This window comes from Macrotis lagotis, chromosome 3 (genome assembly GCF_037893015.1).
Source record: "Macrotis lagotis isolate mMagLag1 chromosome 3, bilby.v1.9.chrom.fasta, whole genome shotgun sequence".
In the NCBI taxonomy this organism is placed as follows: domain Eukaryota; kingdom Metazoa; phylum Chordata; class Mammalia; order Peramelemorphia; family Peramelidae; genus Macrotis; species Macrotis lagotis.
In genome coordinates this window covers 285,701,725-285,772,672 of record NC_133660.1, presented here as the reverse complement: position 1 = coordinate 285,772,672, position 70,948 = coordinate 285,701,725, and the positions used below count along the sequence as shown (strand labels likewise).

At 42.4% G+C, this 70,948-nt stretch overlaps 1 protein-coding gene across 1 annotated transcript; it reads right to left on the bottom strand.

Moving 5' to 3' along the window:
• Window positions 1–11,661: 11,661 nt before the first annotated feature.
• Window positions 11,662–31,769, bottom strand: SLC22A8 (solute carrier family 22 member 8). Its single transcript, XM_074231241.1, has 11 exons — window positions 31,667–31,769; window positions 30,716–31,377; window positions 26,163–26,266; window positions 25,551–25,705; window positions 25,057–25,225; window positions 22,788–22,911; window positions 20,266–20,381; window positions 18,091–18,305; window positions 15,720–15,828; window positions 15,121–15,324; window positions 11,662–14,688 (listed from the first exon to the last, which is right to left on the bottom strand). Exons 2-11 carry the CDS (start codon window positions 31,076–31,078, stop codon window positions 14,613–14,615), a joined length of 1,635 nt encoding a protein of 544 aa, XP_074087342.1. The 5' UTR covers window positions 31,079–31,377; window positions 31,667–31,769; the 3' UTR covers window positions 11,662–14,612.
• Between the last annotated feature and the right edge of the window lie 39,179 nt (window positions 31,770–70,948).

The window sequence follows — 70,948 nt, the reverse complement described above, 5'->3', positions numbered from 1 at the left end:
GATTATTTGTCAGTTGGGAAATGGTTCTTGTTCTTATAAACTTGACTCTTGAGAAATGAAACCTTTATCAGAAAAAAACTTGCTTCAAATTTTTTCCAGTTATTATTGCTAATATTTTCTTTCATCCTATTGCCCTCTCCCCCTGTTAATTCTATTCTCTCTCCTTTCACCCTGTCTTTCCTCTGCTTCTGATTACCCCCTCCCCCAACCTGCCCTCCCTTCTATCAGTTCTCACATCTTTTGTCCCCTTCTCCTCCTATTTTCCTGTAGGGTAAGATAGATTTCTATACCCAATTGAGTGTATATATTATTACCTCTCTGAGCTAATTCTGATGAGAGTAAGGTTCACTCAGCCCCCCCCCCCCCATCTGTCCCTCTTCACCTCCACTACCTCTTTTTTGGGAAATAATTTGCCTCATTTTACCTCTTCCTTTCCCTTTGTCCAGTACATTCCTCTCCCAACACTTACTTTTATTTTCTTAGATATCATCCCTTTATATTCAACACACACTCTGTTTATACTCCTTCTAACTGCCCTAATAATAAGAAAATTCTTATGAATTACCAGTATCATCCCATGTAGGAAAGTAAACAATTTAATATTATTAAATTCCTTATGTTTTTCCTTTCCAGTTTATCTTTTTATAGTTCTCTTGGGTCATATCGGAAAGTCAAATTTTCTATTCAGCTGTGTCTTTTTTTTTTTTTAAGAACCACAATACTCATCTCCTGACATGAGGAAAGGGCTAGAAAATGTGCCTTAAAAATTGTCTCCTTCAACAAATCTGACCTGGACTTGATTATTGTGGCAGGTGGGGATCTTTCCCAGCACTCACAACACAAAAAATATCCAAAAAAACTTACAAAGATGATTCCACTCCCCACCAATACTTGAAAGATGTGCACATTTATGGACAATACAAAACCCAGTAGACTTGAAAGAGGAATACCTATTTTTAAAATTATTTAAATATTTTATTTGTTTTCCACTTATATGCATTAGTAGTTTCTACCTATCATTTTTGGGTAAGATTTTGAATTTTATACTTCCCCCCACCCACTCCCTTCCTTCCCCCACTCTGCCCCACAGAAGGCAATCTGATAATTTTTACATTGTTTTCATGCATGCTATGCATTGTTCAAAATTGAATGTTTTGAGAGGAAAAAACATATTCTTGAGGAAAAATAAAATATTAGAGATAGCAAAATTATGTAGTACAAAAGACAATTTTTTTTTTTTAAAATTAAAGGTCTTTGGTCTTTGTTTAAACTCCATGCTTCTTTCTTTGGATATAGATGTATTCTCTATTGCTGATACCCTAAAATTGTCCCTGATTTTTGCACTGGTGAAAGGAGTAAGTCCATCAAGATTGATCATTGCTCCCATGTTGCTGTTAGGGTGTACAATGTTCTTTTGGTTCTACTCATCTCACTCAGCATCAATTCATGCAAATCTTTCCAGGCTTCTCTGAATTCCCATCCCTCCTGGTTTCTAGTAGAACAATAGGAACACCTCTTGCTGTGAGAGAGCTCAGCAGAGATCCTATACAAAGAACAGACCTGAGTGAAAGAAGGCTGGTAAATGAAGTTTATTACTGAACTGACCAAAGCCTTTGATACCATGTTAGTCATGAAGGCCGGTGGAAAATCATGACAAAATTTGGTTACCCAGAGAAATTAATGAGTATTGAATGTCAGTTTCATACTGACATGGCGTGCTTGCCTTTAGATTAAGGACGATGCTCTTGAACTTTCCTAGACGCCAATGAAGCAAAGTAGGGTTGTATGTTTGCTCCTTTGCTTTTTAACATTATATTTTTAGTGATGTCAGATACCTTCATGATACTATTACACTGGTGGCAAATTATTTAACCTGAAAAGTCTACAAGCTAAGACTAAAATGGAGGGAGAGTTGGTGCATGATGACCTTTTGTTTACAGATGGTTGTGTACTCAATGCAACTTCTGAGGTTGAGATGAAACAAAGCATGGATTGATTCCCTGTGGCTTGTGCTAATTTTCCTTTGATAATTAACACCAAGAAATCAGAGATTCTCCATCAGCCAGGATTGTGCCATCCATACATAGAACCATCAATTATAGCAGATGGAAAGATTTTGAATGGTGTGGCTAAGTTCACTTACCTTGGCAGTATACTTTTCAGGGATGTACACATAGATGATGAGGCACACATTGCCAGAGTAAATTCAATGTTTGGGAGGCTCTGAAGGGAAATGTGAGAGAGAAGAGTTTTTAGATTGTCTACCAAAGCTGTAGTGTTGTCCTCATTATTGTATGCTTATGAAACCTAGACAGTCTACTAGCATCAGGGAGTTGAACTGATTGTATTTGAATGGTTTTAGGGATTTTCTGAAGATCATCTGGCAGGATAAGGTACTGGACACTGAATTCCTTTCTTGAACTAAGCTGCCAAAATTTAAAATTGTACTGCAGAGTGCAAATGTGAGATGTGCAAATTTAGAGGCATCTCCACTCCAAATGTTCATATGGACTTTTTGCGCCCGATCTGTGATAGAATTTGCTGAGCTCCTATTGGTCTGATCAGCTTCACTCAGACACACTGTACCTTGACTCTGACAGAATGTTGTCATTCTGGTGCCCTTTGAGCACAAATATCAACAACCAGACCTTATCTCTATGATTTATAAAAATAGATTTGCGTATTATAATAATACCTCATACTTCTATATCATTTTAAAATTTTTAAGTGCTTTCCACACATTATCTCATTTGATTCTTGCACAGACTTTGTCAGTGAGGTAGGTGGTATTGCCCCCATTTTACAGATGGAGAAACTGAGTATGCAAAGTTTAAGTGACTTTACTGGGGTTTCATAGCTAGTAGGTGTCTCAGACTCAATCTGGACTCAGATCATCCTACTCCATTCTCAACATTTAAAGCAGTACCACTGCTTTAAATAATAAATTGAAATAGCTAAGATAGATGTTGCCCCTGGAGCAGAAAATGTCAGAGATTGGAATGGACTTCAGAGTTTAGGACACAGGATAACAGAATTAAAAACAGACTTAAAACCTAGATTATGTTTTTTTTTTTAACCTTCCAATTTTGCTGACCAGCATCATGGAATGAAAACCCTCCTCCCTGTTGAAAAAATGCTTTTAAATTGATTCCCCCCCCCATAATATCTATACATTCTTCTTCCTCCCTTTCCCAGAGAGTAATCTTCTAAACTACAAAATTTAAAAAGGAAAAAAAGAAACAATTCAACAACCTAACATATCAAAAAAGTTTGATGTTATTTTCAGTGTTCCATATCCATAGTCCCTCCATTTCTGCAAAGATCTGAGGAAGGGAGGTGCCTCAACGGAGGTGGCACTGTTGGGAATGTTTGGAAGAACTGAATTCAAATCCTTCTTCAGATATTTACTAGCTATGTGAACCTGGACAAAAATCTCTTAATCTTTTTTCACCTCATCTGCAAAATAGGAATAATATAAGATTTGTAAAGTGCTTAGCATAGTGTCTGTCACAAAGTAAGCACTCTTAGAAATACTCATTCTCCCCCTCTTCTTGCCCTTATATTCATCATTTCTTCCAGAGCAGTCAGATTACATTATGTTCATGTGCCATATCTTTTTGGACCACCACCCATTTGACGGGCACCATCTTGGTTTTCAGTTGTTTCCCAAAGAAGAATTTGGTGTATCTTTGGTGTACCTTTCTTTCTGCCATTGACACCCTGAGGTCTTTGCCTAGCATTGGGATGAATCTCTGTGTTAAAAAGAGGCAACATTTCTTTTTTGGGGGGGGGGTTGGGCTTTTGCAAGACAAATGGGGTTAAGTGGCTTGCCCAAGGCCACACAGCTAGGTAATTACTAAGTGTCTGAGGTCGGATTTAAACCCAGGTACTCCTAACTCCAGGGCCGGTACTCTATCCACTGTGCAACCTAGCCACCCCAAGAGGCAACATTTCACTCCCTTTCCCTGACCCCAGACTGCTTTCCTGAAGGGTAGATGATCCTTCTTCCTTTAATCCAGTTGATTTAAAACTAGAGAAGGAATGAGTGTAAGAATAACCTTGGGCCCCAGGAAAGATTAATGAAGGCAGAGAGGAGACTCTTTGATGAAGGTTCCTTGAGGTCTGACCAGTTCCTTTTTATTTGGGGCTCAAAGGTCAATAACCTAGAAAATTCTCACCTCTTAATATGTAGACCTCCTAGGACCTTCTCAATTCAGGGGCACCTTTGGGTAGACAAAGTGAACAGACTTTATAAAAAGTGATTCTGCTTATTCCTCCTGGAGCAGCTTAAGGGAGGGTAGCATGTAAGGTCTGTATTGGAGAGTGGAATCACTCCATTTCATTCTAAAGACTTACTAGGTCAGCCTTTTTCTTGAGGTTTCTGTCTTGGGCCCAAGGGGGTTCAGAGTTTGGGGAAACTTGAATTTGAGAGTTCAGCACCTTGGCTAAACTGGGCACTGTGCCCAGGGCTCCCCTTGGGGCACCCAACCTCTCTCCATTCTACTCTCTGTGCTCTCTTTTGACTCATCTCATCCTCCCCCAAGGTCTGGTGGAATACTTTTCCTTTCAGAGTTTGATTATTTGTCCAGCTGTCTGTGTTCAGAGGCAATAAGGATCTCATAGTTTTCTGGGAATTCTGTATGTTTTAGACTTTAAGATAAGTTCAGATACCTGAGGCTGATGTTCATGGTCCTCCCCATTCTATCCCTGACTTAACTAATGTCTAAATTCAAGCCTCTCCCTACTTCAACTCCAACTTAACTGCCATCTTCCCACTCTCCTATATGTACTCTCTGTATCTCCCAACACAGCTCTTGTTTCTTGGCTTAGCATCACCAATCACACCATTTATAGAATCAAAGAATTTGAAAGAGAGCTCAACAGCTATCTTGGCCAACTCATACCTGGAAGGAATCCACACTATAATATTCCCAGCCAGTGGCCATACTCTATTACCTTCAGAGAGGGGTTACCCAGCTATCGTGCACCATTTTTCACAACTTAAAATGTTAGGAAGTGATTCTTAATGTCCCACTTACATTTGCCTCCATGAAACTTCCATTGTTCCTAGTTCTGCTATTTGGGGCTGAACAGAATAAATCTCCTTCCCTTCATATGTTTGTTTATGCTCCCCTCCCCTAATCTTTTCTCCAGATTAAATATACCCATTTCCTTCAATTGATCTTATGAATGCCTTCCACTCATCTGGTGGGGAGGTTGGGGGAGGGGTTGGATCAGAGAGTGAAAGTTGAGAATCCATCCACTGGTCTTTGGTGTTTTTGACACACCATAGGTTATGACTGTATAGCAGGCCCTTTCCATACCCATTTCCCTAACCATATCATAGCCTGAAGTTATGAAGATCAATAAAGTACTAACACACAGACAGGTGAGATGTATGCCAGTCCTAGGTAGGTAAGATTTAGATCTGAAAAAGACATAGAGAAAAGCTAGTGTAACCTCATTTTATTTTATTTTTGCAAAGCAATGGGATTAAGTGACTGCCCAAGGTCATGCAGCTAGGTAATTATGAAGTGTCTGAGGCTGGATTTGAACTCAGGTCCTCCTGACTCCAGGGCCAGTGCTCTATTCACTTTACCACCTAGCTGACTTCCTCCCTTCCTTCTCATTTCATAGAGGAGGAAACCCAGGTCCAGAAAAGTTAACTTGAACCCATTATCTCATTCTCTTTTGTACCTCTTTAATGACTTCTTTCTCACTGTCTACAATTCTCACCATTCTTCTTTTTTTTTTTTAAATCTTCATTTGAATAAACCATTGTCTCAAGCTGTCACCCTATATCTATCTTTCATTTTCCAGGCAAACTCCTAGAAAAAGCCATCTATACTTGTAGTCTCTATTTGCTTTCCTCTCAACACTTTACAATTCAGTGCTATCAATTGGTCTCTCTAAAGTCATCAATGATCTTTCCATTGTCAAATCCAATGGTTGTTTCTCAGGTTTAATCCATCTTGATCTCTCTGCAACATTTGACCATACTCTCCTGGATACTCTCTCCTCTCTGGGATTTTGTGATACTCTTTTTCTCTTCCTTGTCTGAGTTCCCCTTCTCAGTCTCCACTGAAGGATAGTATCATATGCTATTCCTTAGGAATGGATGCATGTGTCCTTTCTTTGCCCCACCCCCTCCCACCCCAACACCATCTTTTGAGGCTCCCATCAGCCTCTTTTGGTTTAAATGTCATCTCTATGTAGATAATTCCCAGATGTAACTCTAACATTTCTCCCGATATCTTGCTTCATATCATCAATTGCCTTTTGGATATCTTGTATTGGATGTCCCACAGGTGTCTGAAACTCAAAATATCTCTTCAAACTCATCCTTCTAACTTCCTAACTTTTGCCTGACTTTATCTTTTGTCATTCAGTTATTTTTTCAGTCATGTTTGACTCTTCCTGATCTTATTTGAGATTTTCTCGATAGAGATATTGAAATGGTTTATCATGTCCTTTTCCAGTTCATTTTACAAACTGAGGCAAACAAGGTGAAGTGATTGCCCAGGGTCACACAGCTAGTAAATGCTCCAAAAACCTCCAGTAGTTCCTTGCTATCTCTCCTTTTTTGGCAATTAAATTCCCCCCCAATCTGACTCCTACCTCACTTTCCAAGCTTATTCCACATTACCCAACCTGGCAGGTGGGAGTGACTGTTCCAGCCCAATCATACTATCCACTTTGCTGTTCCCTTACGTGACTATTCTTCTTATACCTCTGTATCTTTGCCAAGGCTCTCCTATTCCTAGAATGTTCTCCACCTTTACCTCTTGGAATCCTTCACTTCCTTCCAAGTGTAGCTGAAGGGACACCAGTTTCTCCCTTCTCCTACCATCCCTTTGTATCTGCTTTGCATTTATTGGGAATTGATGTGTGTGATCCTGATCTTCCAATTAAGAATCCAGTGATTTCACCTATACCATGTTTCAGTCTCAGCTCATTGAGGCTGCAAGGATCTTCTATTTTCTTTTCTTTCTGGTCTCCACAGGCAGTGCCTACATCTGGACTGGTCCACAGCAGGCATTCAATGAACCCTGGCCAGAAGTTGGAAGGACCATCCATCTGCTACATAGGTAACTTGCTCACCCAGGGATTCACTGGCTTGTTCTGAGGGTGTGACTCATTCCCCACAGTCTTCCTGGCTGTGACCAACCAGTGTTGGAGAGAGTTCAGAAGAAGCAGGGGGAGATCTTGTCGGCCCAGAGCAGCCGGAGGCTGAGACTGCTTCTCATTAGCACCCGAACAGCTTGGCATAGGGAGTTTTCTACAACCAAGCTGCTCTCACCCAGGGATGGCTGTTGGAGCTGTTGGGACGTGCCGAGAGCATGAGCAGATACTTTTCTTGAAAGAGGAGAAGGAGGGAGGCTCAGCTTCCTAGCAAGCAGAAGCAACAATGGCCCCCTTGGACAGGGGACTCTAAGGAGGCTCTCTGGGCCTCACAGAGGCCTCTCTCTCTAAACTTGCTCATTTCTGAAGTACCTTTATAATATTTTATAATAGTAATATAACAATATTATTATTATACAATATTATTGCCAATATTATTATGATAGTTTAAAGTTGTCCTTTGATATTGAAGACCATGACATCAGGAAAGGGATATAATGACTACTAGGAATTATTATATAATATTGATAATAATAAGGTTTTAAAGTACTATGTATATATTTTATTCTGTATATGTATGTTTTTTATATATATATATATATTTCTCTTTTGATCTTCACAATAACTCTGAGAGGGTGGTATTAATATTGTTTCCATTTAATGGATAAGTAAACAGACTCATAGAGGTTGAATGTCCTGCCCTCCTCATCTAACGATTTCTAGAAGCAGCATTAGAACCTGGATCTTCCTGACACTGTCAGCAGCATTTTATTTACTCCACAGGAGTTGGGAAGCATCAAGTGCCACTGAGTATGAGATGGGGGACTGTAGGTCTGAACCAGTTCCAAACTCCATGAATGGATAGGGGACAGGAAGGAGGGAGTGCCCCAGCCCCATAGGCTCAGTCAAGGCATTTTTTTCAGTTAGATTATAATAGAAGTAATGGATTAGTTTCATGTTTGGAGTTTTTCAATGTGATCTTAGGAGTCTTTTGTGATGCAAGCATTTCTTTTGTAGGGGGAAATAAATAGCTGTCCTATACACCTAATATCTCCTTCTTCTCCTTTACTAAAAGTCTAAGGGAGAGTTGGCAGAGTCTCAAACCATGCTCAATGGGAAGGAGAGAGAGAGAGAGAGAGAGAGAGAGAGAGAGAGAGAGAGAGAGAGAGATATCGGAAGTTGTTTTGATTTTTAAAAGCCTATTGAGTGGGCAGTTCTTCCTGGCTCAGTAACCAGTCCTCTCTGGCACGATCTCTCTTACCTTCCCCCTCTTTCTTCAAAGGAAGACAACCAACTAAAGCCAGAGCATGGGATAATCCCAACTTTAAAAATACAAAATGGGGGAGGGATGTTTAGTCATCAGCTGTCTGACAAAGGTCTAGTAGTCCTAGGGGACTGCCAACTCAATCTGAGTGGGACTCAATGGTATGGAGTGGCTAAGAAAGCTCACCAGATGTTTTGGGATCCATTAAGAGGCCAGAGCTTCTAGGAATAGGGATATGCCATCCTCTTCTCCCTTAGCCCAACCTCATTTGAAGCACTATGTTTCTTTAATTGAATTTTATTGCATAGCAGATTTTAGATATGATTAATATAAAATGCCAAAGGTGATAAGATTAATGATTTTTATGGGGGTTAATTTGGAAAAGCATTTGACTGGATTAACGTCATCTTGTAGGTAATAAGTTTTAATGTTTCAAATATATGGTATTTGCATTATATTTTTAATGCTTTTAAATTGTGAAATTTGGTAAATCATTGTATCAGAAATAATATTAGACAACTTTCTAAAAAATCTGGATGCTATACAAGTTGAGCTTTTTATAAGAATGTAATAAAAATAGATATTTGAAAACTGTTAAATATTCAATGGAGTATATTTTGTTTTAAAATGCATAATAAGTTTACTATAATAGAGAGTGAGTTTTCATTTGAAAATTTTTGGCTATAACTTATTAAAATATTTATGAAAATATGCAGGGACATCCAGGTGGTGCAGTGGCTAGAGCTGCAGTCCTGGAGTTAAAAGAAACTGGACTCAAATCTGACCTCATACACTTACTATCTTTATGACTCTGGATGAGTCACTTAATCCTTATTGTTTCCAAAAAAACTCAAACAGGCAAAAAAGAAAATGTATAGGGTGGTGTAACGATGTAACTTCAATTCGTTAATAAGAATCAACTATCGGGGATTTATTGTATATCTGAAATCCTAGAATGTAATTAGTTTAATTTATAAGTAAAGGATAAATGAAATATAACTATTAGAAAAGCATGACAAAATTAATACGATTCAAGTCCTAAGTTCTGGTTAGTGAAATTTTGCCTTTTTTTGAGGTAAAAATTCTATAGTTTTTTATGGTTTTGAGGTCCCCCCAATTCTTCTTGTTAGTGAAGCAATGGGGTTGTGACTTGCCTAAGGTCATATAACTAGCAAGTATGTCTGAGGCTGGATTTGAACTCAGGTCCCCATGACTACAGGACCAGTGCTCTATACACTGTATCATCCATAAGTTGCCCCCTAGTTTTGAGTTTTGATTAGAGGGCTGGTCATCTGAAATATCATGAAGCCAATGGTAGAAAATGAAATGTGCTACAGTCTGAAAGCTGCTACAGGTGGAAGTCTGTGCCTGTGAAAAGTTGAGGAGACAATTGTGGTAGAATCTTCTTCACTCAGTTTCCACATTGTGCTATTTCCTTTCTGAACAGAAAATTTCCACACTTGGCTCATCCTGAGCCTTGCTTTTTTTTTTTTGTGAGGCAATAGGGTTAAGTGACTTGACCAAGGTCACAAAGCTAGTACGTATCAACTGTTGATCCTTGTTTTTGATACCCTGTGACTACATGATTGGCTGTCAGATATAACTCATGCCGGGAATCAAACAGAAGTAAAGGAGTTGTATATCAGATCAGTCTATGCTCTTGAAGGGATGAGTTTACTAGAGCTATGTCTCTTCTTTTCATAGAAGATTTTATAAAATAGTACTGGTGAAATAATAGTTTTATAAGTACAATACAAAATCTATTCATTAATTTATTAATACTGGAACATTTTTTTGAATGTAAGTATGAAAAATCTTATAATTTTCATCTGTATTTATGTCACCTATAATTTAGGGATGATATTCTCTTAAAAAGGAAATTAGATAAAACAATAAGGCAAAGATATAAGGTTAAAACTTTCTAATTAAAGGGAATAGTAAAATATGAGAAAGCAACAGGATTAGATTGTTTTCTCTAAGAACTATACTAGGTATATATATGAATGGCTTCCAAATGTATCTAGCATAGAAGTTTGGGTTTTGAGTATGTTTTAGTAATACATTCTTAAAATTGGATTAAGGATTTACTTATCAAATTGTATTAATAGTTGTAAAGAAAGTGAAATTATTTTCCTGTTTTAAAAGTATCTGCTCATTTTAAAAGACAAAAGAGTTCATTTTGCAAGTTAGACCCTTTGTGAAGTTTTTTTTTTTAATTTTTTAAGGCAATGGGGTTAAGTGACTTCCCTAAGGTCACACAGTTAGGCAATTAATAAGTGTCTGAGGCTGGATTTGAACTCAGGTCTTCCTGACTCCAGGGCCAGTGCTCTATCCACTGCACCACCTAGCTGACCAGTTTTTTTTTAAGATTCTTATATCAGGTATAGGGTTTAGGTGAAGATAGAAACAGCAAGTGGTATATAAAAGCTAAAATGCTCTATAGTTTCAGATGAATTATGGGGACCTAATTTGATGTCCTTCTTAGAGCTCTGTTGTTAATAGGACCATAAGGCTTGCGCTGGTTTTCATCACATGAACTAGTTATTGGAAAACCAAATTTAAGAGACTGAAGTAAATTGTATTAAGCCTTGTTACTGGCAGATTTTATCAGAATTAACTAGGAATCTCTACAAGTGATTTGGAACCAGAGAAGCAGAACCCCCTTTCAGAGCTACCCTGAGAATGAGGCCTATTCCAGAATATTCAAGAGAAGCTCTCCAGGGGCCAGATGACTGACTACAAGAGATGTCTGGGACTCACAGCGAGCTGATTAAATGGACATGGAGAGTGGGTTACTAGGATACAAGGAGACTTGATGTTCTTTCATATTGATGATCATCATTATATTGCATTGCCCTTTTCTTTGATGGTGTTTATGTTTAAGTTTTCTTGGTTCCCTTGGTGATATGTAAAACTCCCTTAGCAAAATGAACCCATTGTGAGCTCTGTCAGTAGCTTTATCTGTAACCTGACTTATGTAATTAGGATATGAAATGCCATATGGGTTTGACTTATAGATAAATATTCATGAGGGGAGTGGGCTGCCCAATCCCCTATGAATCAAATGGGGGAAATTGAAGGAACTGAGAGGGTTAGAACAGCAAGTGGTTATTGTGGAAACTGAATGAACTACATGGACTCCATCTTCTGGCTCAATTCTGGATCTAGCCCAGTTCCCTTTCTATTCAATTATGGATATAGTCCAATTTCTGTCTTGTAAGAAAATTTTATTCAATTAGGAGAATTAGGAGAAAATTCCTGCATTGTTTAGCCCTGCATCACTGGGAAATTGAACCATCTCTACTTGGACTTAGATAATGTTGACCAGAAACTGAGTCAGATCCAAAGAAGATTCCAAAAGTTTTTCTTACAATTATACCAGTCTCTATATTTTATTTGAAAACTGACCCCATATTGATCAATCGGTTATTATTTCCATGTTCTTAGTGTTTATAGGCACTTAGGGTGTGTGTGACATTGTTTTTTTTTTTCTGAATTCATGGAATTGCACCTGATCACTCTCCCCTTCCCAATTTGGAAAGCCCCTAATCTTCCCTCTAATTAGAAATCAGATTAACTGATGTATTCTGGTTAATTGTTTTCTTTTAAGCAGTGGTTCTTATTTGATTGTTTTTGATGTATACATGTCTGTCTCCTGCTGTATTTGAGGTTCATCCCTAAACTGACTATTTTTTATGTACTTAGCAGGACTTGCTTAGAAATTGATATGCCCAAAGCTCGAATCTTTGTTTCTTCAATCATCTTCTCTTTCACCTGTCACAATACCATAGTCTTAAGACACTGATCATCTGGAATAATGTCCACAGAAAGGCAACCAGCCAGTGAAGGACTTTGACTCCTTTTCATTTGGGGATTGTTTGAAAAGGCTGGGAATCTTTAGTTTGGAGAAGGGGTGACCTGAAATGGAATAGGAAGCCTTGAGAGGTGGTGGTAACCCTCTTCTTGGAAGTCTTTAATCAGAGACTGAATTATTCCATGTTGGCCATCTTAGAGTGGGAATTCTTTCTAGAGAGAAGTTGGTTCTGTGATTGGTATTTATTGGTATTTATTGGTATTTATTGGTATTTGTTGGTATTTATTGGTATTTATTCACTTTATGGTCATACTATGTTGTTGTTCAGTCCTTTCATTCATGTTTGACTCTTTGACAACTCATTTGGGATTTTCTTGGCAAAGATACTGTAGTGGTTTGGCATTTCCTTTTTCAGCTCATTCTTTTTTTTTTTTTTTTTTGCAAGGCAAATGGGGTTAAGTGGCTTGCCCAAGGCCACACAGCTAGGTAATTATTAAGTGTCTGAGACCGGATTTGAACCCAGGTACTCCTGACTCCAAGGCTGGTGCTTTATCCACTACGCCACCTAGCCACCCCTTTTCAGCTTGTTCTTACAGATGAGGAAACCAAGGTAAATAGGGTTAAGTGACCAACTCAGGGTCATACAGTTGGTAACTATCTGAGGTTGGACTTGAGCTCACAAAGAAGAGTCTTCCTAAGTCCAGGTCTGGCACTCTATACACTATGGAGCCATCAGGGAATATTTGTCTATATTTATTCTTGTTGTCTGCCTAATTGGAATTTAAACCCAGTGTGAATCAGAGTGGCCTCATTTTTTGTTCATGATATTTAACACATAGTCCCTGGCACAAGGTAGATAATGAACACTTGATTGACTCTGCCATCAGAGAAACTGTGTGTTTACAATCTAAGTGAACTTGGGTAAAACATTTATTGTTCCTGGGCCTCAGTTTCCCCATCTTCAAGGCTAATTAAAGTCTGTTCAACTGTAGACCTAGGATCCCATGAGACTTGTTTTGATATTCTTTGGTTCTAATTCTTTTTCAATGATACCATTCATCTGGAATGTGTTGGAATTTTTATTTAAGAAGAATACTAAAAATTTTGTTCATGTCTGCTCAGGCATATGGTTTTCTGTTGCTCATGGAACATGGTTGTCTGTTCTTGAACACACTCTAAAAATCTGGAACCACTGGACCCCAGGGGCCTGGTCTTTGTAAAAGAATTCTCTCTTTCCTGTGTTCACATGAGGAATTCTCCATTCTTTGATTGCTTTCTTTGTAGGAGAGGGAACTAGCAAGTTTCTTGATTGCCTAGGGGCTATTGTAAGTCCATCTCTGTCTCTCTCTGTTTCTGCATCTTTGATTTTGTGTCTCTGATTCTGTGTCTCTCTCTGTCTCTGTGTCTGTCTCTTTCGGCCTATCTCATGTACACACCACACACACATATGCATACACATACACAGTATAGTCAACTCCCCCTCTCCCAGACCCTATCACTCTTAAATATTTAATGCTCTTGGGGAGAAAGGCTAGATTCTTAGAGGCAGGGCTAGCAGGGCCTTGGTACTAATGCCAAAAGTCTGGGAGGGGGCACAAGTGCTGGGACAGTGGGGAAGTAAGGAAGATGTTTGATATCTGATCAGGGATCCAGAAAGACCAGCCAGACCCAAGGCTCAGGGAAGAATAGCCTAGGGTTTGGAGTTTGAGGACAGGAACAGGGAGGACTGGTCACTTTAGCAACCTGGGCAGAGGGAGTTGGCAGTATGGTGCAGGGATCAGGAGACAGGGGCTTTGGATTTGAATTTCAGTTTAGTTATTAGTGCTCACTTTGTTCATCCATTTCTTGACCTTCTTTTTCTCATCCACAAATTGGAGGTTGGGGGTCCACAGGGTCATAAATTTAGAGTTGGAGGGGACCAGAAAAGTTATTTATTCCAACCTCCTCATTTGACAGATGAGGAAACAGACCTCTTTTGTCCAAAGACACCTAGATAACATGGCAAAGGCAAGAAACAAACTGAGGTCCTTGGCTTCCAGGCTCACTCCCTTGTTGGTTGCCATGGTCTCTTTCTAAGGGTCCTCCCAGCTCTAAATCCTTCCATCCTACAAGTGGGGTTGATAGGAGGGGGAGTGTATGTATATGTGAGAGAGACAGGGAGAGCCCCACCTGGGGCAGATAATTTCTTTGTCCAGTCTCTATGTAGGGTCTCAGGCATTCCAGGCTCTGTCCAAAACTTCTAGGGTGGGGGTAGGATGAAGCAGGAGCTCTGGATGACAAAGGACATGACAAGCCCAGACTGGGTGGAAGATAAACCAGGGCCATAGTTGAGTTCTAGGGATCCAGTATAGTCCTTGGTGAGAACAGGGAAAGGGGACCTCCCATCAGGTGACACTGGCCAACGTTCTTCTTTCAGCTGGTTTCTTTGTCAGGTTCACAGGATTGAAGAGGGATATTCTGAACCTCTGTCTCTTCCTTTGGCTTTTTCCTGAGAATTGGGGGCAGGAGGACAGAAAACATAGACTCAGATCCCCTCTCATGGTTTCTCCCTAAGGTCACCCTCATCAGGGGGAATATAACCCTCCATTCTACTTTATCTCTTTTACCACCCCCTTCTCCACCAACCCATTAGGCTTTCTGTATGAGTCAGATATCTGAGAAAATGGAGAATACAAGTGAGGCCAAGGGTTGTTCTGTCTTGGGGGTGGGATAAGGAGTGGGTCCTACCTGGATATAGCATCTGAGTCTCCCTTGGTAGAAGAAATCACATAGCTATTTTCTTGTCTCCTAGACTACCCTTGAAGCCTCAACTAGAGGTACAAATAGTTAGTCAACTAGGCTCCTTCAGGGGGCACTGAGGAGTGGGGACCCCCCCCCACCAGACATCAGAAGGGCATGGAGAGTGGGAAGGTTGACTGACCGTCTCTGCACATCTTCTATCGTCTCTGGAAGGGCCATGTTGAGAGTCTCTGGCAAGAAGAGGGCAGCAGTTCCCCCCAGGATAGGAATGATCCCATAGATGAGATTTGGGATGAAAGGCATCACTTCGCCTGTTATCTTCACCAGGGGAGCTATCATACTGCCCACTCGTGTACATAGGTTGCCCAGGCCCATTCCACTTTGACTGAAGGATGGAGAATGAGGAATGGGTCAACAAGAGGATTAGCCATACTCCCCTCCCTTACACCCTTTGGGCCTTCTCTCTTCCCAGTACTTGGCTCTTGGAAGTTCAGTGTCTTTTTGGAGAGATAATGAATTATCTGGGCATGGGAAAGATGGCAGTGCCAGAGTCATATTAAGGCATTCCTTTTTGTTTTCCCAAGAGGAAGTGGAGATGTTGGTTACTTATTCCTACTGGATGATCCCCCAATTTGGAAAGTGACACAGACTGGAAGGACCTTGGAAGGAGCCAAAGGAGCAGGAGGTTAGGTTGTGGGAAGCAAGGCAGAAGGGGAGTGAGTTTGGAGGTTGACAGCACCCTGGGATAAGGTCTGCCCCATCTTTGGCCAGGGTCCTTACCGGATGACTGTGGGATACAGCTCACTGGTGTATAAGAAGAGGCAGTTATAGGAGCTGGAAAGACAACCCTTCCCAAAGACAGCAAGACTGGTCCTTAACATCGGCATGTCTAGGGGGAAGCACATGGCAATGCCTAAGATGCTGGAGTCAGGGGGCATAAGGAAGAGACTGGGTGTGATTAGGGTCTGGACAAAGGAACTCCTGGCAGGTTCTAGACTGAGACTGGAACCAGATTCTTAGCTTGGGACTCACTTGGAGCTCTAGATTCCAATAAAATGGATTCAACAATGCTCTTATTAGCTCCTGCTACAACTGCTCCCTTTTTCCTACCCTTTGGCAACTTCAAACCCTCTCTCTTTTTCCAGGGTCCCCAAATCTAATGTTCTTTCCTCTTCCATGTGGCTCTTCCAAAAACCTAGGAAGTGGGTGCTATTATTATCCTCATTTTATAGATGAGGAAACTGAGGCAGACAAATGACTTGTCTAGGATGATATCATTTGGACATGCCAGAGGGCAGATTTCCACCTTGCCACCTAACTGTCTCTAAATACTCTTCAAGTGACTGTTAAATTGGACTGAGCTTAAAGAATGAGGAAATCCCCCATTGGACTTCTCATTGTATTGCTCTCTACTTACATCTATCTACTCTTTCTTCAAGAACCAAATTCACATGGGTGTATACATTGAAGAAATCCTCTGCCTCTGTCTCTATTTCTCTCACATCTAACTATTTATTCATCTTTTATTTATCTTCTGTCTATCATCTATTCTCTAACCTTATCCATCTATTCTCTATCTCTCTATCACCTATCCAACCATCATCTCTAAAACATTGCTTTGACCTTTCTAGCTAGTTGCCCTGTTAAAAAAGGAAATGGCAATATTGGCAGAGCCTATTCTGGATTCTTCTTCCATGCTCCAATCCTTTATCCTGGAATTTCCCTAGTTCTCTTTCCTCTGCGAGCTTCCCTCTTGACTTTTTCAGGGTTAGGAATCTTTGTCCCTTCCCTGTCCCTTCCTCCATTAGAATGCAAGCTCCTGGGCTGTTAAGTGCTACAGTGGATAGAGCACCAGCCCTGGAGTCAGGAGGACTTGAGTTTAAATCTGACCTCAGACCTTTAATATTTACTCAGCTATGTGACCTTGGACAAGTCATTTAACCCCATTGTCTTGCAAATCCCCCACCCCCCCCCCCCCCGCAAAAAAAGGTAAGCTCCTTGAAGATAGACAGGAACTATTTTTATATTTTGTATTTCCTTAATGGAAAGAACAAAAAATCGGAGCAGAGTTAGAAGGAGGTAGGGACTCTGGGGCTCTGATCCTTGGAAACTCAGATGGGACTAAAAACCTTCATATTGCAGTAAGGGACAAGAGACCAGGGTTTTAATCCTGCCTCTGCCACATACAAGCTATGTGCCATTGGGCAAGTTTTATCACCTCTCTGAACTTCTGTTTTCTCATCTGTAAAATGGGTACAATTCCCCTAGTATCCACCTCATTGAGTTTTTGAGAGACTCCAATGGGAGAATGCAAACTAAGTGTCTTGTGAATTTTAAAGTGCTTCATGAGTGATTGTTGTTATTGTTATAGTTGTTGTTATTAATGTTTAAGTAAGAGGAAGCTTAGTGATAAAAGGGTTGCCCTCAGTGTTAGGAAAGTCTTCCTCTGACACTGTCTGTGTGTCCCTGGGTGAGTCATTTCTCTGGGCCCCAAACAATTTTCCAAGACTAAACTCTGGCCAAGTTGTTTGTCTATACTTTTGAAAGGAGTTCTGATATTGATAATTCCTCACGATAATGGGGTCCACATATAGAGGACATATCATCATTCTTTTCTAGGTTTCTTGGGTGTGCTACTGTCAATAACAGAGAACATAGAAAAATTTTCAAAAATAGCTTTGAGCCTTTCTCTTTCCAAATCTCCCTGGGACTTTGAGCACTGGGTGGGATGGGGTGCAGATAGGAAAGATGGGTTGGGACAGCCTGCGCCTTTTGCTTTTGGCCTAGTTGAGGCAGAGTTGACCAACAACCCCTCCCTGGCCCCTCATCACTGACATTAGCCCAGGGTCAGTCCTGCCCGGAGGTGGAGTCCATGGGTCTTTGCCAACTAGAATACTGATTGAGAGAGGATGTCTGGGCCAGCCTGAGACCAGGGCATGCCAGAGACTCATGAGAGGCAGAGAAGAGTTTGAAGTCAGAGGATACAGGTGCTAATCCTAGCTGTAGTATTTATAAGCTGTGACTTTGGATAAATCACTAATATATATGAACTCTGCTTCCTTGTCTACACATTGCATCTTGAATTTTCCTAACCCAAAGCTTTCAATCAGGCCTCAGATGCCCTTTCTCTTCTGCATCCCCACCTTCTCACCTGAGGGTACAAAGATGATGGCTAGTATGGCAATGCCAGCCAGAAGGAGACAAATGGCCTGGGTGATCCGGCGACCCACGTAGCTCAGGCAGAGGACAGAGATGAACTTGGCAGGGACATCGACACCACCAAAAATGATCTGGAGCATGTAGATATTGACTCCAAATTCCTCTACACCCATGGCCAGGCTGTAGTAGGCAAATCCTGTAGCGAACCTGGGGAGGAGATATTGAGTCTCGCTAGGAACAAGCATGAGAATCACCAGAGCCCAAAGGTTCTCAAGGGCATGCAAAGTTAGAAGCCTTGGCTTCAAGTCCTGGTTATCTACCTTCCTAGCTGTGTCACCTTCAGCTTATATGTAACCCTAGAAACTCAATTTCCTATTTGCAAAAATGTATTCTCTACCTCACTAGAGGGTCATGATGAAAGGGCTTTCATGCTGTAGAAACTGGGGCAACATATGGGAAAGGGTGATTTCCAGGTCTCTGCTTCTGTAAGTCTGCAGCCGAAGATAATGCTATAATTGTGCATCTAGAGAGGACTTTAAAAGTTGTAGTTGTTATCTGATTCTCAAAACAACCCTGCGAAACAGGTGTTGTTACTATCCTCATCTCTTCTTCTTTTTTTCTTTTTCTCCTTCATCATCATTATCATCATCATCATCATCATCTCCTCCTCCTCCTTCTCCTCTTCCTCTTCCTCCTTCTCCTCCTCCTCTTCCTTCTTCTTCTTCTTCTTCTTCTTCTTCTTCTTCTTCTTCTTCTTCTTCTTCTTCCCCCTCTTCCTCTTTTTTTTTGTTTTTTTTTGTGGGACAATAGGGTGACATGCCCCAGAATCACATTACCAATCACATTACCAATAAGTGTCCTGATTTCAAGGGCCAATGCTCTAACCATCGGGCAAGTGCTCTAACCATTGCACCACCTAGCTACCCCCATCCTCATTTTCTAAAGGAGGAAACTGAGGCTGAGAAAGAATTTGTGGATAATCTGAGTGAAGGTATATGTGACTGTCCCCTTCAATTGGGAGAATTTGTTTGTCCTTTGGGATATAGAGACAATAGAAGAAAGATGGACTTTTCTAGACTTGTTTGCCACTGAGGGGAAGGGAGTGGGAAGGGAGGGTGGAAGAAAAAAAGATGACTTTGGAATCAATACCCCTGGGAGGAAAAGGAGCAGAGGATTTTGGAATCACCAGGTGAGTCTCTGGAGGAAAGAGACTTGAAAACCTAGGGAACTACACCCATTGAGTAGCTAGTCCCAGATGGAGGCAGGGGACAAGTAAGGGACCCAGAAAGAGAGGGGCAAATCCATGATGGAGGGAATGATATATAGTGCTTACTATGTGCAAAGAACTTTAAAATTATGATCTCACCTGGTCTTCACAACAATCCTGCAAGGTGGGTACTATTCTGACCTCCATTTTACAGGTGAGGAAACTGAGGCAGCCAGGTGAAGTGATTTTCCCAGGGTCAAACAGCTAAGTGTCTGACACTGCATTTGAACTCAGGTCTTTCTGACTCCAGGACCCAGCACTCTGAGTAATGTGGCATTCCCTAACTGCCACATGAGCTTTCCTCTTGTCAGCTCTAGGAGAATGGTGTAGCAGAGAGCCCTGTACCCAGAGGACAGTGAAACTGGAAAGGTGCAAACCTGTGGGGGGACCCTTGATCTTTCAGATAATTAAAAATGGGGGAACAGGGAGCCATGTGAATTTAATGGTCCAATGAGTTGTGTGAACTGTCTAAGTCCCAAGGGAAGGTGAGATCCACTGAAAGGGATAGGGATTGGGATGGGATGTCATTTGATGATGCTTGGAAAAGAGAGAAGAATTTTCCTGGCAAAGGACTCAGGAATCAGCCTGTTTTGAATTTTCTTTGGGTTACATAAAATCTATCCTATATTCAAAGACTTGTTAGCCCAAGTGCTTGTAAGGGAACTGAAAGCCCATTGGGAGAGAAAAATGAACCACATATAGAACCACACATAGCCCTTCATGAAATGGGAGGCATGAGTCAGAAAGATTGTATATGAGAGTCCTCCAAAATTTTACTGGGGGCTTTATGTAAGTGGGTAGGTGAGGGATAATGTCAGAAACTAGCATTACAAGTGACATGTCTGTGGACACTCAGAGTGGTAGACTAAATTTGTGGGTACCTCAGAACGTGCAGCTCACCAAATGAGACAGATGCAGCAAGATATCCGGCGCAGGATGGGATTTTGGAAGAGGCTGATTATGCTGGAGGACGACTTGCCCAAGGAGATCTCCTTATGAAGGTTGAGTTTCAGTTCCTGGGGGCAGAGAAGGGCCAGCACCCTGGTTAGTTACCTTGAGTATCTGTGACCTTAGGGTACCCTAAGAATACTACAGCCCAGATTCCTTCCTTCTCTTTCCCAGAGGGCGTGGGTATGTGAAATCCTACACTCACATTTTCTAGACCAGTGGGGGCCACAGTGATTAAGATACATTTCCAATGGGCATCCATCCAAGTCCCCCAGGGCAAAGGACTCCTAAAATTTCCCTAACTCCACAACTGCTTCCATAGGAGATGATACTGATCCTCAGTGGTAACTGAAGGTCCTGGAATGGCCTGAATAATGACAATAATAATATTTGTCCTTCCTTCTCGAATAAGACAACATCAGGGAGGTGATGCCATAACAAGCACATGAATTGGATTTGAGTGGGGGAGGGTGTGCTAAGTCACCAGCCTCAGTTTCTCCTCCAGAACCATCTGGGTCCAGGGGTCAGATATGGATCAGGATGACTGGAGATGGCCCCAGATGCAAGGCAGTCAAGGTGAAGTGAACTGCCCAGAGTCACACAGCTAGTAAGTGTCAGAGGCTGGATTCAAACTCCTGTCCTCCTGTTTCCAAGGCCACTGCTCTATCCACTGTGCCATCCAGCTGCCCCTTGGAATGTCAAGAATGAACTCTGAGCAGCTCAAACTCATCTTCATTGGACAAGTGTAGGTAAGGGTGGGTGAATCAGGGAACCTTAGATTTCTCATCTTTGAAAAAGGGACGGTCAGGCAAGTCTGTTTGCAAGAATTGTTCCAATTCAAAAAATATAAAGAATTGGTGAGCCCTTGGCAAATCTCAAGCCTCCAGTGAGCATCAAAGAAAGATACCTGGAGATGATGGTGAGGTTGCTGATGAGGACAAAGGACAAGGGGAAGAAGCAGGAGAGCTAAGTAGGAGGGATGTAGGGAGGAAGGAAAGAATCAAGGGCCAGTCATCGACTGGGACTCACGTTGTGAGTCTTTGGCCAGTCTTCCTGGACGTCAGGTGGAGGAGCAAAGCCAGGGAATGGAACTGTGGGTTAGATCTGACATGTGACCTTCCAGATTAAACTGGTCCTGTACCATGATGGGGGTTGAGCTCTCCCAGGACCTCTGAAAATTGGTTTTTTATCAAGGGTTCAGTCAGAGGGTTTGAGTCATAATATCTGCACCGTTCTCCTGATTTCATGATCTGGGAGCTCTCCCTCCCAAATCAGGGGGTCCACAGGGGGAAATCAGCAGGGATGGGCTCCAAGAATCAGTCCTCTGTTTAAGATGTCTCCCTGGATCCCTTTTATCTGCAAATAGAATAGCTTGATCTATCCTGCCCTCAATGATGTAGCACAACTCCTTTGCTCTCTCCTTCCTGAAGCTGTCTGCCCTCTACTTTCCCACCTCCAGGCCTCTGCTCATTCTGTTCTCTCTGCCCACTGAACACACTCTTTCTCCCTTTTCTCCTGTTGGATTTCTATTCGTGTTTTAAATATTAAGATAAATGCTTCTTCCAGGAAAGCTTCCTTGATTCTTTTAAATTTAGTGACCTTTCCTCTTGAATTTCAGAGGCTAAAGAAAAACTTCCTAATGATCAGAATAAACCAAAATAGTGTTGTTTCCCTCTGGAGCTCATGGGTTTGGCCTCTTGAAGCAGGGACCAGTTAGCTAACGCCTTGTGGTGGGATTAGGCAGCTTCTGAGGTCTTGCCTAGCTGGGAGGTTCTATACTTCGCACATCCTTGATCCGCTTACCATGCAATGGGGTGCCTTAATCCCTGGAGTTATCTGTGTTGGTGTCCCTTAAAACAGGAAATGCATAAGGGAAGACTCTGGGGCTTGTCTACATTCTGTGTCTCTCCTAGACCCCAGCACTAGGCTCTGTACACACTAGGGGCTTAGAGAACCTTTGCAGGGGTTGATCAAGTTTGCCTGTCCTCAGTGGGTAGATTTCTGGCTTAGCTCTCTCCTGTTCCCTAATGTCTGGTCTGGAAGTCCAGGCTGGCCTCAGGGACTGGTGACTCCCTCTTGTTTCTATTAAGGATTCTGATGTACTATCTTCCTGCCGGCCCTAAGGAGGTGTTGGGAGTAAATTCCTCAAGGACCCATTTGAGTCACACTCAGGTTGATCCTTGCCCAGTCACTCTTGGGATTTGGACTAAGTGAGTTATACACTTCCATCTGACCTGGCCCTGCCAGGAACTCTATGACTAAATTAACTTTCTTGGCTGCCAATCATGTATCTACTGAGCCAGGAAGTTAATAATTATGGACATTCATTGAAGGGGCATCTTAGGAAAAGAGAAAGAGTTGGCTTGGAGGGGGAAAGCCTAGGACTTTCCCCAGTTATCTCAGCCCCACTCCACACCCCAGAGACAGAACTCCTCTCCTGATGTCCCCTTCTACAATCCCGAGTCCCCCTCTACCTCCAGGCTGAGTTTGTCTCCGTCCTCCTTCCTGCCATTGAAGGCCGCCACTCTTCGGAGCTCCTTCAGGGCCCTTGGGGATTTCCCGGACAGGACCAGCCACCGAACAGACTCAGCCACCCACCTGGGTGGGAAAGAGGACTGGTCTGGGAATCAGGAGACCTAGGTTGTTCTAATCCCGGCTCAGTCACTGACTTGTGGGTTCTTGGGGGGTAAGTCCCTTTCCCACACTGGGCCTCAGTTTCCTTATCTGTAAAACGAGGGGGGGCAGGATTGGAGTGGATGATCTCTAAATCTCCAATCAGGCCTGGGACTTCTGCTGGTGTTCTAGGATGAGGGGAGGGGGTACTTGTGGGGATAGGATAGGAAACATGAGCTGTTGCTGTGACCTTGGCCAAGTGGCCCCCTCCTGCTACACCATGGCCCCACAAGCTGCCTTTTCATTCTTCCGCTTCCAAAAGCAACCTCTGTGCCTGGGGCCATGTTTTCTTGGATGTGTCTTCCTCAGCTGGGCCCCCCTGGGGGCTGTGGAGCGACTGGTATGCCAGAAGGGTGGGAAGGGAGAAGAGCCTGGGGGAGGCTATGGCTCATCTTAGCCTCCTAGGAATGTGGGGGGGCCCCGAAACTGGAGCCCAGGCTTCCTTGTCCTTGTCCTTCCTACTGAGAGAAGGGTCCTTTTGGCTTCCCCCATGTGGGGCTGGGGTCAAACCACAGGGGGATGGTGGACACACCTCCCTGATGAGCAGGGGGCCCGTGGCCAGGAGAGGGGCAGGGGGTGTGAGGACACCCTCAAAATCCTACCCCTGCATACTGGAAATGGAGGATCCCAGTCTTTCCTTATGTGCCACAGTCTGCTCTGGCCTCAGAGGGGCTACTTGGAGTCAGGAAGGATCTGAATGCGAATCCCACTTCTGGCCCATAGTAGCTATGTCACCTTGGCCAGGTTACTTAGCCACTCCCCCAGGAACCTCCCCTTCCAAAGGGGAGAACACCACCCACCGCCACCCTCCCCTCCGTCCTCACTTCGCAGAAACAAACAAGTCAATGTGTGCATGTAATGAACTTTGCCCCATGTAGAGTTTAGTGATTGTGGGTAAGTCATTTATCCTCCTTGGGAGGGGACCAAAGCAACTTCTTGCTTCACAAATGGGGGGCTCCTAGGAACAGAGACGTTGTGCAGATGTTGTGAAATGCCATAGGAATGGGGCTCAGTGTTCTTAGACTTATTAGGTAGCCCAGTGGTGGAGGGTTCAGAATACCATGTTTACGGGACCCTAGGACTCATTGTTGGCTCTAAGTTTCCTTGGTTTCACCTCACTATCTGGACATCATGACAACTCCCCTCCCCCCCGCCCCCATTCCCTTGCCTCTGGCTTCTCCCCAATTCCTCCAGCAGGTAAAATTAATTTTCCTTAAAGATTAAGAAGTAACAGAAGCAAGAATATTTCCCAAGGTTTTGGGTGATCTTTAAGGTAATGTTTATCCCATGGGGTGGTGTGTACTGGGATTATTAATCCTATACTACAGATGAAGAAACTAAGGTTTAGGGTGGGAATGTCACTTGTCCAGGGTCACACAATCGGCACGGATTGAAGCCAGAAACCAAATCCAGGTCCCTCAAGTCCAGTGACATCATTCTCTTGGGAGTCACAGCTGTTGTCAAGGACACAGGAAGGCCAGACTCTATTTCCTTTCCTGATCTGCTGTCCTACCCCTACTTGGACAAGAGGTAGGGACTTTCTGACCCATAAAGGCACTGGCACTGAGAGGAAAGCTAGTTGGAGGAGAAGCAGAGGCTACTTTGGGGAACTCCATAAAGGACTTTCCAGTCCCTTGGCACCCACATATGGCCATGTAAGGATAGAATGCAGAAATGGGTACAAATAAAAGGCAGCAGCAAGCACTTGGGGCTCTGGGAAAATAGACACTCCTTAAAAAAGGAACCTGAGTCAACCAGTGCCCAGCCTTCTGAGGAAGACTCAGAGACAGGCCTCTTAGTGTCCCTGGTTGGGTTGGGCTAACATCCCAAGTTGCCCAGAGCTGTTGATCCTGGACAGCTGAGATACTCTAGGGGAATGAGGCAGAAGAAGGAAGATTGGGTAAGCTGGGTTTGGGAACTGGGGTGGAAGTAGGAGCTTACTTTCTAAACTACTGCAGACAAGAGAGTAGCTTTAGCTACTCCAGGGAGTCCCTTGGAAACAAGTGATGTGTGAGTGTGAGGGGAGGTGGTTGGAGGTGGGGAGGGAAAGGAGGTCCTTGGGGCACATACCAAGAGGAAAGGAAGAAGATGTAAAATGGAGTGGACACTATGAACTGCAGCCATCGCCACTCGGTGATGCCATATGCCAAGCCGGGAAGAATGAATTGACCGAAAGTGTAACAGTAGCCGGTGATGGTAGACTGGATGGCCCGAACGTGGGTGGGCACCCATTCGACACCTGAGGATAAATGGGTGCCAGGTGGGAACCGGATCAGTCACCCTTTTTTGTCACTCTCAGTCCCCATAGCTCTCTGCCTGAAGTTGCCCCAAAGAGTAGATTTGGGAAAGATGGTGGACACTGAGCTTCATTCCACCCATAGACTTGCTGGGTCCTAGAATCTCAGGATGTATAACAAGGGACTCGAGCTCTCATTTAATCCAAGTCCCTTTCTGACCCAGGGACTGAAACCAATTCCTCTTCTTTTACAAGCAGAGACCCAGGCTACACTCCCCCAAAGCCCCTTCCCCTACTGATGGCCAGATACTGGTCAAGGACCACTTACACAAGATCACAGTACTAAGGGTGATGCCTGAAAGGCTACAACCAGTCAAGAATCGGAAGATGGTGTAGGTCAGGAAGTTGGGGGAGAAGGCCGAGCAGGTGCCACTAATGGCCAGCAGAAGGTAGCACAGGGTGAGGATGGGCTTCCGGCCAAACCTGCACAGGGACAGAAAGAAGGTCACAGGAGGTGGTTCAGCTGCCTCCCTCCCCTCCCACACCACACCCCACAGGGACAAGGGACTTGTCAGGAGCTTTGACTAATAGGGGCCAGCCTTGTAGATTCCTCTTGGGACTTCACCCTTCTGCTAATTGCTGTTTTGAAATGGTTTGCAATTGGACATTTGGATTAATGAATGATTTTCTGACATTTCCTCAGACCAGTGACTTGGTGGCCTCTGGCAACACAGGGTTTGGGGCCCAGGGAGCTGTCCAGATCACCTGGCCTGATCTCTTGCTTGGCCCTTTCTGGAGGTCAAGCCAATGACCTGGAGAAGGAAAATGAGACCCAAGGACTTGAGAGGAAAACACCTTTCCTCCTTGGGAGTAGGGTGGGAAAGGTGGGCCCTAAACCTGGGATGGGGTGGGGTGGAAGAGACGGGCACCCTCACCTCACCTGTCTGACAAGCCCCCAAACACAATCCCTCCAATCAAGATGCCAGCCATGTATGTAGATTGGGCCATCTCCTTCAGCTGCCGGAAGTCACACACCAAATTCCACTGCGGAACAGAGAGACCCCCCAGGGCCCCAAGATTAGTGCCTCTGAGTAGGCTTCGGGGCCAGTAGCCTCATTTTGCTAATGAATAAAGTGAAGCCAAGCGCAGAGGTGATGGGGATTAACTAGGATTTGGCCTGGAGGCTTCCCCATTCCATTTCCAACCCCAACTCACTTTCCAACTTGGCCTGCCTCTCAGCCTCAGAGGTCACCATGGCCAGGATTTCCCAGCTCTCCACCTCTAAGAATGGTCAGAAACACTGACTGGTCAAGTGGCTTCACTGAGGCAGACCAGACTAAGAAGGACACTCTCCCTCCTTTCTCTCCCTAGTTTCCTTTAAGATACCTTCTTTGAGGGGGCTTTCTCAGCCCCTATCCTAGTGCTGTGTGTCTGAGAACAATTCATCCTCTATGTATCTTGTAAATCCATAGTTCCTATTAGATTGTAAACTCTGTGAGGGCAGTGAGCCTGCACTGGCCTTTCTCTGACTACCAGCTCAGTGACAGATAGTAATAAATGCTTGGTGACTGACAAACGCCATTTCTGAGTAAGGGACCAGAGAGAAATCTCAGAAGAATCAACCTCCTCCCCAAAATAAACCAAACATTAATCTAGAACTAAGTGACTTATAAATATTAACTCACTGAAGCTTTACAACAACCATGGCTGAACCTCAACTTACAAATGAAGTTCAGGTTTAGTGACTTTCTAGTATCACATAGCTGCTCTATTCACCACTCCTCCCCCACCTCCGCCTTCCACTCCAGGTCTCTTCAGGTAAGGTCCTGAAGAGTAGAAATGCCTTGATATCTTGGTCTTGTATCCCTTGTAGCCAGCACGGGTCCTTAATTTTCAATATAACCAATATTTCCTATTTGGTAGGCTCTTAATAAGCACATTCTATCGAGTTCAATTGGAATCTAGAGTCCAAGGCAATGGCTGCCATGCTGACCATACCTAGGTACTGCCCTGAGCCTCTACCTTTTTTCTCTCCTCTCTTTTATTTGGGTTCTGATCCTTTCAGTTCAATAGAATCTTTGACCCAGAATACCCAAAGATTCTCTCACTATGTCCAGTCTTGAACTACAATTTTCTAGACTTGGGTCATTTCTGTGCCCAGTCAATGACCTGGTAGCTATGGCCCCACTCTGCCATATTGTTCCTGAGAAATAGTTATTTAATTAAATCCAACCAACATTTATTAAATGTCTATTGTGGGCCGAACAGTAGGAATGGTTAAACAAGCAAGCAAACAAAAAAAGAAATCTAGCTCCTGCCTTTAAAAAATCCATGATGGCTGGGGAGCCATCATCCAAGGTGAGTATGAGATACTTGGAGGAGGGAGAAAAAACCCTACAGCTGGGGATTCATCCAGGAAAGACTCCACAGAGAAAGAGATGCCTAAGTTCAGAATCTTTCAAAAAGTCAAGAATTCAAAAGTTTGGAGGAGAGGAGGGAGGGCATTTCAGGAAGGAAGTCACTGAGATAGGATATAAGGAGTGGAACTTGGAGTAATAGAAACTGCAAGGAGGCTAGTCTGATGAGTAGAGTCTACAGGTAGGGCTTATGTTCCTGGACAACTGGGTTAGGAAGGGTTTTAAATGTCAAAAGAGTTGGTATTTTATCCTGGAAGTCATAGGGAACCATCAAGCTTCTTGAGGAAAAGAGTGATCCCATCAGATCTGAGCAGACGGAATTAGGGCACTACTCTGAACCTTCTATCTTCAGACTTCAAGGTCCAGTTCAGGTCCCAACTCCTGAATGAAGCCCTCATTGCCGTCCCAGTCATGGGACTCTAGAACGAGGGAGTCACAATGCTTGATATGGAAGGAATCACCAAACTGCCATCGTATAGATGGGAAACGAGGCCCAGAGAGGGGAAAGGATTTGACCAGGGTCACATAGCACCTTGTGGTAGAGCTGAATCATGTTTTTTTTTTCCCCAATAGCAGCTCAATGGTGGGGAAGGAGGTGGTAAAAATCACCCCCAAACCATTTATTCTCCACCTACCATGTACTAGACTCTAGGCTAAGATGTGCAGAAGAAACAATCCCTGCCCACAAGGAGCTTATATCCTATTGCACAGTAGATAAAAGACTGACCTCTAATCCCTGGTTGAAATCAGTGGATCAACCATCAAGCATTTATTAAGCACCCTCTATATACTGGGTTCCATGCTAGGTGCTAGAGAGTAAAATAGCCTCTATTATGAAGGAGTTGTTTTAATGGGGAGTTGCCTCTGACAAACTGGGGAGCATCTGAGCAAGACTGAAATTCTCAGGAGCCGAAGCCACCCTTTTTCTTTTTCTTTTTCTTTCTTCCTCCCTCCCTCCCTTCCTTCCTTCCTTCCTTTTAGATTCTCTTGTGGGGGTTACATTTGTGCAGGGAGTTCCCTCATTGGGGACCCCCGATATAATCAGACCCATTGAGTCAGAGCTAGAAGGATGCCCCACCACCTCATCACCTCCCATTTTTCTAGAATGAACTTTCCAAACTCCTCCTCCACACCAGCTCTAGCTGGGGGGAAGATGTTGGGGGGTGCTGAAGAGAGGCTGTTCTTCCAAGAACACAGCTGATGCTTAGGCAGGTAAAACGATGATCATTTCCTTCCCTCTCCAGGATGGATCAGAGAGGAGACATAGGTTCAATCTGTGGAGACCTCCAAGACTAGATCTGGTGGGCTCTAGAGGAGACCCAAGTTGGCCTTTCGGTGTCACCTGTATGATCTTATCTACCCCCTCCCCATTCTGGGCCTCAGTTTTCTTTTTTTGTAAATTGAGCAGATTGAACTAGAACTAGATAGTTCACCCCAGACCTCAAGGATTCTAAGGCAAGTTTTGGGACCTAGGGGCCCAGGAGCCCCTGGGACCAGGCCTTGTTGAGAGAGAAAGCAGACGGGGGTGGGGGCTCCTGAATGCTGGACTCTTTCCTTTCAGCTCTGAAATCTGTGTTCCTCTATTCTTTGTAAGTTTGAGATTTTTTCCCTTAGATTTTTTTTTCTAATTTCCTGCTGAAAAATTCCAAAAGTATTTCAGCTGACTGAGAGAGAAGGGGCTTTTCTCCTAACTAGGCCAGGGAAACTTGGAGATCAGAGACTAAGGAGGAACTGAGCCCAGGGGAGGAGAGGGGAAGGGAGGTGCAGCTCTCTGGACTCAGAGGAGAGGCCCCTGAACAGAGCAGGGGAAGGTTTAGAGTTGGCCAACTCTTAGAAATGGAAGGAACCCTGGGGGAGGGGTCTAATCCAAATCCCTCCTTGCATAGAGAGCAAACCTTGGAAAAGGCTTGCCTTAAGTGGCCCAGTAAGGTCATGCAGAGCCCTTCTGATGCAGAGGAGAGTTTAGGAGAAGAGAAGGCCAGCTGCTTTGACCTTTTTCTTTGTTACAAGAGTTTCTTTCCCAGAGATCACAAAGATGGGCTCCCTGCCTCAGGGGATAGAGGGAAGGGGCTTGGAGAAGGGGTACAGAGAGCCCCAAGAGAGCTGGACTTGAGTCCACAGTCAAAGAATTTGAACCTCAGAGGAACCTCAGAGGTCTCTCATTTTGTAGAGAAGGAAACTGAGACCCGAAGAAAGAGAGGGACCTGTCCAGGTCACATGCTTATGAGAGAGGCAAGATCTGACCAGCCTCTCCAAGTTTCCTCTGATGTAAAATGAGGGTGTTGGGCTCTAAAGCCACTTCCAGCTCCAAATCACCTGATTGGATTAGGGGGCTGATGACAAGGAGAAGCAGAGAGTGGAGAGAGCTGGGCCAGTTTACAGAATGGGAGAAGATGTACCCAGGAAAGAATTTAGGAGCTAGGAAGGAACAGAGATGAGATTATTTGATGGAATGAAGTCTTTCATTTTCCTAGAAGTTTGAGGCTCAGAGAGTGAAGTGACTTTCTCAGGGTCATATAGCTAGTAAATATCTGAGGCAGTATTTGAATCCAGGTCCTCCAGGATTCTTCAGTGAAAAGAGCTCTGAGGTGGGAGTAAGAGGAGTTGGATTCAAGTCTTGCTTACTTAGAATCACAGATTTGACTGAAATTTCAGAGTCATCTAATCCAGATAAGAACACTGGCGTTACAGTTATGTGACTAGGGTTGGACAAGGCAGTCTTGGCTCCTCTGTTTCTTCACTTGTAGAACAGACTTTACTTCCCATCTTTGTGCTTTAAGCACAGTCCTTCAAAGAGTCATTTCCCTTCCAAAGGAAATGACAGTAATAGCAATGTCAGAAAGATGGGGACTAGAAGCCCACCTCAGACATTTACTAGTGAGTTGACCCTGAGCAAATCCCTTCAGCAACCTGAGCCTTAGTTTTCCCACCTACAAAATAGGGATAATATTGATCCCTACTTCAAAGAGTTGTTGTAAGAATCAAACACATGATTTACATATAGACATAAGTGCTATGGAAAGGCTAACCCCATTAGGGGAGGTCTGGGGGGGGGGTAGGGGCTAGCCCTTCTTACCTCTGTCACGATGGTGGAGGTGAACAAACTCCTATCATAGACCCAACCATCCAGGCAGGGTTCTGTGTGGCTCCAAGTCTCATTGGGGAGGGTAGTGTTCCATGGTCCCAGAGACCTTTCCAACAGAGGGTAGGTGAATCTCCGGCACCGGTCTGGGGTTCCGTCGGGCCCGATGGGGAGGGCTGAGGCCAGGGAGGAGGCATTATGGGCTGGTAGGCAGTGGTGGGAGGGGGTGGCTGCAGTAAAGATCTGCAGCAGGTTGTGGCTGGCCATGAAGAAGACAGGGACAGATAGCAGAAACACATGTAGGATCTGGAAGGGCCCCAGGCTACCCACCCTCTCGAGGATCTCTGAGAAGGTCATGGTGGCAGAGATAAGGAAAGGAGGAGGAGAGGAGACTATAGGGAGCTCTTGGGGTGGGTTTTTGTTGGAGATGAGCTGCAAAGGGGTCCTAGGTGGCTGCCTGGGCAAACCTGGGGAAACTGACCCAAGAGGCTGGGCTGGGGAAATGGCTCACGGATGCCACATGACCAGGCCCTCTGAGGCTGGGAGAATGGAGTGAGCTTCCAAGCCTCTGAGAGGCCAGAGCTACTGAATGGGTCAGGGCAGGACTGGGGGTGGGGTAGGAGTTGGGGCTGAGTGAGACTCTCCAGGAGCAGTGGCTGTAAAGGAAAGAGAAGAGTCCATCAGAAGACCTGCCTTGGTTTGACTCTTGGCCATCATTCTACCTCCCTTCCCTCAGTTTCTTCTTCTGTGAAATGAGAGGGTGGGCTAACTCCCATGGAGCGCTCCCAGCTCTAGTCGGATCTAGAATCCAGCAAGTCCCTTCTAGGTCCCTGAAGGCTAGGGACCTAGAAGAGAAATGAAGCCTGGGCAGAATCCACTTCTCTCTGAGGGCCCCTGGGAGGCAGGGTGGGGGACAGACAGGAAGGGCACACTGTCTCTCCTCACCTGTGGCAGCCAGGGCCCCCCTCTCAACCCAGAGATTGCCGTGAGGCCCCCGTTCCTTTCCAGGGTCCTGTGGCTGGTGAGCACAGCTGCTCCCTCCTCTACCTCTTTCAGGAACAAACTCTGTTTGTCTGCCCCCCAAGAGGGTTTATATAAGGCTTAATCTGCTCCCTGGGCTAATGTTTGACTTTGTTTAGAGGGATTAACACAAACAGGAAAGAAGGGGCCGCAGGACTTGGGGCCCAACAGAGCCCAAAGTGCAGCCTCAGCAGAGGGTCTCCAGGCACAAGCTGCCTGGCCCAGGAGATAGGCTGGGCAGGCACAGAGCTGCCAATGTCCCAGGGAGCAACTTGGCCTGAGGCTCTGTGGGAGGAGGAGAGGGAATCTGGCTCTCAAAGGTAGACTGGTGCCCCCTCCCCAGGCCAACCCAAACTAGAACTCCCTGGGATTTGTGTGGTGGGAGGGGCCATGAAAGCTTGGACATGGCAAGAGGGGTCTGAGGACAGTGAATTCACCCCCTGTTTCTAGCTCCCTGATCACAGGACTTAGAGGCCATCCAGCTTGACCCCCCTCATATCACTGGAGGGAGAACCAAAGAGCAGAACGGGAGGGGGACTGAACTGGGATACTTGCCCAAGATTGATCTCAGGATCCCAAGTGGCACTCCCAGATGTGGACCTTCTAAACTCATCCATACTAAGGGAGACAGGACTCAAGCTTCTTGGTTGCCTTTTCTTGGGCACAGGTGACAAGAGCATACATGTTTCTTCAGGCCAACCCAGGGGGAGGGACCAGGGAGCTTCTGGGTCACCTGGTTAGACTGAGATTGGGGGAACATTACCTTCTATGGACACAAAAAATGGTAAACAACAGAGACCAAATTTCAGCACTGGCCCCTGACCCTTTCCCAGAGTTCTTCAGAGTCTAAAGTGATTAGAATGAATATTCAAAACTCTGCTAAGTACTGGGAGGTACATATGGAAGAGGGCATCTGTGCCTTCAAGAGGTAGGCATTCTGATGGAGACAGACTCATGTGGGGAGTCCTGGCCAGGGAAGGTGAGTAGGGTGGATCTACTCTTTCCAAAGCAATGCCAATAGAAATTTGACTCTCCTATGGAGTCACACACGTGTAGTTGGTTTCTTAATGGGGGTCATATGCTTTGTTGGGATGGCATAGCATCTCTTGATTGGTCTTCTGGAATTAAATATATTTGGCAACTAGGTCAGGAGGAGCTGTCCAAACTGTGGTCTTCATGGAAATAGAGCACACTTGAGTCTACCCAATTTTTGAGCAATTGAGTGACTTTTGGAGAATCACTGAGGTTCTTCTTTTGACTTTTTCACCTTTGGACTTTCAACCAGGGGAAGGGAAGATAATCTCTCTCAATGGCATCTGATGCCACATTCCCAATCCATGGGTACCTGTTTTTCCTTCCACTTCTTGGTTATAGCAAGAGCTACTAGAAATCTTTTTTTTTTGGTGTATTTGGGCCCTCCAGGGGTGTTTTCTGGGTTGAAGGGTATGTATCAATGGTTCTAGCTGTATTTGTAGATATTTATGTGCTTCCTTTTTTTGAGCTATTTTCAGTTTCAGAATTTCTCAATATAGCTTCTCTAAATGTCCCCCCTCTTGGGTTTGGACTTTGAACCTGTTTTTCCCTCTGGTTTCTGTTTTTTCTTTTTTTATCTCCCTGCTGCCTCTTCCCTTTCTTCCTACTCCAGGGCCCATCTTATTCTGTCCCATCCTCCTCCTACCAAACCACAGCTTTTTGTTGTTGTTGCTGGTGGTGAAAGAACTGTAAGAGGCTTAATGAAACCCAATTGTTTTATAGCTCTCCAACCCATTCATGTTATAGAGGAGAAAATTGAGACCCAGAGAAGGAAAGTGATGAGTTAGTCTAGGACATGGAGATTAGATTTCAAGGTTCCTTTTGCAATCAGACAGAGAACATTTTCCTCATCACAATGCAACCCAACATGGAGTCCCTGAGGCTCCTGAGGTGATCCTTGTACTAGGAGAGAGGGATGGAGCAATGGGGAGTACTCTGAAGCTAGGAAGGTTGGGATCAAGACTCAGAGAAGGAAGAATGGGAAATCATCTGGGTCATGTATGAGTAAAGATGACCAGAAAGGAGAGGGTCAACTAGGGAAGGCTTTTGGAATCATGAGAATAGAGGCAGAAATCTGAAAAGAGAATGAGACTCTTGAGGTAAAGCCAGACATTGAACATAAAACACCAAAGCTGGGTGGGATCATAAAACAGAAAATTTCAGAACATGAGAACATAGTAGGCTCTTTCATGGCCCTTAGTGATCTCTACCTTGGTTGAATTCCATCATTCCATCCTATCAGCACAATTTCTGGGTGTCCCATTGTTGGAAACCTAGAAGGGGAAGCCCCTGAGAGATTGATTTGGGGTGGGCAGGGTCTTTCTTCCAGGGAAAAGGAATGAATCATGGATTATGAGTCATGATGTCAATCTCGAGGGCTGCCCCAAAGCTCTGCCCTAAGACCCTTTTCTCTCCTCTCAGACTTGGTGAGTTTATAATCTCAACTTTATATATCCAGCCCCACAACTTTCCCGAGCTCTGGCCCTGCACCACCATCTGCCTACTGGATCTTTCTTTCTTTTTTTATTTCATAACCTGTTTTTACTTTATTTATTTACTTTTGAATTTTACAATTTTCCCCCTTAATCTCACTTCCCTCCCCCCACCTCCCACAGAAAGCAGTGTGATAGCTTTTACCTACTGGATCTTTCAACTGGATGTCTCTGAATCATTTCAGATTCAGAAAGTCAAATAGAAGTCATCCCCTTTCTCTCACACCTTCTTCCAAACTTCCCAAATCCTCCAAGTTGCAGGGGTTCACAACTTTGGTGGTATCCTTTATGATTCACAATCACTCACCCTATGAGCCCATTCCCATCAGTTGGATTCCTGGAAAGTCAGGAACCTTGGGCTGTAAACCTTGAAATATACAGTAGAAAATGCATTGGATTTGGAGTCTCAGGCCCTGGGTTCAAATTTATTATCTGAGTCTCCTTTTTGCCCTGTGACCTTATCCAAGTCACATCCCATCACTGGGCTTCAATTTGCTCATGTGTATAATGGGTGGTTGGGACTAGATGAGTTCTAATGTTCCTTTCCACTCTAAGCTTATCATCCTATGAACCCAATTCTTCTCATCATGGGTGTGCTCTTGAGCAGATCACCCCCTTTTTCTGAGTCACAGTTTCTCCTACTATAAAATGGAATCAATTATACTAGTTGATGTCTGAAGTCTCTCTCAGGCTGGGCTTACAGAAAAGATTCTAGACCAATTTCATCATTTTAGTGAGGGAGAAACTGAGATTCAGAGAAATTAACTGACCTGTTTAGGTATTGAGTGATAGAGCTGAGGTTTGAACTACAGGTCATTTGTTTCTAATTCTAAAGATATTTGAGAATGGGAGAGAGAGCCAAGGGGGCATAGGTTCTTGAATATATGGGAGCTGTCCAGTTTTTTGGTGGGCAAATGCCATCTCCTTTATAAATTCTCTTGATCAGAAGAGTTTGCCCAAAGACAGACTCCTGTTCTTTCCTTCTTAGCAAATGTGGGAAACTGGGTGGGCAGCATTGTATGAATGTGCAGATTTGGTTCATGGATAAGTTAGTTTGGCTTAATAATAATTTTTCTCTTATTTCCCTTTTATTTTTAATTACAAGGAATGGTTTTTTTTTGTGCAGGGAGTGATATATTGGAAATGAAGGGAATGTAAAAACAAAAGTTTTCAGTAAAAACTAAAAAAATAGTTTTAAAAAGTTCTCTAGCTGTCTCCTTTCCCCTACCAGACCCAAAGAAATTCACCTTCTCAGACTCGGCAGACTCATTTGTTAACTAAGTGTAGATAAAGGGCATGGAGAGTAGGTCCCTTCCCCTCCCCCTCAGACAAAGGTCCTCTTGGGACCTGGGGGAGTCTGTATTGGGGGGAAGGAGCTTCTGGAAGAGAACTCATCATTGCCCCCTTGTGACCAAAATGGCAAATGACATTTCCCTATTTATCTGAGCAGGGGACCAAGTACTTGAAAACTGATGCTATTTGTGGGAGGAGGGCCTGGGAAGATAGGGTGATATTTAGTGGATATTCCCTGCTCTCTCAGGTGGAATATGCATTGCTATTCCATCTGAGGGATACAGATTGCTGATGGACTTCTCAGATGGAACCAGGGCACATTAGAAAGACATTAGTCAATCAGAACCGGAGACATCTTACAATTTCTTTGCCTTTTTTCAGTTTTTGTAAGGCTATGAGGTTGTGACTTGCCCAGGGTCATACAACTAAGTAATTATTAAGTGTTTGAGGCCATATTTGAACCCAGGTCTTCCTGACTCCAGGGTTGGTGTCCACTGTGCCACTTAGCTGCCCACTCTGGTTGCCTTTTTGGAGGGATGCAAGGATGCAAGGATACAAGGAGAGAGGACTCAAACTCTCTCCATCCCAGGATGTCATGGGACCTTTCAACATGAGCCTTTGTTCTTTGTCTCTTGGCATTTCTTCTCTATTTGAAGTGAAGAAGATTGGAGATGGCTGTGATCTTGTGAACTTTGAAAGATCAGGAGAGTGAATCAATCATCAGAGTCTAGGAGCTGGAGACCAGTCAGGATATGAAGAAAACTAGATTGGGAGAAGAGAGGTCCAATGGGGCTTGCTTGCTCTAACCCTGGGAGTGATAGAGATGCTAACTCAAATAGCCATTGGCCATGCCATTTTTGGACATGAGCGCAGTAGGGCAAAGATGATGAAGAAAGTGAGCCTGTTCTTCTGAGGGATTAAGGCACATAGTAGGTGATTAAAATAACTTTGTTCTCTTCCTCTTCCTCATGAGGCATTCAGTTTGAGATGTCCAAAAGTGAACTAGAGCCCAGAGAAGAAGACAGCCCTAATGAGCTGGGAATCAGAAAGCTTTCCTTGAGAAGGTGATGCCAGAGCTGAGTCTTGAAGAACAAGACGTTATAGAAGGTGGATGTGAGGAGGGAGTGCCCACCTGCCAGGGACGGGAGGTGGGTGGACAGAGCAGCAACTGCAAGGGAATAAAGCAGGGGATAGAATTTAATATTTGAAGGAGAGCAAGAGGGAGAATTGGAATGAATTGTAGACTGCTTGAAGGGGAATAATACTCAACGAGTCTGGAGAAGTAAGTTGGGACCAGGTCATGTGAATTCTTTTGGAGACATAAGATATACCTTAGCTTTATTTAAGAAATATGAGTGGAGCCTCTAGGTTTGGGGCATAATGAGCCAGAATGCAAGAAAATGCCTGACTCTCAATTTGAGGCTCCCCTGATATTGAGCCTAGATGTATGTGACCAGAAATGGCATCCCTTTTTGGTACCCATTAATAATCTCAAGGCAATATGGAGCCACCGGAATTTACTGAGCAGGGGAGTGACATGGTCAGATGCACATTAAATGAAAATCCCTTGAGCAAGCTGTGTGGAGAAGGGAGAGTCTGGGAGAAGAAGGAAACATTAGGAAGCTGTGGCAATGGCCCAACCAAGAGGTGATAAGGATTGCAACTAGTCTGGAAAAACAGTCAGGAAGAACTGAGATCGCTTTAATCTCAGATCCTCACTTGCCTGTTTGACTTGAGACAAGTGACATAACCTCTCTGTGTCTCTATTATTTCATCTATAAAATAAAAGGGTTGGAATGGATACATTTTATGTCCCTGCCTAGATTTAAATTGATGATCCTATGACACGGTGATGACCAGCCTGATTATCCCTGACTGAAATATAGAAGTCTTTAGAAGAGGAATGAGTTGGGGGGAAAAGACATGTTGAGTTTGAGGTGCCTATGGGTCATCCAGTGAAATGTCCAGCAGTAATTTGGGACATGGAACTAGAACTCAGGAAAGGGGGAAACTTGGGTGGGATACCTAGATATGGGGGGTCATCTGCTTGGAGAACAAAATTAGACCCAAGGGAGTTCATCAGTCAGAGTGTAGACAGAGAAAAGAGGCCAGGATGAAGCCTTTGCGGAAAATGTTCAGTTGGGGATATGAAATGAATGATGACACAGCAAAGAAGTCTATAAAGGAGAAATCAGATAGCTAAGAGGATCCAAAAGAGCATTGTCACAAAGCCCCAAGTGGAGAAAGGTGTTAACAATGTCAGATCTGGCAGAGAGGAGAGAAGACCTAAGAGGAGGCCAATCGAGTCACAAGAGTGCAAAGTATCCAAGGCAACAGCCCATCACCTTTTTCCTCCCAGACAGTGAAGGCTGTGGTATTCTAGGAGGCAACCAGGAAACATAGGAAGCTGACAGTGATCCTCACCAGACAAGGAGAAGCCAGAACATAGGACACATTACAGAGACTTAGAAGGACTTTAGACCCACTTATTTCATCCCTTCATTTTATAGAGGAAGAAATCAAGTCCCAGAGAACAAAGGGACACAACCTAGAATCATTGGCTTGTTTGGGGCCTTGTAGATAGAGTCCTTTTCAGTAGGAGTTGGAAAGAGATGATTTCTGAGGTCTCTTCTAAAAATTATTCTCTGATTCTCATACTGTGATCAGATTCTGAGTGGGAAGGGACTTTGGAGGCTGTTGAGTCTATCCAATATCTCAAAGGAACCCCTTCTATACTCTGATGATGTTTGTCCTTCTTTCTCAAAGAAGACTATGACAACAGAGGGTGATGCCATGATTGGATTTGAGTGGGGGTGCTGTGCTAAGTCACCAACAGGAGGACAAAGTCTATATCTACCCAACCAATAGACACACACACACACACTTTGCTTAGTATCCTCCAAGCAGGACCTAATTCAGTAAAGGGTAGAGATAACCCATTCTGCTTTGGAAAGGTTTCCCATAAATCAAGCCTAAATCTATTTCTTTGCAAATTGAATAGAATTTTATTTCTCTTCGACGTGTTCTTTCCACTCAGCCCTGCAGTATCTGCTTCTTTCCTTGTCTAAGGCTCTATGTCCCAGATCCCCAACACATGCACACACAAATGCATTCTCTCTCTCGCTCTCTCTCTCTCTCTCTCTCTCTCTCTCTCTCTCTCTCTCACACACACACACACACACACACACACACACACACACACACACACCACACACACTCACACTCATGCATATATCCTATAGCCTCTGCAACCTGGCTTACCATCTTTCTGGTCTCCCTGCCAATGGGCACTAGAGAAAACCCACATTGAGTTGGGTCCACCTGTCCCAAGCTTTATCAATTGTCAGGTCCACATTCAGGTTATTCAGAGAAGTGTGTGAGTTAGAGAAGGTGCAAAGGTATTTGTGGGATTATGTGTCTCTGGGGGTTTACCACTGGTTGTTCCTCAGGCTGGACCTGGGTAGGGTTTATGTTTCATGGATAAAAGATTTAGAAACTGAATGGATCTTTTGGTTACAAAGTTATTCTGACACAGGGGATGGGGCCCAAGACTGGAAAACCTTGCTTTGAAACCCACCTCAGACACCTACTTATTCCTTTAAGCCTCAGTTTCCTTATTTGTAAAATGGAGTACCCCAGTAATAGTGGTATCAGGGAGGATCCAGTAAAATAATGGATAAAAGACAAATTTTAAATCTAATAGAAACATCATCATCTATTGGAACCCTAACCCTCTCTCTTTACAGGTGAGAAAATTGGGGCTAAGAGAGAGGCAGTGACTTGTCCAAGGTCTCACCATTAGTAAGAAGCAGAGAGCTGGGACCAGAAGCTAAATCTTCTGATGTGGCTGCCATTACCTCTAGTCCTAGATTGTTTAAGGGATTAGACAGGACCTAGGATTGTGGAGTTAGTGCCAAAAGCTCTGCACAGCCAGAATTCTTGCAGAATTGGCCTCTGGACCAAAGGACCCAGTGCCTGAAACTTAGAAAACGCCAAACAAGCTGGGATCTGTACCCACTCATGGCCAGGACCCCCTCCCACCGGCGCTCTGCTCTTCTGGAATCCACAGATGATCTTCCGAGAACACAAGAGGCGTGGGCCCCAGTGCAGACACAGAAGGGTTTGTGGGAGGGAGAGGAAACACTACTGATTCCTCAGCTGTCTGTGGCCTGGGCTTTTGTGTACCCAAGCAGGAACATGCTTGCATCACACACACACACACACACACACACACACACACAGCCCTCACAAATAATCCCAAACATATCCATAAACATCTTCTCAGTCACATGGACACACAACCTCACACACATGTGTCACACCAACACACACAGTCACAAGAACACACGCCTCTCCCTCAGTCCCTTCCACTCCAGTATGTGGTGATTCTTTCTCAGTGGTGTCTTACATGAGTAGTGGACAGCCAGATGAGACTGTGGTCAGTCAGAGCAGCCCGGGTCCCCTAGAGGGAAGATACTGTCTGAAAAAAAGATTTTCTGGGAGATCTTGGTTCTAGATGAAGCCCTGCCCTTCCTTGGAAATGACACCAGTTGGCAGATGGCACATATTTCCCTGGGGGAGGCTTTCATCATCCCACCCCCCCATGGAAGGGGGCAGGAGATGTGCCCATTTGTATGAGGGAGGAGAGGAAGAGAATGATTTTGCTGCTTGGTTTGCCCCTGTGTTGTTTTTTTGCCTAAATTAATGATTTTACAGTCAGATGGGTGGCTTCTTCTGTGATCTGTGAATCAATCAACACGCTTTCCATAGGAGAGATCATGAACATACATAAGTATAATTAGAATAAGCTTCAGCTTGTGAGGGAGGGTGGACACTTTGAACAGCAAAATCAGGAAAGAGTTCACAGATGCCCCTTAGGCTGCAGCTTGAAGGAAGGGAGAAGTCTCTAAACACAAAGCAAGGAGTGGCTACATTTTAGGCATGCAGGGCTGTCACTGCAAAGGTGGGGAGGTGGGAGATGGGAGATGGGTATATTATGGAAGGACCAGAGAAAGGGTCAATTAGGCTGAATCCCAGAGGACAGGAGGGAAATCATGTAAATAGAAATATTGCATTAAAGAAAAGCTTGGGCCATGATTTTTCATAATAGCTAGTATGTGAGTATTGTGCTTTAAGGTTTGTAAAGTGTTTTAAAAACATATATTTTTATCCTCACAATAGTATTATAACTGTTTTACAGAGGTAGACAGAAGTTAAGTCACTCGCCCAGGGTCACACAGCAAGTGGGGCTAGATTCGAATACAGGTTTCTTATTTTTGTCTACCTTGATGATACTTAATTGCCTCTTAATTGATGACAACCTCATGTGTCTTTCAGAGCATATGGTCCCAGACAGTTATATATACGAGCCTGGAAAAAATAGCAACGAGTTCCAGAGCCAGAATTCTCAGAGCTTCTAGGGGCCTGGATGGAAGATGGATGGGGGCTGGACCTCTGTTTTAGTGAGTATGCAGAATCCAGGAGAAAAGAGTCTCTCTGCCAACTGGGTTGGTATTTTCTCTGCTATTTAGTGTCTTAGAGTTTCCTGGAGAGGAAATGACTTACCCAGGATGATGCAGATTTTGTTTCACCTGAATTCAGGCCTAGGGCTCTGTCAACTATGCCACCCGGATACCTGATTATTGTCAAAGTCTCTGTGCCTCTTGGACTGTGGCAAACATCCTCATGGAGTGATTGAGGTCGCTTCTGGTCTAGTCAGAAGGATTGACTTGATATGGAATGGTGACCTGAGCCTGGAAGAGACTCAAGCCTATCCCACAGTAGCTGGAGGATCATCAAGGGACTGAGCCACAATGTGGGGGAGTAACAGAGAGCACCAGCTGACTTTTGGGATTATATAAAACTGAGTGGGGTCAAAGAAAGCCAAACAGAACATTTAAAAAAATAGAACCCCCCCCACCTGAACCCGATCCATATAAACTCAGGGCTTGGGGGGCTGGAACATTGGATATACTTCAGTGACTTAAAGGGTCTTTCCAAAATTCATGGAGTCAGTAAATCTTGGAGCTTGCACTCAGATTGTTTTTTAAACTTTAATTATCTTTGTACAATCCTGCTGCTATTGGTAAGTAACCTCAGATAAATCATTTTCCCATTCTGGGTTTCAGTTTTCTCACGTGAAAAAGAGTCATCTAATGGGGTGGCTAGGTGGAGTAGTGGATAAAGCACCGGCCTTGGAGTCAGGAGTACCTGGGTTCAAATCCGGTCTCAGACACTTAATAATGACCTAGCTGTGTGGCCTTGGGCAAGCCACTTAACCCCATTTGCCTTTCAAAAACCTAAAAAAAAAGAGTCACCTAGAGTTCCTTTCATCTTTAAGATCCTATTTAAATCTTATGCTTTGTACAAGTTGGGAAGGTTACCCTGTGTGGACATGCTAGAGGGAATGTGAAACCTTGTGGATGAGAGAACACAGTTTGAACCTTTGACTTTACTCTCCGGACCTAGCTAAAAGTGATCTCTCCTTTCTAAAATTTCACAAGTCTCTATTTGATTTCCACTCATTTATTATAGTAAGCAAGGAGAGAAGTCCTTTCTTTCTTTTTCACAAGGGACTTCCAGGACACACACACATTTATCACCCTCTCTGGGCTCACTCCCCCAATTTACATGGGCAGGCTGGGTCTCCAGAAGGGCAGTGTAGCTCAGGTTCTAAGACCAACACTATGGATAACTGATACCAGAACTGTAGTTCTCAAGCTCCCCCTTTAATGTGTTTTTTATTGATAATTAATCAGAAGATTTAAGTAGCTCTTAGAAAAGATATTTACTCAAATGACATAGCACTACAATGAGTTCCAACCATTTTTTTCCAAAAAACCTCTTCCAAAAGGACACATACAGTCAGACAGAGACAAAACGACAGAAAGACAGACAGAGACAAGAGAGAAAAAGAGAGAGAAAGACAGAGGCAGAGACAGAGGGGAAAAGAAAGCTAAGAGAGACACACAAAGACAGAGAGACAGAATGTGAGCTAGAGAGAGTGGGGGGGGGAGAGAGAGAGAAATAGAGAGAGAGACAGAGAGAGAGACAGACAGACAGACAGACAAATGGACAGAGACAGAAAGACAGACAGAGACAGAGGGGAGAGAGAGAGAGAGAGAGACAGACAGACAGACAGAGACAGAGACACAGAGACACAGAGAGACACAGAGACACATAGACACAGAGGAGACAGAGAGAGAAGGGGAGAGTGATACAGAGACAGAGACAGAGACAGACAGACAGAGAAGACAAAGAGACAGGGAGAACACCAATTGCAATAACAATGAAGAACACGCATACAAGATACATTTCAGCAAGACATCTTACAGCTCCAGAACCGCAGTGTGGCGTCTTTGCTGAAGAGGTCAATCTATTGGAAAACCTGAGTTTGCTTTTTGACAGATACCTTCAGGTTCTACTCCCTCCGGCCTCACACTTGGTAGGGTATCACAGCTGGAGAGCTGCTGTTCTCTTCAGAAAAAACAGAGACTTAGCCTAGGATTGGTAGGAGCATATACAAGCTCAGTTTTAACCACCTGCCACCCCCTAGCCAGGAGCCGGCTGGGAGAGGTACAGGTCTTCTGATTAAGAGCTAGGCTCCATGGTGAAGAACCTCACCTAACATACGGTTAAATTCTTGTCAGGTGTCTTCAAATGTGTAGCTCCCACAGCCTTCAGTCAACAGCCCCCCCCCAACCTATTGCTTTGCGGGTATTGTGAGACGACCTTCCAGGTTTGGTCCCAGCTCTCTGCTCCTTTCTAGTTGTGAGACCTTGGCCAAGTCATTACCTCTCTCTTTGCCTCTGTTTCCTCACCTCTAAAAAGAGAGGGCCATGCTTTAAGCCCTTCATAGGGCTTGCATGCAAGCTCACATTCTATATTTTTAATCAGGCTAAAAGCCCAGACCTATCTTTCCATTGTCTTGTTAGCCTGAGTATTGGCAGGGGAACTGGAAGGACCTTTCAAGGACAGTAAACAGCCTAAATCCCACTATTTCCATGAATTCCTTAGGTAGGAACATAAGAAGGAAAACTGAAAAGACCGTCAGAATTGTCCTTGGTCTGTTGAACAGAGGGCCTAGGCCTAACTGCGCCATATTTTAGCAGACTGGATAGGTATTTATGTAATTCTTGTGTAAGGGGTCCCATCCTGATGGGGATACAGATCATCCCCACCCAGATAACATGGCACTTCAGTAGTTTACACCCCTTCAGGCATGGTCACTACTCCCTTCACAAATATATGACTCAAAGCATGAATAAATTTATTTACAAGTTACAGGGAAACAGGTAAAAACACATATCAAAGCACATAGAAAAGAGCAACATTCACAGGTGAGCAACCTTCCCTTGAAGACCTTTAGCCATCTATTTGGTGATGTTTCCTTGGGGAAGGGTCTCTAACAGGAAGCACCCCCATCATTCTTTCCTCTCCCCCTACCCCCTCTTCTGCTACGGTGCTCAATTGTTCTCTAGTGGGTTTACACTTCCAGTAGATTTCTGCCAATGTCATTTCCCCTCCCAAACAGGTTGATTCAGGTGACATCTGTCTCCTCTGCCTTCTACCTGGCCATCTCTTTTTAAAAAAAAATTTTTTTTTTAATTTTTTTTTTGGCAAGACAAAGGTTAAATAAGTTTTCCAAGGTCACACAGCTAGGTAATTATTAAGTGTATGAGGTTGGATTTGAAATCAGGTCCTCCTGATTCCAGAGCTGGTGTGCTATCCACTGCACCACCTAGCTGCCCCTGCAAAGAGACAGAGAGACAGACAGAGATGAGAGAGACAAAAGGAGAAAGAGACAGAAAGACAGAGAGAGAGAGAGAGAGAGAGAGAGAGAGACAGACAGACAGACAGAGACAGAGGCAGAGAGACAGAGACAGAGATAGAGATGGAGACAAAGACAGAGACAGAGAGACAATCAATCAATCAATAAACATTTATTGAGTTCCTGTTATGAGCCGGGCTCTATGCTGAGCATTAACAAATACAGAGAATCAAATAGTTTTCAGGGAGCTTAAACTCTACCACACACGTCTTCACAGCTTTTACATTTAGAGGTTGGTAGAGAACCCCTCTGGTCTCTCGGGTCACCATGGTGGTGATTGGGGATGGAGCTGGTGTGGGAAGATATGAAATTTTCAGATTGTCTGAGTCAGCTCCTAAGGGTACGTCAGCTATAGTATTTTCCATATTGGAGAGAGAATGATCTGTAATCTACCCATTTGTCTACACATCTTCTCTTAAGGTTGATTCTGTGGAATAAAAGAGTTAACTTTGTTTTTGATGGATGTGAACTGAATTAAATGAAATTGAAATGAATTTAATCTTCCTGGGAACAAGTTGCTCAGTCGACCCAAAATGCCTCCTACTAGAGAGAAGTGTCCTTAGAGACCACTGCTAAGGCAAATCTCGGCTGACTTCCAGGCTATCTTGATTCCCACTAGCGTGTTACTTTGGATCAATCACTAAAGCTCCCTGGACCTCAGTTTCTCCCTCTGTGAAATGAGAGGAGAGGCAGCACGAGATGACCTCACAGGTCTCAGTCTTCTGGTCTTGGGATTCTTTCTTAATTCCCTCTTTGCTCACAATCTGGTCATTTCATTCATCTCAAGAACTGAATTGGAGCCAACCTCTAGTACCCCACCTGCTGCAGCAGCTGGCCCCATCCTGCTTTATCTGTGAGTTCGTGACTCTTCTCTACCTGCCACCTTTCTACCGGTCTAAGAAGAGAGATCCCATTGAGGGATGAAAATGGGCCTTGGCTTGAGCTGGATTGGGCTTTCTCTGGCTCTGACTGTCCTCTCTGGCAGCCACACTTCCTCCTCCTCCTCCTCAACAGCCTGGCAGAGGCTCAGCTTATCTCTCCCCCTGAGCTGAAATGCCAGGCTGAAGGAGACCAGCTGTAAGAAGGACTCTGAGGCAATCACTCTGTCCTCAAGAGAGAGGGTGCTCTGGGTTTAATCAAATCAGGAAAGAAGGCCTGGGAGTCGCTCCTTGTAGTTCATTCCCCGCGGGCGGCCTTGCCAAAAAAGCAGCTCTCAGAGACTGGTAGCATTTCCAGGAGAACCATTTACAACATAACAATAATATTCTAGGGATGAGCCACCTTGAAAGAACTCTGAGCAACACAATCATCAAACACAGTTTCAGGACTGATGAAGGATGCTGCCCACTCATGACAGGGGACTGGGGACTCCACATTGAGCCCTGCATCTTTGGATCTGGCCAATTGGAAATATTTTTGTTAGTTTGTATGGCTATGCATATCTGTTACTAGGACTTTATTATTATTTTTTCTTTGCATGGGTGTGGGAGAAGGGGCAGTGAGAGGAAATGAATGTTTGTTAATTTTTTACAAAATGGCTAGCTCTGTTCCTAGCTCTGTTCCTAGGGTGATGATCAGTGAGGGAGAGGTGCTGAGTGAGTCCATTTAGGATTAGAGATTAGCCTTTCTTGCTATGAGTTTTCAGGTAGCGGTGCCTTAGTGCATAGGACAATGGGCTTGGGCTCAGGAAGACTCATCTTCATAAGTTCAAATCTAGCCTTAGACTCTTATTGACTAAAAAAACCCCACCCCAAATCCAAAAAACAAAGAAAACCTGCTATGGTGCTTAATTCTGTATCACCTTGGCCAAGTCATTTCTTTTTTCTTTTTTTTAATTGATATTTTTTCTAATTACATGTTATGAAAGTTTTTCAACATTCATCCACATGCATATGCATATTTTTACGTTTCATGATTTCCTTCCACCCTCCCTTCCCACCCCCTCCCTTCAGTGGTGAATTGTCAGGTGAATATTGGACATACACATTTATGTTTAACATGTTTACAATTATTCCTATTCTGATTCCCATGAGGAATTAGGATTAAGGGAAAAGAAAGAAATCCATGAGATAGGAAAGAAATACTTAAGAGAAATTTCTTTTGGCTTTTGCAAGGGATTAAGTGACTTGCCCAAGGTCACACAGCTAGGTAATTATTAAGTATCCGAGGCTGGATTTGAACTCAGGTCCTCCTGACTCCAGGACTGGTGCTCTATCCACTGCACCACCTAGCTGCCCCCTTAAGAGAAATTTTTTAAAAAGTTAGTGTACTGTTCATTCAGATTCTGTAGGATTTTGTCTTGTTTTGTTTTTCTTCCCCTGGATGGGGATAACACTGTCCATAGCCGGTCTATTAGAATTGTCCTAGCTCTCTGAACTGCTGAGAGGAGCTGCATCCATCCAGGTTGATCAACTCACAATATTGTTGTTAATGTATTCAATGTTGTTTTGGTTCTGCTCCTGTAATTCATTCCATGCTTCTCTAGAGTCCAACCATTCATGGTTTCTTCAATAGCGTACCATAATATTCATATACCATAGCTTGTTTAGCCATTTTACAATTGGTGGGCATCCCCTCAATTTCCAATTCTTTGCCACTACAAAAAAACTGGTATGGTATTTTGGAACATGTGAGACTTTTCTCATTTTTTATGATTTCTCTTGTATATAGCCGGTCGTCCTTGCATCTCTCCAGGAAACTCTCTAAGCTGCTAAACTGCAGAGGAGATCCCGACCCATATTGAGCTAATATTGACCTATATTGGTTGCCCAACTAAGTCAGGGGTTCTTCTCTTATTCTTCTCCTCCCCAGGTCCCTAGAAGCTCAGAGAATTCTGTAGCTCATTGCTGTATTTGCCAGGATTGTTTAGAGTCATCTGTTATAAAAATGCATATGAGACCTCTTCTTGATGGTGCAGAAGCTAGCCTGCTGGCCCTGTAGTCAGGGAAACCTGATTTCAAATCCAGTCACAGATGCTCATTAGCTATGTGAAGCCAGGCAGTTAACTTCCTGCAACCTCAGTTTCCTCATCTGTAAAATGGTGGTGAGAATAAGCACACCTATCTTCCAGAATTTTTGTGCAGATCAAAAGAAGTATTTGTGAAATGGCTTTGCAAACCCCAAAGTACCATATGAAAATTCTGACCCATGATTTGTCACTCATACTTCTCTACTTCTACTTCTGTAATTTGACCAAACTAGTCTTCTCTCTGGTCCTCACACAATATGCTCCACATCTTTATGTCACTGAGTCTCCTGTCTTTCTAGATGCAGCTCAAAGACCATCTTCTGTGAAGTCTTTCCTGATTTCCACCTGGTAGTATCCTCCTTTTCTTTTTTTTTTAATTTTAAAGTTATTTATTTTGAATGTTACAATTTTCCCCCTAATCTCGCTCCCCCTCCCCCAGAAGGTAGTCTGTCAGTCTTTACATTGTTTCCATGGTAGACATTGATCTAAGTTGAATGTGATGAGAGAGAAATCATATCCTTAAGGAAGAAAAATAAAGTATAAGAGATCGCAAAATTACATAATAAGATAATTTTTTTAAATTAAAGGTAATAGTCTGGTCTTTGTTCAAACTCCACAATTCTTTCTCTGGATACAGATGGTATTCTCCATTGCAAATACTACCCCCAAACTGTGTGATGGTTGCACTGATGGAATGAATAAGTCCATTAAGGTTGATCATCACCCCCATGTTGCTGTTAGGGTGTACAGTGTTCTTTTGGTTAGTATCCTCCCTTTCTCCCAAATTGTGCTGTATTTAATTCTTGCATTTTTCAGTGTATTCCTTCTGTAGGAAAGCAGAAGGGAGGAAGAATTTGCAAAGCACCTACTATGTCAAATACTATGCTCAGTATGGTCTACAAATATACCTGCCATATTGTCTTCCCCAATTGAATGGACACTTCTTGTCAACAGTAACGGTACTATTCCTTGTTTTTCATACCTCCCCCCCAAGATAGGTCAGGGCTTGGCCCTTAAAGACAATTAATAAATGCTTATTGATGCATTGATTTATAGACCATGGAAGAAGTCATCTATCCAGCTGCAAAATAATAGGAAAAACCAAGGAATGAATAAGTTTATTCCTCCCCCCCTTCTTCCCTCACACAAATGGATGCAACCTCTTGCTCCTTCCCATGGGGGATGAGATGATGGAAACTTCTCTGGAACATATCTGCCATATCTGCTAACTAGTATTGTCCCCGGGAGAGTGAGTGGCAGAGTTTCATTTAGAACTGAGGTCTCCTAGTATAAAAAATCAAAATAAAACAGAATAAACACAATAACAACAACAACTTTTCAGACTCTCTGCTTTCTGAGAGGAGCAACCAAAGAGATAACATCTATCTGGGACTAGTATATGGTGGGTGGGTATAAGACTGTGCATTAGTGTGACTGTGACTGATTGATGTGCGATTGTGTGTGTGTGTGTGTGTGTGTGTGTGTGTGTGTGTGTGTATTGGTATATAAGTTTTTGGGATTTGTAAGGATATATTCACACTTGGGTTTACTTAAGTCCTGACTGGTGGTATTTCTTCTCAGACCTCCTTTACATAAAGTTGATAAGTGAATCCTTGAAAACAGATGAGATCCACGGTCCAGAATCAGGAGAAAGTCCAGTCATGGAGAACAGCCATGAATGATGGGCATGACCTGGATAAAGGGCCAGCAAAGTAGACTGAGAAGGACTGGTCGGATAGGTGGGAGGAGGGCCAGGAGAGAGCAGTATGAAGAAAATCCTAGAGAGGAGAGAGTATTAGGGGGAAGAGGAGAGGCTAAATGATGATATCAGAATTTGTAACAAGGTATTTCCTTATTCCCAACAACTTCCATAGAGAATAGATCCAGGAGCTAGAACTGGAAGGGATGCAAAGACTTTCTAGGCTCACCCTCTCATTTTACAGATGAAAAAATTGAGGCCCAAGAAAGCTTGCCCAAGGTCACAGAGCTAGGAAAGATTTGAGGCAGGATCTGGATGTTCTGAATGAAGCCCTCCTTCCATTGTGTCAAGTTGCCTCTGAGGAGCAGATGTGCTGGATCAAAATAAATGAACAATTTAGTAACATTTAAAAAATTCTGATTACTTTCCAGAAAGGTCAAACCAACTTACTGCCCCACTGGTTGTGAATTTTCATGCCTGTCTTCTCCTAAACCCTTTAGCACTAAGTTTTCCTGTGGTTTACCATCTTTACTCATTTGATTTGTAGAAGAAAAACTCTATATTTGGCATGGCTAAAGTCTGTCACATATAATTTATTAATCTACAAACATTTCTGCTTGGAGAGAGGAGCCGACTGACAAAGTCGTGCCTGCTAAATGGAATTCTCTCTGACAGGCAATTTCTACTTATGTTTTATAATAAGTTTGAAATAAAAGGCAAAACTCCACAGGCAAGTAAAGCAGAGGTTTATCGTTTAAGGTTAGAGTTTTTGATTTGATTACACAAAACCATGGTAATTTCAAAATCAGAGACCTTTGGAGAACTATCTTCCTGAACCCAATTGTTTCCTCTTTAACTGTTCTCTTCAAGGATTCCCATTCCCTCTGCCTAAGGTGGGAAATATCTTTTTTTAAATTAGTTAATTAATTTTTGATTAATTAATTATGTCTTTTCTTAATTAATCTCTAAATTCAAATCCAGAAAAAAGACAGCAAAGTCAAAACAATTACCTCTGCTTCAAAGAAAATGTAAAGTGGGCACAAGCCAAAAAAGAATTTTAAAAGACTTTAAAAGTCAAATAAGAAAGATTGAGGAAAAATTAGGAAGATCAAAAAAAATTATGGAAAGCAAGTCAATCAACTGAGAAAAAAATCTGAAAATTTGGTAAATGATTATAGTAACCTTATTCTAGTAACTCCTTAAAAATTAGAATTAGGCAAGGGAAATCTAATGACTGCATATCAAGAACTAACAAAACAAAAATCAAAAGGATGAAAAAATAGAAGATAATGTGAAGCATCTCAGTAGAAAAACAACTGACCTGGAAAACAGATTTAGGAGAGACAATATATTGGCAGACTACCTGAAAGTAATATTTTTTTTTAAAAAGGGTTCTAGACACTCTTCAAGGGTCTAGAAATTAAGGAAAATTTCTCTGAAGTTTTAGAACTAGAGGTTAAAATGGAAATTGAAAAAAATCCACCGATCACCACCTGAAGGAGATATCAAGATGAAAATTTGGGAACATTGTAGCTAAGTTTTGAAGCTCCCAGGTCAAGGAGAGAATATTACAAATAACCAGATAAAAAGAATTTAAATTTTGTGGCTCTATAGTAAGGATAAAACAAGATTTAGAAACTTCTACATTTAAAGAATGAAGGGCTTGGAACATGCCTTTCCAAAGAACAGATGAACTTGGTGAGACTTCTGAGGAGGAATAGCCTAAAAATAGAGGGAGAAAAGGAGAAACTATGAGGGAAAAGGGTGGGGAGAAATATATAACTAATGAATGTGAATGGAATAGACTCACCCATAAAATAAAAAAGGATAACAGGAAGGATTAAAAATCAAAATCTGACAACTTGTTTGCAAGAAATACAACAGAAAATTAGAGATACACGTTGTCTTGGGAAATGATATAAAATGTACTCATTTTCTACCAGACTGATTTCCAGTTTCCCCAACAATTTTTGCAAAATAGTGTTCAGACAAAGTTACTATAATCATTTACCAAGGATCACATAACTAATAAGTGTTTGAGGTTGGATTTGAACTCAGGTCTTCCTGAGTCTATGTCACCAGACACTAATTATTGTGCCACCTAGCTACCTCACAGTGTAGAATACCTAGGCGTATACCTACTAAGTCAAACCCAAGAACTATATGAGTATAATTATAAAACACTTTTTAGACAAATAAAGTCAGATTTAAATAATTGGAGAAATATTAATTATTCATAGGCAGACAGAGACAATATTATAAAAATGATAATTCTATCTACACTAATCAACTTATTCAATACCATTTCAATTCTATTACCAAAAAATATTTTGTTGAGCTGGAAAAATAATAACAAAATCCATTTGAAAGAGCAAAGGGTTAAGAATAGCAAAAGAATTAATGAAAAAATGTAAAGGAAGGAGGTTTAGTAGTACCAAATTTTAAATTATATTAGGAAGCATTAGCAAAATTATCTAGTACTGGCTAAGAAATAGAGAGATGGATCAATGGACCAGAGGAGACATACAATATAGAAGATTTTATGAATAAACAAAAAGATGGAGAGCTCTGTGAGCTGTAAGATGGATAGCTTTGGTTACATTAAATGAAAAGGTATTCTGTACAAACAAAATTACTGTAGCCAATATTAGAAAGAAAGCAGAAAATTGGGGGGGTATTTCTCAGTTTCTCAGATAAAGATCTCTTATCTCAAGCAAATAGGGTATTTTGTCAAACTTACTGGAATATGTCATTACCCAACCGAAAAAAATATATATATATATAGTCACATGAAGAAAAATGTTCTCAATATTATTGATTAGAGAAATGCAAATTAAAACTACTATGAAGTATCATCTAACATCAGATTGAATACAATGGTAGGAGAAAAATGACAAATATTGGAGAGGATGTGGGAAAATTGGGGCATTAATATGTCATTGGTGGAACTGTGAGCTGATCCAATCATTTTGAAGACCCAAAGACATAAAAATGTGTAAACCCTTTAATCAGCAATACCACTATTAGATCTGTTTCCCAAGATGCTCAGAACTCTGTGCTCTGAACTTTTTATAGTAATTCTTTTTGTAATGACAAAGAACTGGAAATTGAGGAGATGTTCATCAGTTGGGGAATGACTAAATAAGTTGTGATGTATAGTTGTGATGGCATACTAATGTTCTGTAAAAATGATGGAGCAGGTTAATTTTAGATAAACATGGGATGACTTACATGAAAATAAAGAGGAAGATGAACTGAACCAAGACAAGATTATATACAGTAACAGCAGTGTTATTTAAAGAATAACTATGAATGACTAAGCTATTCTGATCAACTACAAAGTACTTATGGAGGAAGATGCTATCTGATTTCAGGAAAATAAGTGATAAATAGAAGAATGTGTAGTCTGGTTTGCATAGCTCTGTCTGTCTATCTATCTATCCATCTAACTAGCCATCCATCTATCCAGCTATCTACCTATCTATCATCTATCTATCTATCTATCTATCTATCTATCTATCTATCTATCTATCTATCCATCCATCTATCTATGTATCTATATCTGTGTCAAATGATGGCTTTCTCTAGGGTAGGATTGGGAAGGAGGGAGGGAGACAACTTGGAACTTCAAAAGTAACAAACATACATTATATTAAAAAAAGGAACTCATTAAGTCTTATTCTATTCAAAGAACACTAATTAGATTCAAGTGAGACCAAGACCTTCAGACCAAGACATTGGGATTCTATTCATTCTCAACATTTTATAACACAACTGAGGTTTTTCACAGATGTGTATGAGTTGATATCTCAGACCAACCCTTTCATCTTACAAACAAGGAAATTAAAATCCTCCAAAGAGTAGTGGTTTTTTCAAAGTCACTCAGCAAATAGCAAAGTCATTAGATAACTAATATTAGCACTGCAGGTGCTCTTTTCTTCCTCACATTGTCATATCACATCATTATCATTTATGTTTTTACATGGTGTACCTTCTCTGAAGAATATAAGCCCCCTGAGAACCAAATTTGGTTTTTCATTGTGGATCAATCTCTTTGGGGTTGTCTTCCCTATTGGACACTCTCATAGCTTTCTAGGTTGGATCTTAGAGGTGAGTTCTCTCTATGGGTGCCACTCCTACAACTATAGCTCACATGTTCCCTTCTATGTGCTTCCCATTAAGAGTCCCAACTAAAAGTCCACCTTCTAGAGTAAGCTTTTTCTAACTCCTCTTAATTCCAGTGCTTTCCTTCTGTTAATTATCTCCTCTTTATCCTTTATATAGCTTTCTTGGTATTTATTTGTTAGATTATAAGCTCCTTGAGGGCAGGAACTGTTTTTTGCCTCTTTTTGAACTGCTAACAGTTAGGACTGTGTCTTGTACACAGTAGGCACTTAAGAAATGCATATTGAATGAATGAATGAATGAATGAATAATAGTCACAACTATTCAGAGCAAAGGTTTTTACTAAAATGGTGGTTTAGAAATAGTAGCTACAAAACATTCCCCTCATAAGTCTAGGAAGAGGTCTCTCTCACAAGTAAACATAGAAATGGTGAGAATGACAATTAACAGAGTTCAATGGTAATTTATACAAGTAGGAAACATGTGGCCAAGATAACCTAACCTTTAAATCTGCAGGTCCTCAATGTCTATTTTTCTTTTTTCTTTCTTTTTTAGGTTTTTTTTTTTTTGGCAAGGCAATGGAGTTAAGTGACTTGCCCAAGACCACACAGCTAGGTAATTATTAAGTGTCTGAGGCCGGATTTGAACTCAGGTACTCCTGACTCCAGGGCTGGTACTCTATCCACTGCACCACCTAGTTGCCCCTCTATTTTTCTTCATGGAACCTTCATGAAGCTTCTCCAAAGTGTATTGTCTTTGCTAGCTGGATTATTCAGTATGCTTCTCATATCTGTTCCCCTCTGCAACTTGATTCCATGATTGTCTCTCTTCTCCGCTGCCAGGGGCTATAATTCTGTTTTATTTTTTTGACTGTATGCTTTAAAATTGCTTCTGATTTTGAGCCACTCTGAGATGGGCAGGTACAGAATCATGGAAACATTGATTGTCACAATTAAAAGAGACTTCGATTATCATCCAGCCCAAGACCCTCATTTTACAGTTGAAGAATATGAGGACAAAAGAGTTGAAATTATTTTCTAAAAGTCGTAGAGCAAAGTAGTAACAGAGTTGGGGCTATAATCCAGTTCTCTTGATTCCTGTATTGGTTTTGGTGAAATTTCACTTAGATCAGCCCCCTTATAGTTTAGGTTCCATATTGGAACAAAATGAGACACTTATAAGTTGCCCATCAGTTAACAAAACTGGATCTATTTGGTCAGAGGAGGATATTTTCAAAGATATCCATAGAAGACACTTCCAGTTGGTTTAACTCAACAAAAATCCTTTTGGGGTTCATCATTAGAACCCTTTAGAGTTTCTTGGGGCTCCTCAGGGCTCTTTTGTACTCTGGTGATGAGGGAGTGTTGCCAAAGTCTGAGCTCTTAGTCCTTTGAGCCAACCAAATCTTGAGGAATGTCTTAGTACCTTTTAGGGGGAAAACAGTCCAATTTTCATAAGAGGAGGGTTAAGGTATTGCTTCTATCATACTTTCCCATTGTTCTCACTCCTGTACACTTCCTGAGTCTACTTCTTGAGGAGAACTAGCTAGGGAAAGGGAGGAGACCTTTGGGGTGAAGTAGAAATGAGAGAAGATAGCAATCTGTCCCTGGCACCCAAATCCACAGCTGCCTCCCCAGCTGGGCAGGAAGTGAACAGTTTTTTCCCTGTGAACACTAAAGATGTCATTTTAAAAAATGTAGCAGAAAGCTAGGTGTAGTAAAAAAGAAAATCAGTATATTAGGAGATAAGAAAGACTCTTACTCTACCATTTCCTACTATTTTACTGAACAGACCATTCATAACCTCAAAGGGTCTCAGGTGTCTTATCTATAAAATGAAGATTCCTTTCTCTTCTCAGTGATAAAAGCTTGACATGTTAAGAGTTTCAGATTCTCTGCTTTTGACAAATTTATACCTTTAGAGGCATTGAAGTTACTGAAATTTATCAATACAATCTTATCTTCCCCCTGCCATCTGAATGGGTGGTCTTAAGCATACATCAAGAATGATATCTCACCTTGGGCAAGTCACTTAACCCCATTGCCTTGCAAAAACAAAAACAAAGAATAATATCTCTTTGGCTGTTTCTTCCTTTGATTCTCATCCATGTGGTCCCTGAATCTGGTTTATAGAAACAGCATGTATCTTTCCTTAAGGTGATACTCCACTAATCATATCTACTTGTTTTGGCCAAGGTGTATCTCTTGCGTACTAATTTACGTGCCAATGCAAACTTCCCCAACTAAGTCTTGGTGATGTCTAAGAGGCTTAAGAGGACAGTTTCATTGATATATAGCTTTCTGAGACCATATGCATGTTTCTGATGCCCCCTTCCTTTTCCCCCTACTACTTCCTCTATTGTTTCCTCCTGAGATTTATTGACTACTGTATCCACTGGCACTCATTTCTGTCGTGCTTCAGGGATGAGGATGGACCATAGGTACACATCTGCCATATTTCATGCCTGAAGACACTATCCTCAATGTCCTTGGCAGCTATCAAGTCTGAGTCCTTGCTCCCTCTAAGCCTTCCAAAAGTTTACTATTGTTCCCTCAATGAACTTACCTGAGATGAAGACTGGGGGCTTTGAATGACAAATGGGAAGAACACTAGAAGGTCAACAAAGGGCCACCATTCAGGAAGTCAGCCTAGTGATAAACCTTACTTATTCTCAGAGGAAGGACATGGGAGGCAGCTACAGGAGAGTGGTGAAAGGACTGGGGTCCTTGGCAACACCCCTCGCACCACTCCACTTCATGTTCAAATGTGTCTGGTTGCTAACCAGGCCAACTGTACTTTCCTAGGCAGGCATCCCTGGCAGCTTAGGGCTGAGCAGGAGGAGGTGGGCGGGAAGACCTTTAATGAGCAAAGCTATTGGAAAAGTGCTTTGAAACATCCAAAGCCTGCTTAACTTTAGTAGGAGAAATAGAACTATTTTCCAAAAGGGCAGGAAGCCTCCAAGTACTCCCAAGCATTAGTTGGAATGTGGTCTCACTTGGCAAGGGGAACCCTAGAGCCCCAAAGGATTTGACTTTGCCTGCACAGTTCTAACAGATGGTGACTATTGTGATCTTATATCAAGATTATTGAACAAAATTAACTTTCCCCTCTGACCTTCACTCTCAGTAATTCTTTTTTTTTGTTTTTTTTGTTTTTAGGTTTTTACAAGGCTTTTGTTTTTAGATTTTTGAAAGGCAATAGGGTTAAGTGACTTGCCCAAGGCCACACAGCTAGGTAATTATCAAGTGTCTGAGGCTGGATTTGAACTCAGGTACTCCTGACTCCAGAGCTGGTGCTCTATCCACTGTGCCACCTAGCCACCCCTTCCTGTGTAATTCTTAAATCTAAATCTGGCAAACCATATTCTGGCTTGGAATTTCTTAGCCCTTTAATTTGTAGTATTCTCCTGGTGGCAACCATCTTCTTTTCTGAGAAATTGTTGTGGAGATTGTCTTTTGCTGAGCCTTCTGGAACAAGAATTCTGAATCACTCAAGTCATGAGGTGCTTGCTGAGATTCAAATGTCCATCTCTCAGACTTGAAGCTCCATCAACTGTGGTCAGGGAAAGAAACAAGGCAGGAGAGATAGCTAAGATTTGAGATTCAATCTCAGGTTTACCTAGACCAGTAAAGTTCTCACTCCTATATGTAAGTAACCACCACAACTGGTAGGAGGTGGGGTTTTTGGAAAAAGGTGGAAGAGAGGGAGAGGACAGAGTCATCCCCTTCTCCTTTGCTGGAAAGTGAGAGCTCAGAGTCCCAACATGCTCAAAAGGCAGAAAGAGAGAGAACATTGAGTCACTCCTTTTAAACCGAGGGGATGATTCTCCTGGTTTGGTTGCCATTTTTTTTTTTTTTTTTGTACTGTCCCTCTTCTCCTGTAGGGAGCAAGAGACTAATGAGGAACTTGTGGCTATTCATGTTCTTTAACACAAGTGGCAAGGATGTAGGCTCAGCTCCATGAGATGTTTCCATCCCCAAGCATACTAGTTGGGTGGGCTCCAATTCAATCCTTCACTTCTCTCCTTTTCTCCTAGAGAAACTTCTCCAGGTCCTCAACCAGTACTCATAGATAGGAACCGGAGATTCCTCATTATCCTGATTGCCCTCTTCTAGACACTCTCCAAGAACCGTAGTTACAAAAGAATTCTCCTAAACAGAGGGCCATACTCGTCCTTTAAACACACACACACACACACACACACACACACACACCCTCATAGAAGGACCCTAAGGAAGAAGGGACTCCAACTCAAAGGACTCTCCAAGATATACATGTTTATAGAGCTTGTATGTTGAGGGATGCTTTGTGATTCCTAGACCTGAAAAATCCTTTTCTTCTTTAGGAGTCCTACCAAATTGGCTTTGGGGTGTGGCTTTGCTGATGAATGAATCATTCCTTTGCTCACCTGGACTGGCTCCTTTTAGGAGTCAGCATCTCAGCTGACAGATCAATCCCCAGCTTGTTGAGTCAAATAGGTCATCCAGCTGCCATGCTGGTGCCTTCCAACCTTTGACTGTTGTTGCCACTAGCTCTGGCATCTCGGGTGGTTTTATGGATCTCCTGGTCCCTAGGCACTCCCCTCTCAGGATGTATAAAGAAGAAACAGGATAGAAATAGTTGCCATGCTCTAGGTGACACATGGCAGCTTGGCAGAAGATAGGGAAGTTCATGTAAATTTTATCATTACTGCATAATCGGGAGATCACTGATGATCCTGAAACCTCTCTCTTTCCATTTAAACAGAATATGAGTAGGCAGTCACCAAGATCCTTGTGGGGCTCAAGCTTCTAAAAAGTTTCAGTTGGTTAATGTCCTTTGTTTTTGAAGAAGACCAAAATGACATCACTATGTTAGGATCATGTTACAATGGCTAATCAGACCAGTTCAGCCTCTGAATGCTCTATCATAGTCAGGCACAAATAGGCCATGTGAACATTTAGGTAGATTTTCTGAATTTATGCATATTGTATTTCTTTTGAGAGAAAGTTTCAGTAAAGTTACAGAGGAAACTTTTAGTACCTCTTTCCTACTGACATGAGTAGGGTGTGATGCCTATGTCAATCCCTTAAAAGATCTTCTCAGTGAGATCTGCTCCAAAAATTCCTGAGCACTGCTGTACTATGGATTTCCAACTGGGTTTGTTTTCTAAATCCAATGGAACACACCTGCTTCAGGACTTCAGTTCCATTGTGACGTCTTGGACAAAGCAACCCAAGCTTCACTTGGGTTCCCTGAACTTCAGTTTCTCCAATTGAGAAGATTAGATTAGATCAACAGTTCCCAAAATGTGGTCTGGGGATTTCCAGGGATTCATGATATCAAAACCATTTTCAAAATAATTTATACTAAGATGTTTTAATGTTCAATATAATAAATAACAACAGATATAACACATACATAAATAACAGTTCTTGGGTGGAGTGGATTCAATCATTTTTAAGAGTGGAAAGGATTCCTGAGACCAAAAATTTGAAAACTGCTGGTCTGACTAACTAAGCTCTGACAATCCATATTCTATGTTTAAAGGGTCTCTTAAGTACTGATATGTTTAATGGTCCCTTTCAAGTCTAATAGCCTATGGGGCAGCTAGGTGGTGCAGTGGCTAGAGCACTGGCCCTGGAGTCAGGAGGACCTGAGTTCAAATCCGGCCTCAGACACTTATTAATTACCTAGCTGTGTGGCCTTGGGCAAGCCACTTAACCTCATTGCCTTGGAAAAAAAAGTCTAATAGTCTATCCTTCTAACTTGAAATGGAGGTGCTTGGGGTCTAAGTAAAACTTCATTGATTATTTTCCTGAATTAGAGTATGTCTAGTTTGCTTGGTTAAGTATATGAGGTTTAGATGGACTTTGTGATTTCCTTACTCTTAGCGTTCCCTCCAGACATGCAAATTGGAAACCATTTAAGTTTTCTAGTCACATGCCACTTTTATTCAGGCATGCCTCTACAGTCATGAGTGGCTAAGAGAATTCCTTTGACATAAAGGTCGACAGTTAATAGATTTAGTCATTCTGGCTGTATGAGCTCATATTCTACCCTCCTCCTCCTTTCCCTAAGGTAGGAGTGAGGAACCTTTTTTCTACCAAGGGTCATTTGGATATTTATAATATCATTCCCAGGCTATATTTGATAAAATCTTTAATGAATTCATCCTAAAAAGCTACTAGATTAATTGAATTTTGAGTCCCTGCTTACAATTGCCCTGGCAACAACAGACCAATATGGCCCACGGACCAGAGGTTCTCTGCTCCTGTCCTAAGGGAAGAGGCCCAATCTAATGGACAGTATTAGTGCTATATATCCTTTGAGCCTGTTTTTGTATTTTTCTTTGTCTGATCAGTGGACCATAGCCAAAGAATTCACCAACAGGATCATGATGAGCCTTTCCATTCTAAGCTAGATTGGGCCTCAGGTGGTATTCTGCCCTTTGCTGGAATCATTGGTTAAATATAGTAAATATTAATTCATAGAGTGCATTGGTTGAACTTTTAACTCAAGAATTAATGAGATAATTCAAATATGGTTGTGCTAGTGGAAAGCATGGGGGGATGTGAAGTGTGAAGCACATTTATGATCCACAGTCATTCTAAGACACACAGTCTACCAGTCTTTTGAGAGCTCTGGGAGAGAAGACAGAAGGGACCTGGCACTTATTTAATGCTCTGGTTCAGGTTGCCCAAATCTGGCCTATGACAAATGAAAAAGTCATTCATTCTTACCTCATAGGTCATATAAGAATAGATAAAAGGCTCGATTTCACAGGTTCACTATGATTTGTTGTTGGAAGGGACCTTCCATCCCCTCCCCAGTAATGTGCACATTTTATAGATGAAAACACTGAAATCTAGATCCAAGAAATTTGCCTGAGATTTTCCGGGGAGAAAGGGACACATCTAGCCTTAAGTCTCCCATTCAAGGTTAGAGATGCATCTGGACCAGTACATCACTCCGAGCATGGGGGCACAAGCAGTCATTTTTACTTGAAAACAAAACACATTCTACTACTCCCTGGTAGAGGAAGTCCAATACAGTTAAATGCAGATCAGGGAGATAAAGATTAAAAACCACCTGCAAGGGGGATAAGAGCAGTTGGCAGGCAGGTGCCCTGGGGTCTTGGGGCTCTCTACCATTGACCTAAAAAACTGCTTTTATCTTCTACGTGTCCCAACTCCCCACAATTGGACCCCAAATCAACCTACCCTGAGGCAAATTTAACCCTGTCAAACCCCATTAAGGGTAGCCAGGTGATATAGTGGATAAAGTACTGGACCTGGAGTCCAGAGGACTCATCTTTCTGAGTTCAAAGCTGACTTCAGACACTGACTAGCTATGTGACTTTGGGTGAGTCACTTTACTCCTATTTACCTCACTCAGTTTCCTTCTCTGGAACATGAACTAGAGAAGGAAATGGCAAATCACTTCAGTATCTCTGCCACGAAAATTCCAAAAGACATCATGAAGAGTTGGATATGACTGAAAAAACAGAACAACAACAGCATTAGATTGTTTTATTATTTTATTATTTATTATTTTTTAATATTTTATTTATTTTGAGTTTTATAATTTTTACCCTAATCTCACTACCTCCTCCCACCCCCAACAGAAGACAATCTGTCAGTCTTTACATTGTTTCCATGGTCTACATTGATCCAAATTGAGTGTGAGGAGAGAGAAATCGTATCCTTAAGGAAGAAACAGAAAGTATGAGATAGCAAGATCAGGCAATAAGATATCAGTTGTTTTTTTTTTTTCTAAATTAAAGGGAATAGTTCTTGGTCTTTGTTCAAACTCCACATTTCTTTCTCTGGATACAGATGGTATTCTCCATCACAAATTGTGCCTGATTGTTGCACTGATGGAATGAGTGAGTCCATCAAGGTTGATCATCTCCCCCATGTAACATTAGATTGTGAATTATTATATGACTAAAAATCTCTTTGTAGCCCCAGCACTTCCTTAGTATAGTATCTATCCCCTGGCAGGCACTTAAGAAATTATCATTGACTGACCCACCTCATCCAGATCTGTATCACTGTTTCTTTCTAATGGTATTTCTAGTAGATGATATGGGGAATTGGGAGATTGACTTTCATCTCCTCAGTTCTTCGTGTGCTCTTGTACACAAGAACCCAGTTTGTCTTGACTCCCAAACCATCATCTGATCTTTCTGAGTGCCTTGTGGGAGAGGAAGGAGTTCTCCTAGTGACAGGCACATACTGGAGTAACTAGGAGAAGGAGGATCTCAAGACATTATAGATAAGACTGAAGCTGGCTAGGTGTGTCTTAGGCAGGAAAAAGTCAACACAGGCTGATTCAGAGAATCCTTGTCCTTAAGCAAGAACAATTCACTTTTTTTTTAGGCTTTTGCAAGGCAAATGGGGTTAAGTGGCTTGCCCAAGAACACACAGCTAGGTCATTATTAAGTGTCTGAGACTGGATTTGAACCCAGGTACTCCTAACTCCGGGGCCGGTGCTTTATCCATTGCGCCACCTAGCCGCCCCAACAATTCACTTTTTAACTGCCTAAGTGATTTCCTGGCTTTCAGTCTCTCTCCAGTTGAACATCCAAAGCACAAGTTGAAACATGTCATCCCCCTGCTCAAGAAGCTTCCATGGCTTCCTCTGACCTCTAGTATAGAGCATCAAAGTCTTTTTTTGGTATTTAAAAGCCTTTACTTCCTGACTTCTACTTCACTCACACATGACTCCTTTCACACAGTCTACTTTTTAGCCAAATAAGCCTACTTGCAATTCCCCTTGTAAGATGGTCCATCTCCTGTCTCCATGGACTGTATTTGCACAGGCTGTCCCTGATGTCTGGAATGTCCTCCTTCCTCACCTCTACCTGTTAGACTCCATAGCTTCCTCCAAGTTGAGCTCTGATACCACCTTTGACAGGGGCCCTTCAATATCTTCCCTGGACCTCTGTTTCCTCATTTGTACAAGGAGGAATTTAAACCAGGAGACCCTCCAAGATCTCTTCTGACTCTATGACCCTTTGAGTCTTCATGAGAACACTCTCACTTTTGTCCTTATACCTTCAAAACAGTAGGAGCTTAATATATGGTTTTGGGGAATGAATTGAATTGAAATGAGTTTAATAGAGGGAGAGGGGAGAACCCCACTTCAATCAATCAGTAAGTGCCTACTATTTACTGTGCTAAGCACCCCCCCCCCCACACACACCTGAGTAGAAGTTGGGAGATAGGCTAAGTCTCTGGTAGCTTCTGAGTATAAATTCATCTTGATAAGGAGGTGACAAGCTCTATTGTTTCTCCCTTGCTGAAGGAGGCCCTGGCTGATTCTGGCTCTGCCTTCAAGGATGTAGACAGACGGAGGCTTTGCGTCTCAAGAAACTGGAGGAAACTGTCACAAGCCTAGTACCAGCTGTGACATTTGGGATTTTTATAAGCACAAAGGGGTTTGCCTTTCTTTCCTCTTTCCTCTACAGCATCTCTGTCTTCTCAGGGTGCCAGAGAGTCAGATTCAGGCATTAGTACAGAAAGCATTAGTCAAATAAAGGAACAAAGAGCTTTTTCCTTATTAAAACGATTAATAACTTGGCTATTGTACCAAACAATAAAACCTAACAAAATATAACCTTTTAGAGTAAATGGAATATTTAGCAACTCATATTTCTATTGCAATTCGTTTTTTCAAGGCATTTAACTCACAGGAGCCCTGGGAGAGAGGGAGGAGAAATATCAGCCTCATTTTGCAGTTGAAGAAACTAAGGTTTAGGGTCATGACTTTCCCAGCAGAGCTGTCAACTAGGGCAGTATGACCAGGGTGTGAACATTTAGAAGAGACCGGCAACATTTATATTTTAGCAGCTCATTGATTCTTTCTCTTTCTTTCTAGTCAATAAACATTGATTACACTTTATTATATATGCCAGGCTCTCCTTTCCTATATAGATTAGTTTAGTTTTTCACTAAAATATTGAGGCATTTCTCAAGACTTGGGAGGCCCAAGAACTAAGAACTCAGTGTTGACATTGCTTGCTCTGAATACAAAACAGCTGAAAGATGCTTGGCTGGTGAATTCTCATAGCAGGGTCCGGACTCACGGGGATTGGGGCTACATAAGGGGAACCAACCAGAGGACTAACCCCCGAGGAGTAAGTTTGGAAAGAGTATTAGGGATTAGAAGGGGTTTCAAAGGAGGGAAAGACTTGATCATATTTGACTGTGCTGGTCTTCCCTTGATCTAGGCATTGTTTTATGAGACCCCTTAATCCGAGTTTAGCAAGAATAATTAGTTAAAATAAGAAATTGCTAAATGGTAACTTCATCTCCCATGCTGTAGAATCCTAAATGAACTCTCTGGCCTGGCTCCGGTCTCCTTGAATTGGGAGTAGATTTCTCCATCTGAACTTATGATATTCCATGTGATTTAGTTTATCCTTTTTGCTGGCCTTTTCAAATAGTTGAGCCATTCAACCCTCTGATTCCAAGTCAAGGGATGGAATGCTTTCTTTACTCTTTACATCTGAAATGGCTTCCCTTCATATTTCATGTCTTTATCTTTGTCCTCCAATCTTTGGCTTTATTTTAGATGGGACAACACCTTATCTAGAAATTTCTTGTCCTCTCATACTTGGGCTTGGTGGTCACTTCTCTTCAATTTATCCCTTCTCTACCATCTTTATGGTAGCATCATAATGCATAGAACACTGGATCTGAAGTCAAAAAGGAATTCAAATTAGACCTTAGATACTTACTATCTGGGTGACCCTGGGCAAGACACTTAACCTGTTTACCTTAATTTACTGGGGAAGAAAATGGCAAGTCACTTTGCCAAGAAAACTACTTGGACAGCATTGGTTTTCTTTTCTTTCTCTTTCTTTCTTTCTTTCTTTCTTTCTTTCTTTCTTTCTTTCTTTCTTTCTTTCTTTCCTTCCTTCCTTCCTTCCTTCCTTCCTTCCTTCCTTCCTTCCTTCCTTCCTTTCTTTCTTTCTTTCTTTCTTTCTTTCTTTCCTTCTTTCTTTCTTTCTTTCTTTCTCTCTCTCTCTCTCTTTCTTTCCTTCTTTCTTTCTTTCTTTCTTTCTTTCTTTCTTTCTTTCTTTCTTTCTTTCTTTCCTTCCTTCCTTCCTTCCTTCCTTCCTTCCTTCCTTCCTTCCTTCCTTCCTTCCTTCCTTCCTTTCTTTTTTGGCAAGGCAATGGGGTTAAGTGACTTGCCTAAGGTCTCAGCTGGGTAATTATTAAGTGTCTGAGACCAGATTTGAATTCAGATCCTCCTGAATTCAGGGTCGGTACTCTATCCACTGTACCACCTAGCTGCCCCTAGCATTGGTTTTCAACAGCCCATGGGATCAGGAAGAATTGGACATAACTGAACTACACAACATCTTCTTTGTCCATAGTTGTTTGTACTCATCTCCCCCTTTAGACTTTAGGTCCTGGGTGCAGAGGCTGTAATTAACCCAATGTCTGTGCTCTATAAAGAAAGCAGATGTGCAGAAAAGTGAGATGAATGAATTAGAAACATCTTTGTCCCAAATGTTTAAATGGATTATTGGTATCCACTCTGTGGTGGAGCCTTCCCAAACCTGTATTGGAATGATCAACCACAGTCATCACTCTACACTTTGACCCCGATATCATGATGCCATTTATCCTCTTGAGTCTGAAGAAAAAAACGCAGCCTGGTCCTTGAAGCATTTGCCAAAAGTTTGTTGAGTATTCTCAATCTACAATCACATGGTTTTCTTAAGATTGAGTTTTCAAAGACTCCCCCCCCCATCCCTCCATATCTCCTTTGTCTTCTTATCTTCCAGGAATTTCAAAATTGTGCTCAACTAACCAGCTTTTTTTTTTTTTTTTTTTTTTAGGTTTTTGCAAGGCAATGGGGTTAGTGACTTGCTCAAGGCCACATAGCTAGGTAATTATTAAGTGTCTGAGGCTGGATTTGAACTCAGGTACTCCTGACTCCAGGGCCAGTACTCTATCCACAACTAACCTGCTTTTACAGAGCTCTTGGATTATAGCAGACTCATGACTTGAGTGTTCTGGGTTCTGGTGTTTTTCCCCATTGATGAAAGAAGTTCCTTTCCGGAAGTTCCTTCAGCCTCCTTTCCTAATGGTAAGAGTAGTAATAGGATTGAAAATTTCTCCAACCAGAGAAACCTAGCATTAGGAAGCAGAACCATGAAAAATACTTGTCATCCTTGTCATCTTGTCTGCTAAGGAAATCTTCAGAGAAGAGTGGGTAGTGACTTGTCTCAGGACCATTTTTATCTGGAATTCATTTAATAATTCTGAGACTAACAATAACAACAATTATGGCAATAATAGCCATCCTTTATGTAATGCTTTGGGATTTGCAAAGTGTTTCATCCCATTTGATACAGCACATTTTGGAATAAGGTACATTTTTATTCCCATTTTACAGAAGTGGGAACTAAATTTTATTTTGTTTGCATTTCTTTTTAGTATGGCATTTCATTTTTTGCAATTCCATGTAGAGATAGTTTTCAATATTCATTTGTGTAAAATTTTCTCCCTCTCTCCCTTCCCTCCCTTCTCCCCAAGATAGTAAGTGTTCTAATATAGGTTTTACTTGCACAGTCATGTGAAACATATTTCCATATTAGTCATGCTGGGAAAGAAGAATCAGAAGAAAAGGGTAAAAACCATGAGAAAGAAAAAACAAATGAAAAAAAGTGAGCATTATTAGCTTTGTTTTGCATTCAGACTCCATAGTTCTTTCTCTAGTTGTGGGTGACATTTTCCATCACGTGTCTTTTGGAAGTCTCTTTGATCACTGCTGAGAAGGTCTAAATCTATCATTGCTGATCATCACACAGCCTTGCTGGTACTGTGTACAATGTTCTCCTGGTTCTGCTCACTTCACTCAGCATTATGGAGAGCTAAATTTTAGAAAAGTGCAATGACCGTTCTTGCCTTTCTTTGTATGGCCAGAGTAAACAGCAAGTGCTTACTGAATGCATACTTCTTGCTTGATTTGTCTATGGTTAAGCAACCATTTAATTTAACAAACATTTATTAAGCACCTGTTATTTGCCAGGCACTGTGTTAGATTGTAGGTCTAGAAAGAAGAAATGAGAAACAGTCCCTGCCTTCAAAGAACTGACAAGTTAACAGAGATAAAGCATTTATACAGAAAGACAAGCCAACTAGAGGAAAGAGAAGGCATCAGAAAATTGTGGGGTCAGGTCGAAGGATGCTGTGTTGACTATGGTTGAGAATTCCACTCCAAGTTGGGGAGGCTCCACCACAGATTGGGCACCAATAACCCATCTGAACTTTTGAGATGAAGATGTCTCTAGATTTGGGCACCTTATTTTTTGTACTTCTACTTTGCTTATGTAGCACAGATTTTGAGCTTCCCTTGGGAAGTGACTTGAGTTGAATGTTTAAAGGAAGCTAAAAGACAAAAACCTGTAGGTGGGGGAAGTGGATTTCAGATACCTAGGATAATGTTTCAAGGAAAAGGCTGTCCGGTCAAAAGGAGTCCATTGACTCATCAATGAGGGACTTCTATGTAGTTTCCTCCACCATCCCACCAAAGATAGGTAACATGGTGCCTGAATCACTCACCAATGGAAGATAACTCAAACTGTATGATCTTCTGTGGTTGTTGAGCATCCTTTCTTTTTGATGACATCCTCTAATGAAGAGATATTTAAGAAAAGTGTACAGCAGAATCTTCCACATGTTCCATTACCATACCACCAGGAGGAGAGAGTACACATATGGCCAGGGAACATGTGTGGCTGGGAAACACGTCTGGTCGGGAAAACTTATTCTTAAAAGACCATGTCCCTATGGCAACTCTGCTCTGCTCTGCTCCCGCAGGAGCCATCAAAGGGTTCAATCTGACTGTGGCTCCATCATCTGAGGTGGGCTTGCTGCTCTCTCCATTCCTCCCAGAAGCTTTCTGTTACCATCTGCTGGCCTTTTCCTACAATGCAGCCTTGTCCTCCATGGGTGGAGGGAAGGATGCTCCAACAATTCTCTTAAATGCCACCCATTTTTTAATTCTATTTTTGAATCCCAAGTTAATTATAGCCCTCCAGCAAATATAAACACAAATCCAGCTCTTAGGCAATGAGATCTCTCTTTTTTTGCAATTGATCAATCAATCACTAAGGATTTATTACTATTTACTATGTGTTAGACACTCTGCGATATAATTCTATATGAAAACAAGAGTGGACCAACTCTTATCTGATGCCTGTCATGGGGTAGGGCTTAATGAATGTCTAATGATGAAATGGTTGATTGTCAAATAAATAGGAGGCCATTGGGGGTGAGTGGAGAGGGCTCTAACCATTAGGAGGTCAAAAAAAACTTCATGGAGAAGACAGCACTTGTTGAATTTGGAAGGAAATATGGTATTTTACGAGGCTGAGATAAAGGGGAAGAACATTTAAGATGGAGAGGAGGTGTCCTATGTGGGGGCACAGTGAGGAACACAGTCTGATAAGATCTTGGAAGGACAGAAGGGAACTGGAAAGTAAATTGGGATTAATTGTGAAGGACTTTAAAACCTCAATTTAGAGGCAATGGGGAGCCAGTTTCTTTCCTCTGACTCTGTCTCTGTCTCTCTGTCTGTCTCTCCCTTCCTCTTCCCTCTCTGATTCTCTCTCTCTCTCTCTCTCTCTCTCTCTCTCTCTCTCTCTCTCTCTGTCTCTGTCTCTGTCTCTGTCTCTGTCTCTGTCTCTGTCTCTGTCTTCCTCTGTCTTTTTCTCTTCCCCCCTCCTCTCTTTCCCTCCTTCACTTTCTGCCTCTCTCCCCCTCTTTGTCTCTGTCTCTGTCTCTCCCTCCTCCTTCTCCCTCTCCCTCTCCCTCCTTGTCTCTTTGTCTCTGTTTCTCTCCCCCTCCTTCTCTCTCCCTCTCCTTGTCTCTCTCCCTCCTTGTCTCTCTGTGTATGTGTGTCTGCAGTCCCTCTCCTTCAGCTCCCCTCTCTCTCTGTTTCATAGGAGACTCATATGCAAAACCCCCCCTGCACTTTAGGAAAATCCCTTTGAGAGTTGTGTGACAGGATGGCTCGGAGAGGAAAAGAATGGAAGCAGGGACCCCAATTATTGCAAGTGGCAAAGAAAGGAATATTAACACAGAACTCTGCTTTTTAAGCACAAGTCTTCCAGAAGCAATTTTAATTAGCCTTATTCTAAATTCAAGAATTGTTCTGCTTGGAGAGAAATAGCCAAGTTGGCAGACACAATTCATGCCCTCAGACATCTTGTTCACATAAGACATTTTGAAGGAACATTTAAAGTAATCTTGAACAAAACAAAACTTGGAGAAAAACCCCCTACAATTTTGTAGTTAATATTCTGCTCCATCCAATAGAAGAATAGTCACTTAGTTTTTCTGGAATGTTCTCTGAAAATCAACCACCCATCCTTCTCTGACCACTCTCCTCTCTCAAACTCTCAAAATAATCAAAGAGACTTCCTCTATAATCGATACTCTAATTACCTTCGTAATGGAGAAAGTGGTTATTGCCCTTAGATGGGTCATAACTAGGTGGGTCAGTGGATCTGGAGTCAGGAAAACCTGAGTTCAAATTCTACCTCAGATAAATACTATACGACTTTGGGTAAGTCATTCTGTTTCATTGTCCTCATCTGTAAAATGGGAATAATACTAGTGCCCTGGTTGTGTTATAAGTATTAAACTTGTAAAGTACTGTAAATGGTAGCTAACTCTTGGGCAAAGAGGTAATTTTCTTTTCTGCTTGGTAAACAGTGCATTGATAAATTACCCTCCAAGATGGAGAAATTTCTTTATTTTTGGGAAGGGCTGAGGTTGCAAGGGAAGGGCTGAGGTTGCTTGGCAATGGGATTAAGTGACTTTCCCAAGGCCACACAGCTAGGTAATTATTAAGTATATGAGGTTGGATTTGAACTCAGGTCCTCCTGATTCTAGGGCTGGTGCTCTAGCCACTGTGTCACCTGGCTGCCCAAGATGGAGTAATTTCTAAAACTTTCTAGGACTTTTCACAAGGGTGTAAAAGACCTTTGTAGCTTTAAATTCACTTTTCTTTGTGTATTAATATATATCTATTTTCATGAAGGAAATTTTGAGTTTTCCAATTTGCAGAGAGGGGAATATTTCTTTCTTTTGAACAACCTCCCCTTCTGGCTAAGGAGCAATTGGTTCCTTTTCAGTATCAGATAAGGGAAAAAGGAAGCCAATATATGGGTTGATTTGGCCATGAGATATATACATACCCTATCCATGTTACATAAGGACATTCATTGAAAGAGAAAGATATCTTTTGGGCAGTTGTCCTCAAAACAGCTATAGGAATTTTTCCTCATTCTATTTCTTTCTGGTAAGAAATATTGTTTCTAATAGATTCATTGATTAAATAAAATGCAGAGTAACACAGTTTGCAGATTTTTGAGCCATTTTTTCAGGATTGGATGGTTTGTTTTGATGACTTTATAGCCTTTGTCAAGTTCCTCCTTTCTCTCTCTCTGGTCTTGATAAAATAAGGAAGAACAAGGTTATTAGTATGTGAATGCAATGGAGTACTATTGGGCCATAAGAAATATTGAATAGGTGATCATTAAAATGAAGAAGTGTTTGCTGGATCTGGAGAACTCCACAAAAATCATACAAATTACAAGGGTTCAAACCTCCAAGTCTACTTCAACAACACTAGGGAAACTGTCTGAGCTGGACACATTGATTCCCAAAGACTTAAAGAAACAAGGATCTCCTTTCTATGGATGCCATGGTAGAGTTGGCAGTAGCCAGGGCCATGGGCATAACGAGAGAACTGGCTTCTTACTGCATACACTGCCCATGCAGAGAGCTACACAGAATTTAAGAGTGGAGGTGGATTCCCAGGTCAACATTTCCCATAATAAGATGAATTTATGCAGCTTTTGGCCAAACTATTGCTTACATGTCTTCCCCTTTTCTATATCCATCTGATACTTACTGAAAAACAAATCATTCCTCATCCAGAAGAGGAGATGTCTCAGAAGAAAAAGATACTCCCTCTTCTCAAATTGGAGAAATAAAACTGCTTTTGGAGTCAATATAGCATTTCACATGCAAATATACTGAAATTAATATTAAAATAAAAAAAAGTAACTGTCCATTTAGAGCTGGGAGGAGGCCCATTCCCTTTATTTTGCAGAGGAGGACACAGAATCATATAAGGATGAAGTGACTTGCCCAGGGTCACACAGTTAGGAAGTGCTTGAGGTGAGAGATCTTTCTGACTTCAAGCTAGAAACTTTATCAATGCCCCCGGCTCTTTCTTATATAGTTCTGGGAAGACTTCTATGAACTGATGCAGAGTGAAGGAAGCAGGACCAGGAGAACGAGAGACATGACACAGATCATGATGGGAATCTGACTGGTGGTAAGGGCCTAGGGAGCAGAGGAGGAAACAGGCTCTCCTCTTCATGGTAGAGGGGGTGGAGAGACAGGGAAAGAATGCAACATCTACTGTCAGACATGGGTTGCTGGCTTTGCTTGGTCATATGGGAAACTTCAAACGTGACATGAGAAGATAAGGAAATGATGGACAACAAAACCATAAAACCTGAGATATAAAATGAGAGAGATGACCTGGATGGACTTGAAGTCATTTTGTAATTATAAATCCTATGATTCACACTAGTTATGGGCCAGAGGACCTGCATTTATAACCTGGCTCTGTCCCTTAATATTTACTTGCAAAGAGTTAGTCAACAAGCAATTATGAAATGTTTACTAGGTGTCAGACCCTTTCTAAGTATCTGGGATACAAAGAGAGTCACAGACAGAGTCCC

Coding starts and splice junctions, on each gene's coding strand:
- SLC22A8 (XM_074231241.1), bottom strand. CDS start 31,078: ATGACCTTCTCAGAGATCCTCGAGAGGGTGGGTAGCCTGGGGCCCTTC. Junction 25,706..26,162: donor TTTGGGGGCTTGTCAGACAG/GTGAGGTGAGGG, acceptor GTCCCTGTGCAG/GTTTGGCCGGAAGCCCATCC. Junction 18,306..20,265: donor TGCTGCATCTGTCTCATTTG/GTGAGCTGCACG, acceptor TCTCCTCCCCAG/GTTCGCTACAGGATTTGCCT.